Below are 72,089 nucleotides of genomic sequence, written 5' to 3'. Positions count from 1 at the left end.
GAAAATTTTAATTGATATGTATTTGTTTCGTCAATACCTATCGATTTGCCTAATAAAAGTTTGCCACGCCCACTCTAACGCCCAAAAACCTATTAAACGCTTAAGCCTGGCTAGCGCCTACATTTCCGCCTTTTATGGCCCGTGGTAGCGCCATCTAACGGATGACTTTGGAACAGCTGGGAAAGGTGCTCAACAGAGTCAACGTTAATTCTCGATAAGGATTTCTATTAAAGGAAATTGCGATGGTTTTCATTTGTCAATACCAAACTATATCCCAAGAACTATGCAAATCAAATCTAGTTAGCCAAATTGGAGGTCTGAGTCAAACAATGGCGTATGTGTGTATGTATGTAAGCATATACATATGTATGTATTTACATTGTACACAGTTGTAATTGCCCGGCAAAGATAACTCCTTTCAAAGAAAGCTATTTGCTATACCCGTTACTCGTGTTGTGCAAACATTTAGACTTTAATATACATAATACTATTTAAGAATGTATGTGTTTAGCCAATATAAGTATGTATGTTTAATATTTCTAGTCTATTTATTGCACTCAAAAACATAAATATAAACACAGCTGCGGGTGCAGGACAAAAGCTGCCTGCGCTAAAGCAGCGCTGGTGCTGATGCTCGTGCTGTAAAGCTGCCAGCTCTAAGAGATCGCCGAATTCAAATTGATAATTTGAACTTTTTTAGCTGAGTAACGGGTATCTAATAGTCGAGGCACTCGACTATAGCGTTCTCTCTTGTTTTTTGTAAACAAATGTTTTCTGTAAATGCCACTTTTTGGACATTTTTTAACAAATTCATCCAGGTATGCATTTCCAACATTCGACCACAATTTCCCAGGGTTTTGATTAAAAAACCGAAAAATCGAGGTGATTTTCTTCGGATTTTGGCGTTGTCATAATGGTGGGGATAATTTTTTTTTTTAATTTTTCAAATAATTTTTTTTTTCTGTAAATGACATTTTGTTGGAAATAATGTAACGAATTCAACGAGGTATGCCACTTCAACATTCGACCACTATTTCCCAGGGTTTTGATTAAAATACCGATAAATTGAGGTGATTTTCCTCGGATTTTAGCTTTGTTACAAGGGGGGGGGTCATGTTTCTTTTTCCGAAAAAATTTTTCAAATGATATTTTTTTCTGTTAACGAATTCAACGAATTTGTAACGAATTCAACGAGGTATGCCATTCCAACATTCGACCTCTATTTCCCAGGGTTTTGATTAAAAAACCGAAAAATCGAGCTGATATTATCCGGATTTGGGCCTTGTCATAATGAGGTGGGGGACATGATTTCTTTTCGAAAAAATTTTAAAATTTTTTTCTGTAAGTGACACTTTGTTGGAACTTTTGTACCGAATTCAACGAGGTATGCCATTCGAACATTCAACCACTATATCCAAGGGTTTTGATTAAAATACCGAAAATCGAGGTGATTTTCTTCGGATTTTGGCGTTGTCATAAGGGCGGGGGCATGGTTTTTTTTCGAAAATATTTTTCAAATGATATTTATTTTCTGTAAATGCCACACGCATTTCCAACATTCGACCACAATTTCCCAGGGTTTTGATTAAAAAACCGAAAAATCGAGGTGATTTTCTTCGGATTTTGGCGTTGTCATAATGGTGGGGATAATTTTTTTTTTTTTTAATTTTTCAAATGATTTTTTTTTCTGTAAATGACATTTTGTTGGAAATTTTGTTACGAATTCAACGAGGTATGCCATTCCAACAATCGACCTCTATTTCCCAGGGTTTTGATTAAAAAACCGAAAAATCGAGCTGATATTATCCGGATTTGGGCCTTGTCATACATGACATGATTTCTTTTCGAAAAAATTTTTCAATTTTTTTCTGTAAATGACACTTTGTTGGAAATTTTGTAACGAATTCAACGAGGTATGCAATTCGAACATTCGACCACTATATCCAACGGTTTTGATTAAAATACCGAAAATCGAGGTGATTTTCTTCGGCATGGTTTTGTTTTTAAAATATTTTTCAAATGATATTTTTTTTCTGTAAATGCCTCTTTTTGTACATTTTTTAACAAATTCATCCAGGTATGCATTTCCAACTGAAAAGTTGACAGCTAAGTAGCGGAGCTTGCTTGCTGTGGCCTTGTGTGGATGATTGGAGTTGACGAATTGCCGGCTCAGCTCGTAGAAACTGCTGCCTGCGGTGATGGGTGAAGAGGGGATGTCGATGCTGATGCTGACGGTAAGGATGTCGTTGATGACTTCGATGATGCTGACGATGATGAGGATGCCGAGGACAACGCTCGGTTCCACAGCTAGAGAGTCGATGAGTTTTACAGGAAACTAAGAAAAAATGCGGAGCTTTTGTCTTCTCTGGTCAACGTTTTATTCGAAGTGCCCGGAAACCCTTGTAAAGGTCGAGTCCCCAGTTTTGGTTTTTACTTATTTAGGAATGGTGAGATAGAAATAATCATTGGATTATAGGCTATTTACATTGAAGTGTTTACAATGATTTATTTCAAGGGTTAGCGTGCGCTAACATGCCGCCCCCCTGCCGGATGGCGGTTTTAAGCTTGGTTAGGCTTTTGATGGCTTCCTGCAGCTGGTGAAGCGTCTGAGATGGTGAGATACTGCGTCTCGGAGGGCGGCGTTCGGAAGTGTTCCTTGTTTTGGAACGACTCGCTCGAACGGGTCGGTTGATGCTTGGTGAAGAGCTGTCCTTTCGTGGGCTGCGCGGTTGATGTCCTTCCTTCTTTGATGCTTCTGGAGCTTCCGTGGTGGTGTAGCCGTGGTGCAGCAAAGTATGATGCAGGTCTCCACACTTGTGACACACCTCTTTGGAATCGCATTGATGCACTCGATGTGTGGTGGCCAGGCAATTTGAGTAGCCCATTCTTCGTGCGGCGTGACGGCGTTCCAGGATGCTCAGCTTGATGAATTTAGCGCATACGCGCAAAGGATGACCTTTGTGGCACATGCGGCACTTGTACATCTACGGAATTAATTACGGAATTAGTATGTGGGTATAAATGAGACAACTTTAACAGAGAGATAAAGAGAATGGGGTGGGATTTCGGTTATTGTTCAACCGAGGACGAGTTGTCTTTGATTGGGAGAGGCACGAGTTTTACAATGGGTCGCGTGAGCGGTCCACTTTGGGTTTGGAGGTCCACTGTGCGCGTATTTTGGTCTTTGTTTGGATGTAAGTGTATGACTCTTCCAAGACGCCAAAGCGTGGGTGGGCAGGCGTCGTCCTTGATAATGACGATGTCATTAACTGAAAGGTTGGCTTTTGGTTGCTTCCATTTATAACTTCGGTGGAGTTCATGAAGGTATTCATGTCGCCATCGGGTGCTGAATTCTTGATGAAGAAGTTTTAGCTTCTGCCAACGGTTTAGTATGGAGAGAGATTCGTTGGGATTTTCAGGAAGCGCCGTCAACGGTGCTCCTCGAAGGAAATGACCCGGAGTTAGTGGCAGTAAGTCTTCAACATTGGATCTGGGTATGCATAGCGGACGAGAATTAAGAACGGCCTCTATTTTCGCAAGTAATGTGGCAAACTCCTCGAATGTGAATATTCTGGTACCTGCGGTTCTAGTGAAATGCTTTTTGAAGCTCTTAACAGCAGCTTCCCAGAGTCCACCCATATGGGGAGCGTGGGGGGTATGAATTGCCACTCTAGTTCACGACTGCTGTAAAGGCTGGAAACATGATCAATTGCAGATTTCATGAACTCTGCGAAGTTTTTTGTCAGTTCTCTACTAGCGCCAAGGAAATTTCGGCCATTGTCTGACACAACCTTTTTTGGGATGCCTCTACGGCTGACAAAACGTTCGAATGCTTGCAAGAATGCCTTTGAACTAAGTTCTGAGACGGCTTCCAAGTAGACCGCTTTAGTGGAGAAACATACGAACACGGAAACGTAGCCTTTGAGAACTACCTTGGTTCGTATATTGGAGGCTTTTAAATTAAATGGACCCGCGAAGTCAACTCCGGTTATAGTGAACGCGGGAGAAAATTGTGTTTTTTCGGGAGGAAGTGCCGCCATAATTTGATTTTTTGTGACTTGTTTAAAACGCGTACATGTTATACATTTGCGAATAGATGCCTTAACGAGATTGGCTAGTTTGGGGACAAAGAATTCTTGCCGAATCGCTCTTAGCATCAGCTGGTTTTGAGCATGAAGAAGAGTGCTGTGGATGAAGTCGATAAACAGGGTGGTAAGTTTCGATTTGGGTGGTAATAGTATGGGAAATCGTTCCTTGTAGGGTATGTTTGCGTTGGCTAATCTACTATTGATTCTAATTTGCCCAACGGAATCAATGATTGGGCATAAAGTACTTAACTTGCTTTTGTTGGAGATAGGATGTTGGCTGAGTAACTGATCATATTCTTTGGGATAGAAAAGGCGTTGTGCAGCTATAATAAGCCTAGTTTTGGCGTCTTTGATTTGGAGAGCACTGTCCTTGGGAGTTGCGGGATTTGCTTGATACCAACGCATAATTCGTGCTGTTGCTCGTAGTGCCCGCGAGTAAGTCGTGAATTGTTCACATATATCACAGTTTTCAGATTCCGTGAAAAACTGCTGAACCTTCTTCTGTTCTGGAGGAGTGATAGCAGGAGCTTGGCTGCAAGGCCAATTTTCCTCTGGGATTGATAGCCATTTTGGCCCGTGCCTTTGAGTTCGAGTCTTTGAGTTCGGTGGGGGTACAGCCGCGGGTGCCTAAGTCGGCCGGGTTATCGTGGGATTTTACGTGGCTCCATTTGGCATTGTGAGTTTTTTCTTGTATGGCGGCCGTACGATTTGCGACAAATGTTTTCCATGTACCTGGTAGTTTTTCCAGCCATGCTAGGACTATGGTGGAATCCGACCACAAGAAGGTTTTTAGCTCGGGAAGTTGCGTTGTCTTGAATGTATGTTGCACTAGCCGTGCCAAGAGATGTGCGCCGCATAATTCTAAGCGCGGCAAGCTTACTGCTTTGAGTGGCGCAACCTTGGTTTTAGCAACTAATAAATGGGATGGCGGGTGATCCAGCGTAACTAGATCGAATGTATATTGCGGCACAATATGCTTTTTCTGATGCGTCCGAAAATCCATGCAATTGGATGTCTTGCGTTGGCTCGTATCCTACCCATCTGGGTATGCTGATGGTCTTTATATATGGTAAAACTTCGAGAAATTTGTTCCAAGTGGTCAATGTAGTTGGCTTGACACACTCGTCCCAGTCTTGACCTTCTTTCCAAAGGGATTGGAGCAGCAGTTTCGCGTGGATTACGATAGGCGTAAGCCATCCTGCCGGGTCAAACAAAGTGGATGCGTGGGATAGCATTGCTCTTTTGGTGATTGTTTTGCATGGAGTGGGTGCTTTTATATTGTATTGGAACACGTCATTCTGTGCGTCCCATTTTATTCCTATCGTCTTGGTCGTACTTGCTTCGGACACCTCCAAAAATTCGGTATCTAACCGGTCTGCAACAGCTATATTCTCCAACAGCTTGATGTGATTTGCAGTGTTCTTTTTTGAGGAGAAATCCTGCGGATTTTAGCGACGCAATAAGTTGGCTTTGGGCATTTTTTGCGTCCTCGAGAGTGTGAGCACCGGCAAGTATGTCGTCGACATAAGTTTCCTGGAGCAGGAATTGGCTTGCCCTAGGGTATTTTTCTTTGCAGTCCGTAGCTAGCTGTTGCAGCGTGCGAATTGCTAGGAATAGAGCGCAGTTTACCCCGAATGTGACCGTATTCAGCTGGAAATCTTTCATGATTGCTGATTGTTTGGGACGGAATATTAGACGCTGGAATGGGCGATCGTCCGGATGGACTAAAATTTGCCTGTACATTTTTTCAATGTCGCCGTTAAACACGAATTTGTACAGTCTCCAATTGAGTAAGATGCCTAAAAGGTCCCCTTGGAGGACGGGGCCTTTATGGAGAACATCGTTTAATGCAAATTGAGAATGGGTTTTACGCGATGCGTTAAATACCACGCGTAATTTGGTGGATTTACTTTCGGGCCGGACGACCGCATGGTGAGGAAGGTAAAACAAGAGATATTGATTTTTCTGAATGATTTCCATGGGTGGAACTTCTGTCATGTGACCTAGGTCAATGTACTCTTGAAGGACTCGGGAGTATTCCAAATTTATGGCCTCGTCTTTAAGCAATGTTTTGTAGAGCCGAGCGTATTGCCCCATAGCGATATTTCTGGAAGAACCTAGGGACATGGTATTGGGGAATTCACTTTTGAACGGGAGGCGCACCATATATCTACCATCCGGTAACCTTTGAGTAGTGTTGACGTAATGGGTTTCGCAATTTTCGTCCACCTCGGTTACGGTTTTGGCTACGGATATTTCTTCGAGTTCCCAAAATTTTTGTAGCTGTTTTCCTACGTCTGCTGTGTCTTCTTCCACTAGAGTTGAAAAAGCATAGGCTGTGGAGGTGTTGGGGAGTGGACCACTAATTAACCACCCGAACACCGTGAGCTGAGCGAGTAGATTGTTGTCTAGGGGCGTTGTTATGCCTTCTAGAAATATCTGGGGAGTGATGTCGCTTCCCAGTACTATGTCAATTTCTGCAGCGGTTGAAAAGTTGGGATCTGCCAGATTTAATTGATCTAGACTTGGGGATTTTGGATTCGTAACGAAAACAGACGGGAGAAGATTGGTTAGTCGTTTGAGTACGATAGCCTCAACTGGTATAGAGCACCGATCTTCCCCGTTGGTGAGTTTAAATTTGCATATTTTGGACGATGAGCTGACGTAATGACCTCCGATCCCTGAAATATTTGAGTGGCATTTTATGGTCGGCAAACTGACGCGTTTTTGAGCCTTTTCACTGATAAATGACCTTTGGGAGCCTGGGTCGATCAAAGCTCGCATGCGAATAAGTTCGCCTTTATAGGGAATGTAGACTATCGCGGTGGGTAATATCACGTTCGGATTTTGACCCGCGTAGTGTGCGTCGACTACCTGGGATTCTTGCTGACGAGGCGGGAAATGCAGCAGAGTATGATGTCGCTTATTGCATGTGATGCATGTTTTTAAACTTTTGCATTCGTTTATTGCGTGGTTGGAAGCCAAACAATTGATGCATATTTTTGCTGTTTTTGCAACTTGATAGCGGTCTTTGGGTGACAGATTTTTAAATTCTGCACATTGGCGTATGTGGTGTGAGCTTTTGCAGTATTTGCATGAAGTGTCTGTAGTAGCTGCGTGAGCTAACGCGGGAATTTTGGTGTGAAATTTTGCCTGGGCTGGAACAAAATTTTTTATTGGATTAATTGCGGACAGACGTTCAAGTACTTCTATACGGGACGTAAGGAAGGATGTTAATTGGGACCATGTAGGCAATTCTTTCCTGGATTCTAGTGACTGTTCCCATAGGGAGAGTGTCTGCTGAGGTAATTTGGATGAGGTGTGGTATACTAGGAAGGGATCCCAGTCGGCGGTGGAGACTTGCTGCGCTGATAAAACGGCCAGGCAGCTCGTAATGGTAGCTTGGAATTTCTGGATATCCTTGCTATCTTCGGAACCAATTCGTTTTAAATCGAAAATGTTTTTGAGTTGGGTATCTACAATGAGTCTTTTGTTTTCGAATCTTGTGCTCAGCGCATCCCATGCTGGATAAAAATTTTCATCGCATAAGGGAAAGCGCTTTACAATTGTGCCTGCTTCCCTATGCGTTTTATGTCGCAGGTGATAAAGCTTTTGGGCTAATGTAAGCTTGGGATGATTGGTGTAGACTGCTGTAAACATGTCCCTGAACGAGGGCCAGTCTTCATAGTTGCCATGGAATGGCTCTGTGTCACATGGTGGAACCTTAATGTGAATTGAGTTAGGGAGCTCGTTGCCAAATCCGCTTAGGTTGCTCTGATTTGGAGATGGATTAACAACTGAAACTCGACAAGAAACCCTTTGAGAGAAGCTTTGACGCGGAACAACTCGTCTTCACATACGTTGAAATGCTGTGTTGCGACATCCGCTAGTTCGTCGTTTTCTTCGCCTGAGGTTAAAGCGGTTTTGAAATCTCGATCAACCTGCTCAAACAAAGTCTCTACACGAGCTATGCATTCTTTTACGGTTGTCTCTGTTCTGTTAAGTGTTTGGGCTTTTTCGCAAAACTGAAGAAAACGGTTTTTTGAGAAGTTGAATGCCCGATATTCAGTCATTTTTCTGATTGTGTGAGCGAATTGAGAGCGAAAGGACTAGCCGGAGGCTTGTGTTATGATTGAGAGCGAAAGGACTAGCCGGAGGCTTGTGTTATGATTGAGAGCGAATATTGAATAGTAGAATGGAATATGTCTACTTACAGATTTACTTAACCTTGTTTCCTACACTTTGGTGGTGTTCGAAACTGGCCTTATCACTCTTGATGTGGGCAAGCCTATAATAATTGCTTAAACTATAGTCTATGACGTGTGTATTGTTCGAAATAAGTGTGATTAAGTTAAATTGGTGTTTTTCCTGTTCAAGATGGTTATTAATGTTGTGATGTGAACCTGCGAACACTAAACTGTAAGTGCCCGCTGTTGCAACTGCGACGGATAAACTTGTGATGTGAACCTGCGAACACTAAACTGTAAGTGCCCGCTGTTGCAACTGCGACGGATAAACTTGTGATGTGAACCTGCGAACACTAAACTGAAAGTGCACGCTTTTGCAACTTTTGCAACTGCGACGGATAACTTATGATGTGAACCTGCGAACACTAAACTGAAAGTGCCCGCTGTTGAAGCTTTTGCAACTGCGACGGAGTGTGATTTTATAGAGCGAGATTGTTAATTAATAAACCAACTGAGTTTCTTCTGATAAATGCATTTATATGGCAGAGGGACTTTTCTTTTTTATAAAAATTCACAAAATATTTATTGGCTTGAGTGTAATAATGTTCAAGTGTGCGAGGGTACTTATGCACGTGGTTATGTTGTAGTGTGTGTAATAATGTTTTAGTGTGAGCGTGCAATAATGCACGTAGTTATGTTCTGTAACTACAGGTGTGTGTGTAAATGTGAGACAGATTTTTAAATTAAAATATGCCGTGCAAAGGGACTGGCTTTTTAACTTATTTGAGTTTGTGTACTTTATTATTCTTGTGGACTGTATTTATTTCCGTAAGGGTGATGTTACCCTGATTGTACTTAAGGGAAAAAATGTAAAATTTCTTTTTAACGTGGCTTGTAGGTTAGCCACGATCATTTACCTTTTTTGGAATAGGGCGATGATTCGATGTTTGCGAGATGGACCATGAAAAGTTGACAGCTAAGTAGCGGAGCTTGCTTGCTGTGGCCTTGTGTGGATGATTATAGTTGACGAATTGCCGGCTCAGCTCGTAGAAACTGCTGCCTGCGGTGATGGGTGAAGAGGGGATGTCGATGCTGATGCTGACGGTAAGGATGTCGTTGATGACTTCGATGATGCTGACGATGATGAGGATGCCGAGGACAACGCTCGGTTCCACAGCTAGAGAGTCGATGAGTTTTACAGGAAACTAAAAAAATATGCGGAGCTTTTGTCTTCTCTGGTCAACGTTTTATTCGAAGTGCCCGGAAACCCTTGTAAAGGTCGAGTCCCCAGTTTTGGTTTTTACTTATTTAGGAATGGTGAGATAGTAATAATCATTGGATTATAGGCTATTTATATTGAAGTGTTTACAATGATTTATTTCAAGGGTTAGCGTGCGCTAACACCAACATTTGATTACTATTTCCCAGGGTTTTGATTAAAATACCGATAAATTGAGGTGATTTTCCTCGGATTAAAATACCGAAAATCGAGTTGTTTTTTTTTGGATTTGGGCGTTGTTATAAGGGTTGGGCATGGTTTTTTTTCGAAAATATTTTTCAAATGATATTTTTTTTCTGTAAATTCCACCGCCACCCTTTTGGACATTTTTTAACAAATTCATCCAGGTATGCCATTCTAACATTCGACCACTATTTCCCAGGGTTTTGATTAAAAAACCGAAAAATCGGGGTGATTTTCTTCGGATTTTGGCTTTGTCATAATAGTGGGGACTATTTTTTGGACATTTTGTAACAAATTCATCCAGGTATGCCATTCCAACATTCGACCACTATTTCCCAGGGTTTTGATTAAAAAACCGAAAAATAGTGGTGATTTTCTTCGGATTTTGGCTTTGTCATAATGGTGGGGATTATTTTTTTTTTTTAATTTTTCAAATGATTTTTTTTTTGTAAATGTCATTTTGTTGGAAATTTTGTAACGAATTCAACGAGGTAAGCCACTTCAACATTCGACCACTATTTCCCAGGGTTTTGATTAAAATACCGAAAAATTGAGGTGATTTTCTCAGATTTTAGCTTTGTCACAAAGGTTGGGGTCATGTTTTTTTTTCGAAAAAATTTTTCAAATGATATTTTTTTTCTGTAAATGACACTTTGTTGGAAATTTTGTAACGAATTCAACGAGGTATGCAATTCGAACATTCGACCACTATATCCAACGGTTTTGATTAAAATACCGAAAATCGAGGTGATTTTCTTCGGATTTTGGCGTTGTCATAAGGGTGGGGGCATGGTTTTGTTTTCAAAATATTTTTCAAATGATATTTTTTTTCTGTAAATGCCTCTTTTTGGAAATTTTTAACAAATTCATCCAGGTATGCATTTCCAACATTCGACAACTTTTCCCAGGGTTTTAATTAAAAAAGCGAAAAATCGAGGTGATTTTCTTCGGATTTTTTCGTTGTCATAAGGGTGGAGGCATGGTTTTATTTCGAAAATATTTTTCAAATGATATTTATTTTTCTGTAAATGCCACTTTTTGGACATTTTTTAACAAATTCATCCAGGTATGCATTTCTAACATTCGACCACTATTTCCCAGGGTTTTGATTAAAAAACCGAAAAATCGAGGTGATTTTCTACTGATTTTGGCTTTGTCATAATGGTGGGGATTATTATTTTTTTTTGTAATTTTTCAAATGATTTTTCTTTTCTGTAAATGACATTTTGTTGAAAATTTTGTAACGAATTCAACATTTGACCTCTATTTCCCAGGGTTTTGATTAAAATACCGATAAATTGAGTTGATTTTCCTCGGATTAAAATACCGAAAATCGAGGTGATTTTTTTTGGATTTGGGCGTTGTTATAAGGGTTGGGCATGGTTTTTTTTCGAAAATATTTTTCAAATGATATTTTTTTTCTGTAAATTCCACCGCCACCTTTTTGGACATTTTTTAACAAATTCATCCAGGTATGCCATTCCAACATTCGACCACTATTTCCCAGGGTTTTGATTAAAAAACCGAAAAATCGGGGTGGTTTTCTTCGGATATTGGCTTTGTCATAATAGTGGGGATTATTTTTTGGACATTTTGTAACAAATTCATCCAGGTATGCCATTCCAACATTCGACCACTATTTCCCAGGGTTTTGATTAAAAAACCGAAAAATAGTGGTGATTTTCTTCGGATTTTGGCTTTGTCATAATGGTGGGGATTATTTTTTTTTTTAATTTTTCAAATGATTTTTTTTTTTGTAAATGTCATTTTGTTGGAAATTTTGTTTTTTTTTTTTTACGAAAAAATTTTTCAAATGATATTTTTTTTCTGTAAATGACACTTTGTTGGAAATTTTGTAACGAATTCAACGAGGTATGCCATTCGAACATTCGACCACTATATCCAAGGGTTTTGATTAAAATACCGAAAGTCGAGGTGATTTTCTTCGGATTTTGGCGTTGTCATAAGGGGGTCATCAATTATTTCCAAAAATTTGTTCAAATGATATTTATACCCGTTACTCGTAGAGTAAAAGGGTATTCGTGCAAAAGTATGTAACAGGTAGAAGGAAGCGTTTCCGACCCTATAAAGTATATATATTCTTGTTCAGGATCACTAGCCGTGGCGATCTAGCCATGTCCGTCTGTCCGTCTGCCCGTCTGTCTGTCCGTCTGTCTGTCCGTCCGTATGAACGCTGAGATCTCGGAAACAGTAAAAGCTACAAGATTGGCATTTTGCATGTAGATTTTAGGAGTTCCTACGCAGTGCAAGTTTGTTTTAAAATGGTGCCACGCCCCCTCTGACGCCCTCAAGCCACAAGCTGTGGCCACAGTTTTGATGCTATTATGAAAATTTTAATTGATATGTATTTGTTTCGTCAATACCTATCGATTTGCCTAATAAAAGTTTGCCACGCCCACTCTAACGCCCAAAAACCTATTAAACGCTTAAGCCTGGCTAGCGCCTACATTTCCGCCTTTTATGGCCCGTGGTAGCGCCATCTAACGGATGACTTTGGAACAGCTGGGAAAGGTGCTCAACAGAGTCAACGTTAATTCTCGATAAGGATTTCTATTAAAGGAAATTGCGATGGTTTTCATTTGTCAATACCAATCTATATCCCAAGAACTATGCAAATCAAATCTAGTTAGCCAAATTGGAGGTCTGAGTCAAACAATGGCGTATGTGTGTATGTATGTAAGCATATACATATGTATGTATTTACATTGTACACAGTTGTAATTGCCCGGCAAAGATAACTCCTTTCAAAGAAAGCTACTTGCTATACCCGTTACTCGTGTTGTGCAAAAATTTAGACTTTAATATACATAATACTATTTAAGAATGTATGTGTTTAGCCAATATAAGTATGTATGTTTAATATTTCTAGTCTATTTATTCAACTCAAAAACATAAATATAAACACAGCTGCGGGTGCAGGACAAAAGCTGCCTGCGCTAAAGCAGCGCTGGTGCTGATGCTCGTGCTGTAAAGCTGCCAGCTCTAAGAGATCGCCGAATTCAAATTGATAATTTGAACTTTTTTAGCTGAGTAACGGGTATCTAATAGTCGAGGCACTCGACTATAGCGTTCTCTCTTGTTTTTTCTGTAAATGCCACTTTTTGGACATTTTTTAACAAATTCATCCAGGTATGCATTTCCAACATTCGACCACTATTTCCCAGGGTTTTGATTAAAAAACCGAAAAATCGAGGTGATTTTCTACTGATTTTGGCTTTGTCATAATGGTGGGGATTATTATTTTTTTTTTTTGTAATTTTTCAAATGATTTTTCTTTTCTGTAAATGACATTTTGTTGAAAATTTTGTAACGAATTCAACATTTGACCACTATTTCCCAGGGTTTTGATTAAAAAACCGAAAAATCGAGCTGATATTATCCGGATTTGGGCCTTGTCATAATGAGGTGGGAGACATGATTTCTTTTCGAAAAAATTTTAAAATTTTTTTCTGTAAATGACACTTTGTTGGAAATTTTGTAACGAATTCAACAAGGTATGCCATTCGAACATTCAACCACTATATACAAGGGTTTTGATTAAAATACCGAAAATCGAGGTGATTTTGGCGTTGTCATAATGTTGGGGATTATTATTTTTTTTTTAAATTTTTTAAATGATTTTTTTTTTCTGTAAATGACATTTTGTTGGAAATTTTGTAACGATTTCAACCTGGTATGCCACTTCAACATTCGACCGCTATTTCCCAGGGTTTTGATTAAAATACCGATAAATTGAGGTGATTTTCCTCGGATTTTAGCTTTGTCACAAGGGTGTGGGTCATGCTTTTTTTTCGAAAAAATTTTTCAAATTATATTTTTTTTCTGTATGTTTGCTCAAACTTGAATTATATTGAAATTTGTTAAAAATAAAAACTTGAAGTTTAGTGTAAGTTAGTTTAGGGCGAAGGCGGGAGCACAATAAAGTTTTCTCTCGCTCTTGGCGAAGTCGCCCCGTCGTCGCCAACCTTCGTTAAGCTAGGCTCTAAGTTCTTTGTCGAAATATATATAAGCATTTGTTGAAATTGATTTGAGCCGTCGACACCTTTTTTTTCGTTTTCGTTTTTCTCGCTGTTAATAATTTTAGCCACCGCCAAGTTTTTCGGTTGTTAATAATTAGAAAACTCTCTGATTTTCCATTGCGCCCCCGGGTGGACGTTAAAATTATTAATTTATTTTGGCAACTAGTGACAGTGACACATAAACCAAAAAAAATATAAAGTGCAAGTGCAGGTCAAAGCACTTAATTACATAGTCCTTTATTGTTGCCCGCGGCGTGTCGGTGTGGAAAGAAAATACACAGCAGCTCCTGCTTAAAGTCTCGTGCCGGTCGCGAAATACCCTGTTCGCCACAGAAGAACTGCTGCCAGAGGGATGCCCTGCGATTGTTCAATGTGCAAAAGAAAAGTGGCAGCTGGATTGAAAGACGCTAACGTAGAACCTGAGGTATTTGTGCAAAAAATTGAAAGCTTGAGTTTATAAGAAAAACAATTTAATTGTTTATTGTCTTGTGCTGAAAAATTGCACCTCGCTTTCAATTCTTGGCACAAACGTATCGATATAGTAGAGCTAGTTGAGCATGCATTTATTTATAATAAATAAAAATAAAAAATTATATTAAAATTTATTATATACACATACATATAAGTTATTTAATTGTGTTTATTTATTTAGATACCAAGGTATTTCTTTATTTCACTTAAGCCTTTTCAAGCCAAAGATATTTTAATTCATACAATGGATTGTTAATTATAATATTGATCGCCAGCTATAGCTGCGGAGTTCAGTATAAAACTAACTTGAAGGTCTGTCCCGGTCGCTCCATGAAGCCCTTATTTGCGCTGCAGCGCAGCCGCCTAAGTGCGATGTCAGCATTCCGTATCCAGCTAGCGACAATCACTCGCTGCAGACGTGTTGGGACCGAGCCTCAGGCAACTGCCCCGGGAATGCGCGATCAGCAGTTTCGCCCTTGCGCGTGTTGGCCGTCGGATCCGGTCTGCAATTTGGCAATTTTTCCAAATTCTTTTTGCGCGTGTTAACTTCTCCTTCCTTTAAATGGTCGCCGTCCCGGTGACCCGTCTGTTCTATGTCATCGGCAGCCCTTGATCTGGCAAGACGTTTGTTCTTCAGATAATGTTTGCCGAGCCAGATAGTGCAGCATAACAAAATGGCGACTAGTATGATGAGAGAATTGTTGAGGAAGGATCTCATCGAGTACCGCTCATTAAGGGTTCCAATGTGGTGGAGGTTCCTCAGGCTAAGCTCATGAAGAAATGGAAGACTTAGCCGGTTATGGTGACCAGTGATGTTTACTACGGTCATAGCTGATACTGCAGGTTTCTTCTTCGAGCTTCCCAGTTGGTTTATGAACCAGGTTCCATTGACGGCTACCCGGTCGGAGTACGTCACCAGGTAAGTACCCGATATTCCCTGGTCTCGGCCCTGATCATCGGTAATGGTTGCGTTAACGTCGTTGATGATGAGGGTACCATGATCCACTATTGTAACCGGTTCTAGGTGACCCGGGAGCGTGAGACAGTGCGCAGTGGTTCCGGAAACGATTTGCTGTGCGCAAGTGTTGTTTTGTAGTTCCTTGCAGAAGGTGGCGCCTACAGTCGCTTTACAGTGGCCGATGCTAAGGTTCTGTGTTGGGCATTCGCCGACTAAGTTCCCGTTCTGCTGGACCGGGTAGACCGTTACCTTCTTACATACGAACTTAGGAGTTGGAAATTTAATTAGGAAGTGAAGAATTTCTGAATTTTTTTTTTTTTTTTTTTTTTTTTTTTTTTTTTGCGCGGAGTCCCACGGCCCACTTACCCGCCCAACCGACCGAGGGGCGCAGCCGTGTATCGTACGGCACGATTCGCGATAGGATAGACGCGAGATAGGAAAATAAAGGTAAAGGTCCGGGGAAAAAAGTAATAGTTAGATCAATCTTGTGCCAATGAAGCAAGTATTAATCGTTTTAGGAGCGGCAGAGAGTCAAGATTTGATATTACAGGAAAAAGTCTATTATAGTCAGAACATAATACTCTGAAAGGCTCATGCAAGGCATAGTTAGATCTACAATGATTTAAAATATAATTTCTAGTTAATCTACTTGACACAGAAAGTTTAGCCGACTTAACAAGTCGGGGCAGTCAATATCACCATGTATAAGGTTATAAATAAACATAGTACCAAGCATCGTTCTACGGTTGGCTAGGGATGGTAAATTAATCAAAAGAAGTCTACTAGAATAAGAAGGTAAGATAAGATTTGCATCCTAGTTTAGGCGCCGTAAAGCAAAAAGAAGGAAGTTTTTTTGTACAGATTCAATACGACCAATATGTATTCCGTATTGTGGACTCCAGACGGGAGACCCATACTCCAGAATCGGACGGACTAGCGAAATAAATAAAGTTTTAGTCAAATAAGGATCATCGAATTCTTTTGACCACCTTTTAATAAATCCAAGCACTCCTCTGGCTTTATTAACCATGGACGAAATGTGATTAGAAAATTTTAGTTTAGGGTCCAAGAGAACGTTAAGATCGTTTACAAGAGTTATTCTATCCAAAGAGCTGCCACTTAACGTGTAAGTCGCGTATATCGGATTGGCCCGATAAAAAGTCATCAGCTTGCACTTGGAGCCGTTTAAATTTAGTAAATTATCTCGGCACCAGTTTTGAAAATTATCTAGATCGGATTGCAAGTCTAAATGGCAGGAAATGTCCTTATACTGCAGGCACAACTTAACATCATCTGCGTACATAAGTACGCGAGAATGACTTATAATTGAGGGAAGATCGTTAATAAATAATGTAAAAAGTAACGGACCCAGATGGCTCCCTTGTGGGACACCGGAGGTAACACGGAGAATTTCAGAAATTGAGTTTTTAAAAAGGACCCTTTGTGACCTGCCATTTAGATAACTTGAAATCCATTTAAGCAGATCAACTGGAAAACCTAAAAGGTCAAGTTTATGAATAAGAAGTAAGTGATTTACAGAGTCAAATGCTTTACTAAAGTCAGTGTAAATGACATCTGTTTGAAAACTACTATTGAAGCCTTTTATCACAAATGTAGTGAGCTCTAGAAGGTTTGTAATTGTGGATCTACGTTTAATAAATCTGTGTTGACACGGAGAAATAATTGATCTGCAAAAGTGCTGCAAATGAGGAGTAATAATTTTTCAAAAAGCTTAGGAATAGCTGACAACTTAGAAATACCTCTGTAGTTACTGGCTTCTAACTTGTTACCTTTTTTGAAAAGAGGAATAACAAATGATTCCTTCCAAATATTTGGGAATTGGGACGTTTCTAGAGATAAGGTAAACAACTTGTGAAGAGGTTTGCACAGGGCCTTAGCGCAATACCTAAGCACGCACCCAGGAATACCATCGGGCCCTGGCGAATAAACAGGCTTAATACGAAGAAGATCCAAAAGAAGAGAGCTTTCTGTTAAAGTGGGACAGAATATGAGGTTTGACTTGGGCATGGTGTAAGAATAAGGCTGAGATGAATAATCTAAAGTAGAGTAAGTCGTTTGAAAAAATTGGGCAAATATATCGGCTATTGCCTGATCTGTGGTTCCCGTCATGTTTTCGAACGACAGCGAGGAAGGATAAGAATTAGATTTACGCTTGGTGTTAACAAAATTATAAAACTGTTTCGGGTCCTGAGAGAACTGGACCTTACAACGGTTTAAGTAACTATTATAACACTGAGCATTAAGCACGGTAAATCTTGACCGAGCACTTAGATATCTAGTAAAAACAGATTGAGAACCGGTATTTTTATATTTCCTAAAAAGTCTGGACTTTACATTTCTTAAGTGTGTCAACTCTTTGCTAAACCAAGGTGATTTATTGGAAGTTGACGGATAGTACCACGGAACACAGGAATTAAAAAATGAGTTTATTGCAGTATAAAAAACATTAACTGCATCGGACATATTATTGCATAAGTAAAGATCAGACCAATTAAAGCCAGAAATAAAATTATTAAGCCTCAGAAAGTCTGCCTTGCGAAAACAATGTATTCGTTTGGATTTTTCTGATTTTTCTTCTATAACTCTACCCGTATCAAATGAAAGTTCGATTGTTGGGTGATATGGATCTTCAGGTTGCGTGAGTGGTGCTACTCTGGACAGAAACACACCTTCAGGATTCGATACAAAACACAAATCAAGTAGGCGACCTAATGAATTTCGAACATGGTTTACTTGAGATAGAGATATGTCAAGCAGGCCATCAATAAAATCATGTTGTGCTATAGGTAGTAAGACATTCGATCCATCCTCAGTGGACCAAGTAACTCCAGGTATATTAAAATCACCTAGAACTATCAACTGATCCCTATCGGAAAGCTTATTTGCAACGGACTTAATAACGGATAGGTGATTTAAATAATCAGGAAGTTCAGACAACGGCGGAATATAAGAGCAAGTTATGTATATAAAGTTACCAGGAAGCGATAACTTTACACAAATAAATTCAATGGTATTGAATTCATCAAAAAATAACTCCTCAGACGGGAAGTTTAAATCAACTCCAATTAAGACTCCACCTCCCCGTCTAGAGGGACGGTCATACCTATATATTGTGTACTTACCTGGAAAAACTTCGGAGCTAAAGATCTCCGGCTTTAACCAGGTTTCTGTGAACACAATAATATGAGATGCAAAGGAAAGGCTATCAGAATACAATTTAGTGAGTTTGCTACGCAAACCTCTTGCATTCTGATAGGAAAGAAGGAGGTTAGAAGTTAGTTTTTTGAAATTGGTACACTGGTTTGGCCTCGACTAGGAAGTTTTACTCCTACGGGCCCCTTCTTCTTTATCTTGGCCTCGAACTCTTTTACAACCATATTATCCGGCCAAAAGTCGCCCGAGCATATGGCTTCAAAAAGCTCGTTAGGGACAGTTATCTTGAAAGATGAAATGTCTCTAGCATAAGAAAACTTAAACTTTTCCACCTTTACACTATTACAATCGGCTTTAGTTTTGTCTTGTATATAAGACAATACATCAGAAGATGTTTGATCAGGGGAAAGCCGAGAAACGAAAATTTGTTTCTTTAGTGGAACCACTAAAAGGGATTTTGGTGGAGCAGACATTGTTTCTGCAGAACCAACTTGAGCCGGTTGTCCGGACTCAGTAGTCCCTTGTGGTGGTGATACTACATTCTGAGAGATAGGTGGATCCACTAATTGTGAAACCCCTACGGACAAATCGGAATTCTTAGAAGTCCCTGGTTGCATGCATTCTGTAACGGATTGTTCGGATACCGAATCTTTTTAGCTGCTGATCTTAGCAACATTTGAGGGTTTGCTGAAATCAGCTGCTGATCCGCCGGAATGCTCTGTTGTTCTTTTGATTTCGGTTGCGGGGTGTTCCCCTTTTGCTCCTTACCACCAGCGGCCTTTTTGCGCTTAGGGGACTCTTCTAATAGCTTACGACTATTAAACTGCGAGTCCAGCGCAGATAGGAGATCATCAGCTCGGCGAAAACTATCTCTAGCCACTCCGAAACAGCTAATCAGTCCCATCAGGCCGCCTTTAGTTTGGCGCATGAACGGAAGACACTTGTGCTAGATACTTCTAATATTTCTACAAGACTAATGTTAATAGGCTGTTTGTCCTTAAATTCGCCAATGTCAGTGCTATCCAGGATAGCCGGACTAACAATGTTTATTTTTGCCAGGGTTAAGCCCATAAGAATGTTTTCTAAATCTGTGATAACGATTCTATTTTTTGCCAAAATAATTTCCAAAAGGTGTGTTTCTTTTTCTGTATCGAATTTTTGAATTTCATTCATCGCGTTCGCGAGTTCATTTAAGCGTTCTTGAAATTTGATATTTAAATCTGTTTGTCCCTCGTTTGTTCTCATTAAAATCTTTTGATTGATTTTTATCTGCTCCCAGTCGCTAAAGTCAGGCGTACCTGCAATAACTTTGAGGGCTGTTCCAATTACGTTAATACTTCTAGCGGCTCTATTGTGGATTTTTAAGGTAGCTACCAACTTGCGAATGTGTCGGAGGTCCGTTAATATTACCGAAGTCCTGTGATCGTCAGTGAACGTTTTCGTCATTGCTTCTGTCTGGTCCACGTAGTCCTCGTAAGTTGTCAGGTTCGTTGCGTGTTGTAAGTATCCGTAAGTCTCCCAGATTACGATGTCGTTGTCTTCTATTGGGATATAGTCTGCGTTCGTGTAGTCGTTGAGTTTCACCGTCGCGTCTGTCCTTACAGCCACTAGTGCCAAGATAAAAAGATATTGTCTTAACCTAGAAATAATATGAAAAGAATAGAATAACTAAAAACGTAGTAAGGATCTTTATCGAAGATTGTCCTTGTGGACCACCCTCCCCTTAATGAGAACCGTGGTCCCCAGGTCTGCCTCAATGATTCCCTCTGAGCATAGCGGCGAAAGCTTGTTTCCTAATCGTTTATTTGCTTTCAGAAAAACTTTTTCGCCGACTTGATAGTTCCTATGGGTCCTATCTTTGTTCATTTGGTCGAGGGTTTTTTCTTGTGCCTGTTGGATTTTCTTGCTAATTTCCCTTTCAAATTCTGAGGGCTTGGAATGGACAATTTCTATGGGTTTTTCGTTAGTTACCGAATGAATTGATTTATTGTATTTGTTGGTAGCCAAAAGGATTATCTCGGTGGTGTCGTTCAGATTGTGTTCTATTTCTAGGCATCGGGCTATTTCTGCCAAGGTGCTATGAAATCTCTCCACTTGGCCGTTTGAGGTACTGTGGAGAGGTGGTGCGTTCGAAATAGTAATATTAAAGTTGTTTAATAACATTGATTTTATTGTTTTGGAATTTAATGACCTTTCATTGTCGCAATAAATTGTTTTTATATTTGGAAAAAAGTTTACTATGTGTAATATAGGGGCCTTAATGTCGACAATAGCTCTTGGTGCGATGGCCTGCACCGTGGCGAATTTAGAAAATTTATCGACACACGTAAGAAAGAGGATTCCGTCTGTGGAAAAGATATCGATATGGAGGATTTCTCCCACATAACATGGTATTGGAGTTTGTGCTATAGCCTGTTTGGATGGATGGCGTTTGTATTTTGCCATAGAACAGGTTTTGCAATTTAAGGTTATTTCTGTGGCTAAATTAAGCATTTTGGGGAAAAAGTAGTCCCTTAAAATTTGTTTTACATTTTCTTGAGCCGCTCGATGGGCTCTATTGTGTTCTGTTAATATAATTTCCTTCTGCTCGCTTTTATCCGTTATGTCTTGAACGAAATATTTCGTGTGTCTAAATACAGTTCCTGGGAACAATTCTACTAGTCGGTGCTGGATTTTTGCCAGGATTGGGAGCGAGCAATGTATTGCGTTCACTGCATTGGCATTAACTACATCCTGTAACACATTTAGCAAATTGTCATGATCCGAAATGTTTACTATATGTCTCACCTTGGTTTTAAACAAAATGAGTGTGCTTACCGATGAACTGTTCCCCTCTTCAATTATTATTTGGTTCCTAAAACAGTTTACCGGTTTGTCCGTTGTTTCTATAGTGTAGGTCAAGGATTGTTCGCTGTGCATGGTAGCCGCGTCAGATTCTACTGTATCTTCCAATGCATTTATATTTTGACGAAATAATGCGTCTGCTACGAAATTTTCTTTCCCCGGTTTATAAATCAGCTTTGCCCCGTGGTCACCAATAATCCCTTTCCATCGTTTTAATTTCGCGTTAGGGTTTTTGTCTGAGACAGCAAAAGTTAGAGGCTGATGATCGGTAAAGATCCGTAAGTCTTTTACTCCGTACAGATAATTACGAAGATTTTTAAGTGCCCAAACTATGGCGAGGAGTTCTCGCTCGTTGGTGGCAAAGTTTTTTTCGTTATCACGTAGTGTTCGTGATATCATTGTTATCGGGCGTCCGTTTTGCGATAGTACCGCCCCTAGACCAAAGCCTGACGCATCCGTTGTTAAATCGAACGGATAGGAAAGTAAAACATCTTCCGACGCTAGGATTTCTCTTAGTCTGTGGAATGTTTCACTTTGTTCTTTGTTAAGATCGATATTAATTTTCCTTGACTGATATTTGCTCGTCTTTCCGTTTTCGCCTTTAAGGATACTTGTTAAGGGCCTGGCGATTGCCGCGAAGTTTTTAATGAAGCACCTGTAGTAACTTGCTAGTCCTAGAAAGGATCTAAATTCAAACAAAGTTTTTGGGGGGGGGAACTCTTTGATAGCCTTCACTTTTTCAGGTGATGTCCGCAGCCTGTGAATCCCAGATATTCAACGCTCTTTTTAAAGAACTTTGACTTTTCTTGGGATACTCTCATGCCGGCCTCAAGAAGTTTTTGTAATACCCAATTGATATCGTTAATATGGTCTTCTTTGGTTTTGGAGAATATTATAACATCATCGACATAAACGTAGCATATCTTAGATATTCCTTCTCTTAAAACATCATCTATGGCTCTCTGGAAAATACTTGGAGCATTCTTGAGTCCGAAAGGCATTCTACAGAATTCGTATTTGCCGTTATTTATCGAAAAAGCCGTTTTTTCTCGGTCTTTCTCTGCCAGTTCTATCTGGTGGAAACCTGACTTGAGGTCAAGAGTGGTAAAAAATTTGGACTCTCCCATATTTGACAGTATTGTCGAAATCATAGGGATAGGGTATCTATCGTCGACTGTTTTTTGGTTCAACTTCCTAAAGTCGATAACCAATCGCTTTTTTTTAAACCCGTTTTGGTCAATTCCTTTTTTATCTACAACCCAGGTTGGGTTGTTATAAGGAGATTTGGATGGCCTTATTACGCCGTCCGCTAGAAGTTGTTTAACCTCTGGGTTGACGAACTCGGTTACACCCATGGGGTGCGGGTATGATCTGGAATTTTTTTTTTTTTTTTTGCGGAGTCCCACGGCCCACTTACCCGCCCAACCGACCGAGGGGCGCAGCCGTGTATCGTACGGCACGATTCGCGATAGGATAGACGCGAGATAGGAAAATAAAGGTAAAGGTCCGTGGAAAAAAGTAATAGTTAGATCAATCTTGTGCCAATGAAGCAAGTATTAATCGTTTTAGGAGCGGCAGAGAGTCAAGATTTGATATTACAGGAAAAAGTCTATTATAGTCAGAACATAATACTCTGAAAGGCTCATGCAAGGCATAGTTAGATCTACAATGATTTAAAATTAGGGGAATATAATTTCTAGTTAATCTACTTGGCACAGAAAAGTTTAGCCGACTTAACAAGTCGGGGCAGTCAATATCACCATGTATAAGGTTATAAATAAAGATAGTACCAAGCATCGTTCTACGGTTGGCTAGGGATGGTAAATTAATCAAAAGAAGTCTACTAGAATAAGAAGGAATATACCGGCTCCCCATCCGTTTATCGTAGCTACCGTGTTAGTGTTGAAAGGTAGCGCCTCGTCTGGATCGGCGAAGGCTTTATGGTTTTTTATTATTATTTTATCAAAAGCAGTTTTTACTGCGGGGGGCACGTCACCATCATTGATTTTAATGAAATTTACATTCTCAACTCTTGTAAACTGAATTTTCTCAGTTCCGTTATTGGTGTGTAGAACATTTCCAGTAAAATCGAGTTTCGCATTTACTTGTTTAAGTAAATCGAGCCCGATAATACCGTCAAAGTCTTTAAGAGCGCTAAGGATAAAAAAAGGAGTTTTAGCCTTGAATACCGAAATCAGGCATTTTTTATTTATCTTAGTAATGCCATGGATTGATTTTACGTCGAATGGGGTATCCACTGCCACGATGCCTTTGAGCCCCGGGAGTGGAGAGATGAAATTCTTCGAGGTGCCCGTGTCAATTAACAATTTTATTTCTCTTCCTGCTAGCCTACGTGTGACGTATGGAAGCAGGGACTTTACCCTAAAAAATTACAAGACTCATCTGCATCTAGATCATCCTGTATTTCCGTGGCGGACGCCTGAGCAACGGACTCATAATCTTCTCCACCAGATTCTTCTTCTGGCATGAAGTTGATTTTTTGTTGTGTTCGTGCTGACTGTCCCTTTTGCCATGTCGTGGGTTGCCTGAATCGAGATGAGGTGGCGTCCACCTCCATCGGTTCTGTTTTAGTTTGTCCCTGATTATTTCCCCCATTAGTGTGTATTTTTTGCCGGGACGAACCACCAACTTTGGCTCCCCCATAATTGCGGCTAATTTTTCGTCAAATTGCGCCTGCTGTGTTTGAAGTGCCTGATTTATTGCGGCCTCCATATTTGCTAATTGTTCTGGCTGCATTTCTGCTTGTCTGTGCTGTCTACTAGTTTCAAGATTTTCTATATCGAAGGCACTCTTCCGGATAAGTACCTTGCCTGTGTTCCCACTGGTCGACGCGTGGCTACCCTCTTCGTTAAAATCCTGATTTTCTTTCGTTGTATGCTTTTTTATTTTGGTTTCTAAGAGCTTCCTATACTCTTCTAAAATGTCCTCGTCTGTATCAGACATGTGTTAATATTGGTAAAAATATATGGTCATCATAAAAATTGATCAAGAGTGGTTTTTTTATATTATTGATTAAATTAGCGGGGAGAAATAATATCAAATATCATTAAAAACGTTGTTTAAGAAATATAAAGTTTTATTTACTATTCATAAATGTTTTTAAGTTCTAAAATATTATCTTGTGTATACCGAGACGACACGGTAAGTGTTATTTAAGTTCAATCGTTTTATTTCTCACAGATTTAGCGAACGGTTTTATATTTGAGTTTTTATTTAATATAATAATTCGGACAAATAGCCTACTTACATTTTCTTAAATATTCTTATAATTGTTGCTGGATTCTGCTGCTGTTGCTGTAGATCCCACGGATGGGGCGAGGGGTTTCCCTACAGCTCCCTTTTGCTCAATTATTCCCGCGGAGGGGGGCGAGGGGTTTCCCTACAGCTCCCTGTTGCTCAGTTACTCCCACGGAGGGGGGCGAGGGGTTTCCCTACAGCTCCCTTTTGCTCAATATTATTCCCGCGGAGGGGGCGAGGTGTTTCCCTGCAGCTCCCTTTCGTTCCTCTCTTGGTTATAAACTTGCAAATATTTTGTTTTCTCGCCAAACTTTGTTGCGCGTTCTGTTTTATTTGCGTTCACATAAACACTTGACCTTTTGTAATATTCGTTCCACTTTTTGGAATTTGATTTAATTTTATTGGGTTCTAGATTTTCAATTGATTCCACTATTTCACTTTTTTTTAAATTTAATTTTGGTGGATTTTTGAAAATTATTCCTGTTGGGCGACAGTTATTTAATTGTGTTAATTTATTTAGATACCAAGGTATTTCTTTATTTCACTTAAGCCTTTTCAAGCCAAAGATATTTTAATTCATACAATGGATTGTTAATTATAATATTGATCGCCAGCTATAGCTGCGGAGTTCAGTTTAAAACTAACTTGAAGGTCTGTCCCGGTCGCACCATGAAGCCCTTATTTGCGCTGCAGCGCAGCCGCCTAAGTGCGATGTCAGCATTCCGTATCCAGCTATCGACAATCACTCGCTGCAGGCGTGTTGGGACCGAGCCTCGGGCAACTGCCCCGGGAATGCGCGATCAGCAGTTTCGCCCTTGCGCGTGTTGGCCGTCGGATCCGGTCTGCAATTTGGCAATTTTTCCAAATTCTTTTTGCGCGTGTTAACTTCTCCTTCCTTTAAATGGTCGCCGTCCCGGTGACCCGTCTGTTCTATATCATCGGCAGCCCTTGATCTGGCAAGACGTTTGTTCTTCAGATAATGTTTGCCGAGCCAGATAGTGCAGCATAACAGAATGGCGACTAGTATGATGAGAGAATTGTTGAGGAAGGATCTCATCGAGTACCGCTCATTAAGGGTTCCAATGTGGTGGAGGTTCCTCAGGCTAAGCTCATGAAGAAATGGAAGACTTAGCCGGTTATGGTGACCAGTGATGTTTACTACGGTCATAGCTGATACTGCAGGTTTCTTCTTCGAGCTTCCCAGTTGGTTTATGAACCAGGTTCCATTGACGGCTACCCGGTCGGAGTACGTCACCAGGTAAGTACCCGATATTCCCTGGTCTCGGCCCTGATCATCGGTAATGGTTGCGTTAACGTCGTTGATGATGAGGGTACCATGATCCACTATTGTAACCGGTTCTAGGTGACCCGGGAGCGTGAGACAGTGCGCAGTGGTTCCGGAAACGATTTGCTGTGCGCAAGTGTTGTTTTGTAGTTCCTTGCAGAAGGTGGCGCCTACAGTCGCTTTACAGTGGCCGATGCTAAGGTTCTGTGTTGGGCATTCGGCGACTAAGTTCCCGTTCTCAAAGTCTAGGATCTTGTTGTTGTGCTGGACCGGGTAGACCGTTACCTTCTTACATACGAACTTAGGAGTTGGAAATTTAATTAGGAAGTGAAGAATTTCTGAATTTTGGAAGACACTTATGCTAGATACTTCTAATATTTCTACAAGACTAATGTTAATAGGCTGTTTGTCCTTAAATTCGCCAATGTCAGTGCTATCCAGGATAGCCGGACTAACAATGTTTATTTTTGCCAGGGTTAAGCCCATAAGAATGTTTTCTAAATCTGTGATAACGATTCTATTTTTTGCCAAAATAATTTCCAAAAGGTGGGTTTTTTTTTCTGTATCGAATTTTTGAATTTTATTCATCGCGTTCGCGAGTTCATTTAAGCGTTCTTGAAATTTGATATTTAAATCTGTTTGTCCCTCGTTTGTTCTCATTAAAATCTCTTGATTGATTTTTATCTGCTCCCAGTCGCTAAAGTCAGGCGTACCTGCAATAACTTTGAGGGCTGTTCCAATTACGTTAATACTTCTAGCGGCTCTATTGTGGATTTTTAAGGTAGCTACCAACTTGCGAATGTGTCGGAGGTCCGTTAATATTACCGAAGTCCTGTGATCGTCAGTGAACGTTTTCGTCATTGCTTCTGTCTGGTCCACGTAGTCCTCGTAAGTTGTCAGGTTCGTTGCGTGTTGTAAGTATCCGTAAGTCTCCCAGATTACGATGTCGTTGTCTTCTATTGGGATATAGTCTGCGTTCGTGTAGTCGTTGAGTTTCACCGTCGCGTCTGTCCTTACAGCCACTAGTGCCAAGATAAAAAGATATTGTCTTAACCTAGAAATAATATGAAAAGAATAGAATAACTAAAAACGTAGTAAGGATCTTTATCGAAGATTGTCCTTGTGGACCACCCTCCCCTTAATGAGAACCGTGGTCCCCAGGTCTGCCTCAATGATTCCCTCTGAGCATAGCGGCGAAAGCTTGTTTCCTAATCGTTTATTTGCTTTCAGAAAAACTTTTTCGCCGACTTGATAGTTCCTATGGGTCCTATCTTTGTTCATTTGGTCGAGGGTTTTTTCTTGTGCCTGTTGGATTTTCTTGCTAATTTCCCTTTCAAATTCTGAGGGCTTGGAATGGACAATTTCTATGGGTTTTTCGTTAGTTACCGAATGAATTGATTTATTGTATTTGTTGGTAGCCAAAAGGATTATCTCGGTGGTGTCGTTCAGATTGTGTTCTATTTCTAGGCATCGGGCTATTTCTGCCAAGGTGCTATGAAATCTCTCCACTTGGCCGTTTGAGGTACTGTGGAGAGGTGGTGCGTTCGAAATAGTAATATTAAAGTTGTTTAATAACATTGATTTTATTGTTTCGGAATTTAATGACCTTTCATTGTCGCAATAAATTGTTTTTATATTTGGAAAAAAGTTTACTATGTGTAATATAGGGGCCTTAATGTCGACAATAGCTCTTGATGCGATGGCCTGCACCGTGGCGAATTTAGAAAATTTATCGACACACGTAAGAAAGAGGATTCCGTCTGTGGAAAAGATATCGATATGGAGGATTTCTCCCACATAACATGGTATTGGAGTTTGTGCTATAGCCTGTTTGGATGGATGGCGTTTGTATTTTGCCATAGAACAGGTTTTGCAATTTAAGGTTATTTCTGTGGCTAAATTAAGCATTTTGGGGAAAAAGTAGTCCCTTAAAATTTGTTTTTACATTTTCTTGAGCCGCTCGATGGGCTCTATTGTGTTCTGTTAATATAATTTCCTTCTGCTCGCTTTTATCCGTTATGTCTTGAACGAAATATTTCGTGTGTCTAAATACAGTTCCTGGGAACAATTCTACTAGTCGGTGCTGGATTTTTGCCAGGATTGGGAGCGAGCAATGTATTGCGTTCACTGCATTGGCATTAACTACATCCTGTAACACATTTAGCAAATTGTCATGATCCGAAATGTTTACTATATGTCTCACCTTGGTTTTAAACAAAATGAGTGTGCTTACCGATGAACTGTTCCCCTCTTCAATTATTATTTGGTTCCTAAAACAGTTTACCGGTTTGTCCGTTGTTTCTATAGTGTAGGTCAAGGATTGTTCGCTGTGCATGGTAGCCGCGTCAGATTCTACTGTATCTTCCAATGCATTTATATTTTGACGAGATAATGCGTCTGCTACGAAATTTTCTTTCCCCGGTTTATAAATCAGCTTTGCCCCGTGGTCATCAATAATCCCTTTCCATCGTTTTAATTTCGCGTTAGGGTTTTTGTCTGAGACAGCAAAAGTTAGAGGCTGATGATCGGTAAAGATCCGTAAGTCTTTTACTCCGTACAGATAATTACGAAGATTTTTAAGTGCCCAAACTATGGCGAGGAGTTCTCGCTCGTTGGTGGCAAAGTTTTTTTCGTTATCACGTAGTGTTCGTGATATCATTGTTATCGGGCGTCCGTCTTGCGATAGTACCGCCCCTAGACCAAAGCCTGACGCATCCGTTGTTTAATCGAACGGTCTCTTAAAGTCTGGATAGGAAAGTAAAACATCTTCTGACGCTAGGATTTCTCTTAGTCTGTGGAATGTTTCACTTTGTTCTTTGTTAAGATCGATATTAATTTTCCTTGACTGATATTTGCTCGTCTTTCCGTTTTCGCCTTTAAGGATACTTGTTAAGGGCCTGGCGATTGCCGTGAAGTTTTTAATGAAGCACCTGTAGTAACTTGCTAGTCCTAGAAAGGATCTAAGTTCAAACAAAGTTTTTTGGGGGGGGGGAACTCTTTGATAGCCTTCACTTTTTCAGCCGCAGCCTTTTTTCCGCAGCCCCCCTTGTGACACTATGAATCCCAGATATTCAACGCTCTTTTTAAAGAACTTTGACTTTTCTTGGGATACTCTCATGCCGGCCTCAAGAAGTTTTTGTAATACCCAATTGATATCGTTAATATGGTCTTCTTTGGTTTTGGAGAATATTATAACATCATCGACATAAACGTAGCATATCTTAGATATTCCTTCTCTTAAAACATCATCTATGGCTCTCTGGAAAATACTTGGAGCATTCTTGAGTCCGAAAGGCAGTCTACAGAATTCGTATTTGCCGTTATTTATCGAAAAAGCCGTTTTTTCTCGGTCTTTCTCTGCCAGTTCTATCTGGTGGAAACCTGACTTGAGGTCAAGAGTGGTAAAAAATTTGGACTCTCCCATATTTGACAGTATTGTCGAAATCATAGGGATAGGGTATCTATCGTCCACTGTTTTTTGGTTCAACTTCCTAAAGTCGATAACCAATCGCTTTTTATACCCGTTACTCGTAGAGTAAAAGGGTATATTGTATTCGTGCAAAAGTATGTAACAGCTAGAAGGAAGCGTTTCCGACCCTATAAAGTATATATATTCTTGATCAGGGTCACTAGCCGAGTCGATATAGCCATGTCCGTCTGTCCGTCTGTCCGTCTGTCTGTCCGTCTGTCTGTCTGTCTGTCTGTCTGTCCGTATGAACGCTGAGATCTCGGAAACTATAAAAGCTAGAAGATTGGCATTTTGCATGCAGATTCTAGGAGTTCCTACGCAGCGCAAGTTTGTTTCAAAAAGGTGCCACGCCCCCTTTAACACCCACAATCGCTTATATACGATTTTAAAAATTTAAATATTTTGGAAAAGTAAAAATGCAGTTTTATTGTGTTTATCAATACCTATCGAAATGTAGAAGAAATTTTTCAAATCGGACCATTCGTTAAAAAGTTATGCGTGATCAAAGTTTCTATCTCCATCTCCCTCGCACTCCCTTTACCTAAGTAACGGGTATCTGATAGTCGGGGCACCCGACTATAGCGTTATCTCTTGTTTTTAAACCCGTTTTGGTCAATTCCTTTTTTATCTACAACCCAGGTTGGGTTGTTATAAGGAGATTTGGATGGCCTTATTACGCCGTCCGCTAGAAGTTGTTTAACCTCTGCGTTGACGAACTCGGTTACACCCATGGGGTGCGGGTATGATCTGGAATATACCGGCTCCCCATCCGTTTTTATCGTAGCTACCGTGTTAATGTTGGAAGGTAGCGCCTCGTCTGGATCGGCGAAGGCTTTATGGTTTTTTATTATTATTTTATCAAAAGCAGTTTTTACTGCGGGGGCACGTCACCATCATTGATTTTAATGAAATTTACATTCTCAACTCTTGTAAACTGAATTTTCTCAGTTCCGTTATTGGTGTGTAGAACATTTCCAGTAAAATCGAGTTTCGCATTTACTTGTTTAAGTAAATCGAGCCCGATAATACCGTCAAAGTCTTTAAGAGCGCTAAGGATAAAAAAAGGAGTTTTAGCCTTGAATACCGAAATCAGGCATTTTTTATTTATCTTAGTAATGCCATGGATTGATTTTACGTCGAATGGGGTATCCACTGCCACGATGCCTTTGAGCCCCGGGAGTGGAGAGATGAAATTCTTCGAGGTGCCCGTGTCAATTAACAATTTTATTTCTCTTCCTGCTAGCCTACGTGTGACGTATGGAAGCAGGGACTTTACCCTAAAAAATTACAAGACTCATCTGCATCTAGATCATCCTGTATTTCCGTGGCGGACGCCTGAGCAACGGACTCATAATCTTCTCCACCAGATTCTTCTTCTGGCATGAAGTTGATTTTTTGTTGTGTTCGTGCTGACTGTCCCTTTTGCCATGTCGTGGGTTGCCTGAATCGAGATGAGGTGGCGTCCACCTCCATCGGTTCTTTTTTAGTTTGTCCCTGATTATTTCCCCCATTAGTGTGTATTTTTTGCCGGGACGAACCACCGAATTTTGATTTTGCTCTTGGTATTGTGAATTTTTCCAACCAGCCTGTCGCTGGTTGTTTTGGTTAGTTGGCCTATAACTCTTTTCGTCGTTATGCCGAGCAAAAGTGGCCGCGAAAATACTCCTTTCATTACTCGATTCGGCTTCTTGAGCTAATGCTAATGCCGACGGTAAATCAGGTGGTTGTGCTGGAAAAACAACTACTTTTAATGATTTTTTTAAACCTGATATAAACGCGTGTAAAGCGTCGCTCCTAAATTGTGTGTTTAAAACAGACGCCGCGGCGGCGTCGAGCGTCATTATTGTTTTGTTTGTCAGAAGCGTCAGATTCCGTTCTACTTCGTCATAATATTTGAGTAGGGGCAGGTCGCCCTGTCTGGACAGGCTTAATTCCTGTTGTATTACGTGTGTCGGAGTTTTGTCGGCATACGTAAAGTCTAAACGTGCCAATATGGCATGAAAATTTAGCACCGTATTAAATGAAGCTAATACGGCAGCTGCCGGTCCCTTTACTTTATTTCTGAGGATTGCGACCGCTTGGTAAAAGTTACTGCTCCCTTCATAGGGCTCAAATACCCTGTAGGCTGCGATAGCAGCTTGTCTCCAGGAAACATAATTTTTTTGTTTCCCGTCGAATTCTGGGACGGACTTGATAATGTCCAGGGGCTCATTACATTGTTTTTCAGGATCTATTTGAATCTCTTGGAATGTTTGAATTTTCGGAGTTTTTCTTAGTAAATTTGGCTCCCCCATAATTGCGGCTAATTTTTCGTCAAATTGCGCCTGCTGTGTTTGAAGTGCCTGATTTATTGCGGCCTCCATATTTGCTAATTGTTCTGGCTGCATTTCTGCTTGTCTGTGCTGTCTACTAGTTTCAAGATTTTCTATATCGAAGGCACTCTTCCGGATAAGTACCTTGCCTGTGTTCCCACTGGTCGACGCGTGGCTACCCTCTTCGTTAAAATCCTGATTTTCTTTCGTTGTATGCTTTTTTATTTTGGTTTCTAAGAGCTTCCTATACTCTTCTAAAATGTCCTCGTCTGTATCAGACATGTGTTAATATTGGTAAAAATATATGGTCATCATAAAAATTGATCAAGAGTTGTTTTTTTATATTATTGATTAAATTAGCGGGGAGAAATAATATCAAATATCATTAAAAACGTTGTTTAAGAAATATAAAGTTTTATTTACTATTCATAAATGTTTTTAAGTTCTAAAATATTATCTTGTGTATTTTTTATATTATTTCTTTCGGTGAATTTATCGATTTTGGCTTCGTCCAAAAAAAAATTTACTCAAAAACTTTGGTTTTAAAATATTTCATATTTGGTAAAAATTTGAACCAATTCTCCCGGTGTATTTTTTGAAATACGAGACGACACGGTAAGTGTTATTTAAGTTCAATCGTTTTATTTCTCACAGATTTAGCGAACGGTTTTATATTTGAGTTTTTATTTAATATAATAATTCGGACAAATAGCCTACTTACATTTTCTTAAATATTCTTATAATTGTTGCTGGATTCTGCTGCTGTTGCTGTAGATCCCACGGATGGGGCGAGGGGTTTCCCTACAGCTCCCTTTTGCTCAATTATTCCCGCGGAGGGGGCGAGGGGTTTCCCTACAGCTCCCTGTTGCTCAGTTACTCCCACGGAGGGGGGCGAGGGGTTTCCCTACAGCTCCCTTTTGCTCAATATTATTCCTGCGGAGGGGGCGAGCTGTTTCCCTGCAGCTCCCTTTCGTTCCTCTCTTGGTTATAAACTTGCAAATATTTTGTTTTCTCGCCAAACTTTGTTGCGCGTTCTGTTTTATTTGCGTTCACATAAACACTTGACCTTTTGTAATATTCGTTCCACTTTTTGGAATTTGATTTAATTTTATTGGGTTCTAGATTTTCAGTTGATTCCACTATTTCACTTTTTTTTATACCCGTTACTCGTAGAGTAAAAGGGTATATTGTATTCGTGCAAAAGTATGTAACAGCTAGAAGGAAGCGTTTCCGACCCTATAAAGTATATATATTCTTGATCAGGATCACTAGCCGAGTCGATCTAGCCATGTCCGTCTGTCCGTCTGTCCGTCTCTCCGTCTGTCCGTCTGTCCGTCTGTCTGTCTGTCCGTATGAACGCTGAGATCTCGGAAACTATAAAAGCTAGAATATTGACATTTTGCATGTAGATTTTAGAAGTTCCTACGCAGCGCAAGTTTGTTTCAAAATGGTGCCACGCCCCCTTTAACGCCCACAATCGCTTATATACGATTTTAAAAATTTAAATATTTCGGAAAAGTAAAAATGCAGTTTTATTGTGTTTATCAATACCTATCGAAATGTAGAAGAAATTTTTCAAATCGGACCATTCGTTAAAAAGTTATGCGTGATCAAAGTTTCTATCTCCATCTCCCTCGCACTCCCTTTACCTGAGTAACGGGTATCTGATAGTCGGGGCACCCGACTATAGCGTTCTCTCTTGTTTAATTTAATTTTGGTGGATTTTTGAAAATTATTCCTGTTGGGCGACAGTTATTTAATTGTGTTTATTTATTTAGATACCAAGGTATTTCTTTATTTCACTTAAGCCTTTTCAAGCCAAAGATATTTTAATTCATACAATGGATTGTTAATTATAATATTATTGTCGGCCTCTCCTGACAAATCTCTGCGTCCTCGCAAGATTCAGGGGCTTAATCATCTTCCAAATCGTCATCGTCATCTGGCTCCTCTGGTGGCAGCTCACACCAGCGTTTCATCTTGTCAGACGAATACACCGACTTGTAGTGTCTCTGCTTCCGTTGTGCGTGAGGGATATCTTCAACAAGATATCTGTCGTTCGGTAGGACCTTGTTGATTATAAAAGGACCTTTATAGCGAGGCTCCAATTTGCGAGATGTGCCCGTGCTGAATGGCTCATTCTCGACCAACACAAGGTCTCCAAGGCTGTAAACAGTTGGCTTCGCATGTTTGGCATCGTAGCGTTTCTTGGCTGTAGCTCGATGATCGTTGATAGTTTTCGCAGCATCTGCTCTAAGCTGTTTCAATTCTGCACCTGTTAGCATCTTTTGGTCCTGGCTTTGAATGATGTTAGTTATGGCGTTCTTCAAGATATCTCGGGGTTCATACCCGTACAGGAGCTGAAATGGGGAGCATTTAGTACCATGGTATTGATGCTCCACTGGATTGATCGAAGGTTGTCATCCCAACGCTTATCGATGTCATTCGATGGCAACAACATTGATAAGATGATTCGGTTAGTTCGCTCTGCGTGACCATTAGCTCTGGGTGTCCTTACAGCATTTAAGATATGTTTTACATTGTTTGATTTGCAGTACTTCTCGAAGACTTTGGATGTAAAAGCTGTTCCACGATCAGTGATAATAATGCGATCTGGCATTCCCAGGTAGCTGGTTACCTCTTGCAGGACATCCAGGACATGTTTGGTTGCTGTACGTTTCACCGCTCGTACGATGGTGAATTTGGTAAGTGCGTCGACTATCACGAGAATATGCTCGTTTCTCTTTGAACTCTTTGGAAATGGTCCCAGGTGGTCCATATGTATCGTGAAAAGGGGAGGCTTGACGTCATCGTAGTGGTATTGACCTTCCTGACGTCCACCTGGTGTTTTATAAAACGCACAGCCCACACATGACTTGATGTAGCTTTTAACATAGTTTCGCATTCGGTGAAACCAAAACGTATTTAGAATTCGTGCCATTGTCTTATCTGTGCTCATATGTCCGGCCTTGTCGTAACATTCATGTAGAATGTGGAATCTCAACTGCTTCGGCACAACCCATAACAAATTGTTGTTATGTTTTCGAAACAAGCGATCTTGCTCAATCACGTACTCTTCGGTTTCAGCTTTCTTTTTCAACTTCATGCATGCAATAATTTTCTGGACCTTCTCGTCTTGTAGTTGTATAGAAAATAGCCAATCCTCTTCGTCGATTGTGGTCTTTCCTATCTTTAGACATGCAGTATCCATCTCTTGAGCATCATCGAATGGAGCTCGACTGAGTGCGTCTACATGGTTCATATGTGTTCCTGCTCGATGAACGATGTCTATGTCGAATTCCTGAACACGCAACCACCATCTTGCGATCCGGGGTATCAGTTCTCTCTTTTCCATCGACGTCTTAAGGGCATTACAGTCGGTGATAACCTTTATCTTCTTGCCATAAATGTAATATTTAAATCGCTCCAATGACTCCACGACGGCTAGAGCCTCAAGTTCGTAGCTGTGATAATTCTTCTCCGGTTAGGAAGTAGCTCGGGTATAATAAGCGATTGGTTTCAGCTGATCCAACTCACGCTGTAGCAATACTCCGGCTAAACCAACGGCACTGGCATCCGTATGTAGTTCATGCTCTGCGTCTAGGCGATAACAAATGACAACTGGATTTGAGATTAGACAATTTTTCAACTCGTTGAAGGCTTCTTCTTGTGTCGTTTTCCAAGTAAACAGCTTATCCTTGTGCGATAGACTTCTCAATGGCGCTGAAATTATAGCATACCCAGCAACAAATTTTCGGAAATAACCAGTGACACCCAAAAACCTTCTCACATCGGTAACATTTGCTGGTTTCGGAAACATTCTGATGGCGTTCGTCTTAATTTCTCCAGGACTTATTCCTTCTGCGTGTATCTGGTGACCAAGAAATGTGATTGACTGCTTATATAACTCACATTTGTCCAGGTTTAACGTTAATCCGCACTCCTTTAAGATTTTCAGGATCCTAACAAGCTTCTCGTACATCTCATCAAATGTTTGGCTGCCAATAAGGATGTCGTCCATGTAGTGTATCATATCGCCTTTCTGGCTCGGAAACTCGGTATGGGGCTTGTGCTACTACCTGATTGCTTTCGACGGTGATGTGTGCTTTGACCACGCTTGTCTTTCCTATGCCTTCCAATCCTGTTGAGAAAACATCGGCGAACTTCTCCAGTACACTTTCCTTGTCGTTCTGAAAATTTTCCAGAAGCTTTGCGATCTTGGTAGCATTTACAGGGGTTGTCGGCTGATGGACTGCTCGTTTAATTTTTTGAATCGCCTGACTCAAAGTTGAGCTCGAGATGAGCGGAAATGATGACGTCCTGTCCCAATAGAAAATCCTCTAGCAATAGATCGTCGTCCGCTATATACACCTTTGCTGTGATCGTCTTCCCATCGATTCCTATATCCACAGCCATCGCTTCTGTGAGAATTCGTGAACCTCCGCAAATGCCTCTTATCTTCATAGAGCACTTGTGGCGCTTGGCGTTGATTTGCTCGGCAAGTGCTTGTCGGATGAGACTGGCTTGACTACCTGTGTCGATGAAAGCGCTGTAATCGTGCGAGTGTACGTAGATTTTCCGGGTGAACAGATTGTCCTGATTTGCGGCTCCTAAACGCATGACATTCGTAGCTTGTTGATAGTTTCCGCAGCATCTGCTCTAAGCTGTTTCAATTCTGCATCTGTTAGCATCTTTTGGTCCTGGCTTTGAATGATGTTAGTTATGGCGTTCTTCAAGATATCTTGGGGTTCATACCAGTACAGGAGCTGAAATGGGGAGAATTTAGTAGTACTATTTACCATGGTATTGATGCTCCACTGGATTGATCGAATGTTGTCATCCCAACGCTTACCGATGTCATTCGATGGCAACAGCATTGATAAGATGATTCGGTTTGTTCGCTCTGCGTGACTATTAGCTCTGTGTGTCCTTACAGCATCTAAGATATGTTTTACATTGTTTGATTTGCAGTACTTCTCAAAGTCTTTGGATGTAAAAGCTGTTCCACGATCAGTGACAATGCGATCTGGCATTCCCAGGTAGCTGGTTACCTCTTGCAGGACATCCAGGACATGTTTGGTTGCTGTACTTTTCACCGCTCGTACGATGGTGAATTTGGTAAATGCGTCGACTATCACGAGAATATGCTCGTTTCTCTTTGAACTCTTTGGAAATGGTCCCAGGTGGTCCATATGTATCGTGGAAAAGGGGATCGGCTTGATGTCATCGTAGTGGTATTGACCTTCCTGACGTCCACCTGGTGTTTTATAAAACGCACAGCCCACACATGACTTGATGAAGCTTTACATAGCTTTTACATAGTTTCGCATTCGGGGAAACCAAAACGTATTTAGAATTCTTGCCATTGTCTTATCTGTGCTCATATGTCCGGCCTTATCGTAACATTCATGTAGAATGTGGAATCTCAACTGCTTCGGCACAACCCATAACAAATTGTCGTTGTGTTTTCGAAACAAGCGATCTTGCTCAATCACGTACTCGTCGGTTTCAGCTTTCTTTTTCAACTTCATGTCTGCAACAATTTTCTGGACCTTCTCGTCTTGTAGTTGTATAGAAAATAGCCTATCCTCTTCGTCGATTATGGTCTTTGCTATCTTTAGACATGCAGTATCCATCTCTCGAGCATCTTCGAATGGAGCTCGACTGAGTGCGTCTACATGGTTCATATGTGTTCCTGCTCGATGAACGATGTCTATGTCGAATTCCTGAACACGCAACCACCATCTTGCGATCCGGGGTATCAGTTCTCTCTTTTCCATCGACGTCTTAAGGGCATTACAGTCGGTGATAACCTTTATCTTCTTGCCATAAATGTAATCTTTAAATCGCTCCAATGACTCCACGACGGCTAGAGCCTCAAGTTCGTAGCTGTGATAATTCTTCTCCGGTTAGGAAGTAGCTTGGGTATAATAAGCGATTGGTTTCAGCTGATCCAACTCACGCTGTAGCAATACTCCGGCTAAACCAACGGCACTGGCATCCGTATTTTCGGAAATAACCAGTGAGACCCAAAAACCTTCTCACATCGGTAACATTTGCTGGTTTCGGAAACATTCTGATGGCGTTCGTCTTAATTTCTCCAGGACTGATTCCTTCTGCGTGTATCTGGTGACCAAGAAATGTGATTGACTGCTTATATAACTCACATTTGTCCAGGTTTAACGTTAATCCGCACTCCTTTAAGACTTTCAGGATCCTAACAAGCTTCTCGTACATCTCATCAAATGTATCGCCTTTCTGCACCCTCTTCTGTAACTCTGCCATGAGTCGATTGAAAACTGCAGGTGCGTTCTTCAATCTGAACGGAAGTTGCTTGAACTCGAACAACAATCCCTCTGTGGTGATGTAGGCTCTATCTGATAATATCCACTGTTGAGATCCAGGGATTAGAAGTACTTAAATCTTTTCGCCTCCTGCAGACGCTCTTCGATGTTCGGGACTGGGAAATTCTCCTTCTTTATCAGCTTATTCAGGCGACGGTAATCGACGCACATTCGATCGCTACCATTCGGCTTCTTGATGAGCACCACCGGGCTGGCGTACTCTGACGTTGACATCGTGATTATATCCTGTTTTAGCAGCTCGTCGACCATTCTGCTAACGATTTCCTTCTTTGGCTCGGTAACTCGGTATGGGGCTTGTGCTACTACCTGATTGCTTTCGACGGTGATGTGTGCTTTGACCACGCTTGTCTTTCCTATGCCTTCCAACCCTGTTGAGAAAACATCGGCGAACTTCTCCAGTAAGCTGCGCATTTCCTCACTTTCCTTGTCGTTCTGAAAATTTTCCAGAAGCTTTGCGATCTTGGTACCGTTTACAGGGGTTGTCGGCTGATGGACTGCTCGTTTAATTTTTTGAATCGCCTGACTCAAAGTTGAGCTCGAGATGAGCGGAAATGATGACGTCCTTTCCCAATAGAAAATCCTCTAGCAATAGATCGTCGTCCGCTATATACACCTTTGCTGTGATCGTCTTCACATCGATTCCTATATCCACAGTCATCGCTTCTGTGAGGATTCGTGAACCTCCGCAAATGCCTCTTATCTTCATAGAGCACTTGTGGCGCTTGGCGTTGATTTGCTCGGCAAGTGCTTGTCGCATGAGACTGGCTTGACTACCTGTGTCGATGAAAGCGCTGTAATCGTCCGGGTGAACAGATTGTCCTGATTTGCGGCTCCTAAACGTATGACATTCGTAGCTTGGCAACGTCCGTTTGCTCGTGGAACTTGTTGCATTTGGTACAGCGTGACTTTTTCCTCTCCTTTGGACACGACTTAGCAAAGTGCCCAATTTTTCCGCAATTGTAACACTTCAGGGATTCCTTCGACTTTGGCGGTTTTACTTCGGTGTCCTGCTTCTGCTCGAAGTTGCTGGCTTTCGTTGAATATTGTTTCTGGGTCGTACTCGTCCTTCCTTTGTAAAGAAAATAAGAGAAAATAAGTTGTTTCATTGTTGAGAAATGAATTGCTGCAATACTATTTTGCAATTCTCGATGCTGTAGACCTGAGCGAACATATTTGATGATTGCTGCCTCGCTGAGCTTGTACCGCACCCCAAGGGCTGACATCCTGAAACAGTACTCCTTTACCGTCTCCTTTGATCGCCTGGTTGCATTGGCCATGTTGAAATGCAATTCTGCTACGTCTGGATTGGCGCCGAACTCGTCCTGTATAGCATCGGCGAAGTGCTTCCACGTAGTATGTAGAACGGGTGATGAATCTAGCCACATCTTGGCTGGACCTTTTAGCCTGGTATAAATAGCAAGTAACAGGAACTTCTCGTCCCACTGGTAGGCATCAACTACTTTGTTGACACGATCGATGAACTGGTCGACTGAAATGGCGCTGTCGTCGCTGGGATCATATTCTGGCAAGGTGTTGGCAATTTCCTTGACTGAAGCTTGCCTCACGTTGTTGGTAGCCTGTACAGGAATGTTCCTCTCGTTGCTGATCTCGTCGATATCCAAATCGATTATTGGCTGCCGTTGCTGCTGATAATTTTCTGCTGTGCAGGTGCTGCGTTTCCCATTTGAACGGTAACTAATTGAGCTAGCATGTCCTTTAGTTCCTTCATTATACCCTTGCAGAGGGTATTATAATTTTGGTCAAAAGTGTGCAACGCAGTGAAGGAGACATCTCCGACCCTATAAAGTATATATATTCTTGATCAGGATCACCTCCTGAGTTGATATAGCCATGTCCGTCTGTCCGTCTGTCTGTTTCTACGCAAACTAGTCTCTCAGTTTTAAAGCTATCGAGTTGAAACTTTGCACGCACCCTTCTTTCCTTTGCACGCAGTATATATGTCGGAACGGCCGGGATCGGCCGACTATATCCTATAGCTGCCATATAACTGATTGATCGGAAATGCCATAACATTTGTGTTTGTAAAGTTAGGAAGTTGGAATTTTCTATGGGTTTTATATTTAGCCAATCAATCCGACCTACCAAATTTCATAAGGATCGGCCGACTATATCCTATAGCCGCCCTATAACTGATTGATCGGAAATGCCATAACTTTGGTTTTTGTTAAGTTAGGAAGTTGGGATTTTCTATGTGTTTTACTTTTAGCCAATCAATCCAACCTATCAAATTTCATTAGGATCGGCCGACTATATCCTATAGCTGCCATATAACTGAACGATTGGAAATGCCATAACTTTGGTGTTTTTAAAGTTAGGAAGCTGGGATTTTTTATGAGTATTAAGACTGCATCATATGAATAATTTTGGAGAATATAATTTACAGAATATTCTGCAAGGGTATATCAACTTCGGCTCCGCCCGAAGTTAGCTTTCCTTTCTTGTTTTGTTTTGCAATTGAGAAATTACCGCTGACTGAGCTGACATTGCTTCTTCTTGCTGCATTGTGAGCCCCACTGATGCTGGCAGCTCGACGTCCTCTGATTGTTCAAACTCAATTAATCTTTAAACCAATTTGGCTCTCGTTCCCGAAACTGACACGTTTCTAGATCTTAGCAGGAACCTTAACACGTCGCACTTAAGTTCTGCTATCTTCGGCATTTCTGGCAATTCCTGGTATTTTTACTACTAGGTGCAAGCGAGACAACTATATGTACCTCACAAAGTTCTGCATCTGCTTGTTCACTCTACGAATACACACAAGCTTCTTGTATGCTTCTAGAGAACTCCGGCCTCTAGAGAATTCTTATTTTCTTCGAATTGTGAAATTCACCAATACGCCACAGCCTCACTAAGAATCCTGGTCTCCCAGGATCTGTTTCGCTTGAAACCGCCTGCCACGTAGAACTGGAACACATCCGTAATCTGCAATTTCCGTTGTCACATAGACCTTTGGGAACACATCCCATTGCAAACTTTCCACGCCGACGATTCTCGCTGCTTTTCTTAGAGTTTTTGGCACAACTCCTCCGCTTCACACGTATCCAACCACACTGATCCCACTTCTGAACTGTAAAGGGGCAGCTTTAACGAGTGGTGTATTTGGTGTATTGGTTTATTTAGGGATAATTAGGTTGAATATATATTACATATTAAATTGTAACTTAAAGCGTCTTAACACGTTCTGCTCAGGAGTACGACTCTATTTCGACTGCTTATAATTATAAGTCTGGTAACACTACCAAAGGGACTGATAACGATATAATAAATTAGGCGCTGTTCACACGTGTATAAACTTACTTGGTATTGGCGAGTCCAATTCTCAAGTTAAGAAAAAGGTACACACAATGGTGAAGTCGCGTATAAATGGTAGTGAGTTCTTTTTCGATTTTTGGATTTTGAAATCAATATCAGGATATCATCCTGACCAGTCGGTCAATATCAATGACTGGAAAATTCCAAAGAACCTACCACTAGCAGACCCCTATTTTTACAAACCACAAAGAATAGATATGTTAATAGGAGCAGAATCATTTTTCGAATTATAAGCTGTTGGACAAATTAGACAAGGTCCTGACTTTCCAACTCTGCAGAAAACCCTCTTCGGCTGGGTTGTATCGGGTAGATATAAGGCATCTTCCCCTACAGAAGTTGTGAAAAGTTTCAGTTGTAGTGAAGAGATTTTAGTGTCTATTGACAGCACACTACAGAAGTTTTGGTCACTGGAAAAAATGCCATCTCTAAAGAAAATTCTGTCACCTGGGCAAAAGTTATGTGAAGAACACTACCGGAAGACTACTCAGGTTTTGCCATCAGGTCGGTTTGAAGTAAGACTGCCGTTTAAATCGGATCCAAATGAGTTAGGCAACTCGTTTTTGTCGCTTGAAAGAAGGCTGTCTCGAGACCCTGAGATGAAGATGTACCTAGAATTTATGGAGGAGTACCTTTCCTTAGGTCATATGTCTCTTACAGATAAACTTCCTTCTGCTCCACATTATGTTATTCCACATCAATGTGTTCTGAGACCCCAAAGTACGTCAACCAAGTTACGTGTCGTTTTCGATGCGTCTTGTAAATCGTCAACTCAGAAGTCTCTAAATGACATTTTGATGGTTGGGCCGACAATCCAAGATGAGTTGTACTCAACGTTACTGCGCTTCCGGCTGCATAGGTTCGCCCTGACCGCCGATGTAAAAAAATGTATCACCAAGTGATGGTGAATGAAGCAGATAGGCAGTTTCAACTTATAGTGTGGAGAAGAGACCCCTCTGAGTCCTTGAGATTTTACAAGCTCAACACCGTAACATATGGTACTGGACCAGCCCCGTTTTTGGCTATACGGTATTTAAAAAGGTTAGGTGAGTCTGCCTAAGTTTCTTTTCCTAGAGCTGCTAAGGTTATTGGATCCGACTTTTATGTCGATGATGTGTTGACTGGTGCTGCATGCGTAGAGGAGTTAAAGACTATTGAGTCTGAAGTATCTCAGGTTCTTCAAACTGCAGGTTTACCGCATCTGAGAGCACAGTTAAATCCATACCCATCTCGGACTCAGAGTCAACTAAGGCGTTAGGAATATCGTGGTTACCTAACGAAGATGCCTTCAAATTCCAAATTGACACTGCTGTCATGGGTCTCCGAGCGACAAAACGGAATATACTATCGGTGACATCGAAGCTGTTTGACCCCCTCGGCTTATTAAGTCCTATTGTAATTAGAGGAAAGATCCTATTGCAGGAACTTTGGCTAAATAAGTTAGATTGGGATGAGTAGATTCCTATTCATTTGGAAACAGCTTGGAATATGATAAAAATTACATTGTCTAAATTAGAGGAAATATCTATTCCCCGGTTTGTGCATACCGATCCGATGTCACCGGTCCAATTACATGCCTTTGCCGACGCATCCTTAAGAGCTTATGGAGCTTGCGTCTACATTCGTAGCAAAACTGAAGAAGGTTATAAAATATCGCTGTTGACTTCAAAGTCTAAAAGTAGCGCCGCTCAAGACTAAGACACTCCCAAGGCTTGAGTTATGTGCCACTCACCTTCTCGCAGATCTCTGCCACAGAATCAAGCCCCTATTAAAGGTACCTATCGAACGGATTGTTTATTGGTCGGATTCTAAAGTTACGCTTCATTGGATCCGGTCTCATCCATCTTCATTATCCACATTCGTATCGAATAGAGTTGCGGAGATTCAAGAGTGGTCAGGTGAAGCTACATAACGGCATGTTCCAATGAAACAGAACCCAGCAGATATTGTATCAAGAGGTTGTGACGTCGACGAAATTATACAGTCAATATGGTTTACTGGACCCGCGTTTTTAAAAAGGAAGATGCAAACTGGCCCCAGAATGCACACTTTGACCTAGATGAAGAAGTCCTACTACAAGAATCGAGGACGACTGCGGTCGGACTGCCCGCTGCAGTAAGAAGAATCGAGGGATTTTCGTCACACCTTATACTGCTTCGGGTATTCGTTTATATGTTCCGCTTCATAAGAAAATGCAAAGACAAAAGTGTGGTATTTGAAAAAACTTTGTCGCCGACTGAATATAATGAAGATTTTCTAAAAATTGTCGAGATATTACGGAAGCACGAGTATCATGAAGAAAGAGAAAAAGTTCGTAAACGATCCAGAGTTGGCCCAAGTCTTCAGCGATTGAATCCATTCATCCATGAAGACAAGGGGACTTGGTGTCACTTTTCTTTGTTGGGGGCGACTAGCTAATGCTCCTATATCATACGATTCCAAGTTTCCATTGTTGTTAACAAAACGCTCCCAATTTGTGCAGAGCTATGTTCGGCATCTTCACCATTCCAATTTTCATGTTGGTTCACGAGCCCTTGTGAGTCTCCTTCGAAATCGTATTTGGATCGTAAACGCTCAGGAGGTCTGCAGTCAGATAGTTCGATCATGCATACGCTGCTTTAAGTGTAAGCCTAATGGCACAAATTATGGGAAATTTACCCGCAGATCGTCTCCGTGCTCTCCGCCCATTTGCTATATGTGGCGTCGATTTTTGTGGCCCTGTCTATACGACATTGAAAATTCGTGGTAGGACTCCGTATAAGTCCTACATTGCGCTCTTCGTTTGTTTTGCGTCCAAAGCGGTTCATCTAGAAGTTGTTTCAGATATAACCACAGATTCCTTTTTATTGGCTTTTCAAAGATTCGATGGGCGCCGAGGATGTCGACCATTGCGACAACGGGACGAACTTCGTCGGAGCGAGTCGCCACTTCCGGGCCCTTCGAGAGAGGATAGAGGACGAAGCCGACGCGATACGCGAATTCGCATCAAAAATCGGATGCGAATTTGTCTTCACACCACCGCGGGCTCCGCACATGGGCGGACTATGGGAGGCAGGTGTCAAAACTGCCAAGAGCCTACTCCTACGGGCGGTGGGCAGCGCGCTCCTAAGCGCAGAAGAGCTGGGGACAGTCTTCGTGGGAATCAAGGATTTTCTATGTGTTTTACTTTTAGCCAATCAATCCAACCTATCAAATTTCATTAGGATCGGCCGACTATATCCTATAGCTGCCATATAACTGAACGATTGGAAATGCCATAACTTTGGTGTTTTTAAAGTTAGGAAGCTGGGATTTTTTATGAGTATTAAGACTGCATCATATGAATAATTTTGGAGAATATAATTTACAGAATATTCTGCAAGGGTATATCAACTTCGGCTCCGCCCGAAGTTAGCTTTCCTTTCTTGTTTTGTTTTGCAATTGAGAAATTACCGCTGACTGAGCTGACATTGCTTCTTCTTGCTGCATTGTGAGCCCCACTGATGCTGGCAGCTCGACGTCCTCTGATTGTTCAAACTCAATTAATCTTTAAACCAATTTGGCTCTCGTTCCCGAAACTGACACGTTTCTAGATCTTAGCAGGAACCTTAACACGTCGCACTTAAGTTCTGCTATCTTCGGCATTTCTGGCAATTCCCGGTATTTTTACTACTAGGTGCAAGCGAGACAACTATATGTACCTCACAAAGTTCTGCATCTGCTTGTTCACTCTACGAATACACACAAGCTTCTTGTATGCTTCTAGAGAACTCCGGCCTCTAGAGAATTCTTATTTTCTTCGAATTGTGAAATTCACCAATACGCCACAGCCTCACTAAGAATCCTGGTCTCCCAGGATCTGTTTCGCTTGAAACCGCCTGCCACGTAGAACTGGAACACATCCGTAATCTGCAATTTCCGTTGTCACATAGACCTTTGGGAACACATCCCATTGCAAACTTTCCACGCCGACGATTCTCGCTGCTTTTCTTAGAGTTTTTGGCACAACTCCTCCGCTTCACACGTATCCAACCACACTGATCCCACTTCTGAACTGTAAAGGGGCAGCTTTAACGAGTGGTGTATTTGGTGTATTGGTTTATTTAGGGATAACTAGGTTGAATATATATTACATATTAAATTGTAACTTAAAGCGTCTTAACACGTTCTGCTCAGGAGTACGACTCTATTTCGACTGCTTATAATTATAAGTCTGGTAACACTACCAAAGGGACTGATAACGATATAATAAATTAGGCGCTGTTCACACGTGTATAAACTTACTTGGTATTGGCGAGTCCAATTCTCAAGTTAAGAAAAAGGTACACACAATGGTGAAGTCGCGTATAAATGGTAGTGAGTTCTTTTTCGATTTTTGGATTTTGAAATCAATATCAGGATATCATCCTGACCAGTCGGTCAATATCAATGACTGGAAAATTCCAAAGAACCTACCACTAGCAGACCCCTATTTTTACAAACCACAAAGAATAGATATGTTAATAGGAGCAGAATCATTTTTCGAATTATAAGCTGTTGGACAAATTAGACAAGGTCCTGACTTTCCAACTCTGCAGAAAACCCTCTTCGGCTGGGTTGTATCGGGTAGATATAAGGCATCTTCCCCTAGAAGAAGTTGTGAAAAGTTTCAGTTGTAGTGAAGAGATTTTAGTGTCTATTGACAGCACACTACAGAAGTTTTGGTCACTGGAAAAAATGCCATCTCTAAAGAAAATTCTGTCACCTGGGCAAAAGTTATGTGAAGAACACTACCGGAAGACTACTCAGGTTTTGCCATCAGGTCGGTTTGAAGTAAGACTGCCGTTTAAATCGGATCTAAATGAGTTAGGCAACTCGTTTTTGTCGCTTGAAAGAAGGCTGTCTCGAGACCCTGAGATGAAGATGTACCTAGAATTTATGGAGGAGTACCTTTCCTTAGGTCATATGTCTCTTACAGATAAACTTCCTTCTGCTCCACATTATGTTATTCCACATCAATGTGTTCTGAGACCCCAAAGTACGTCAACCAAGTTACGTGTCGTTTTCGATGCGTCTTGTAAATCGTCAACTCAGAAGTCTCTAAATGACATTTTGATGGTTGGGCCGACAATCCAAGATGAGTTGTACTCAACGTTACTGCGCTTCCGGCTGCATAGGTTCGCCCTGACCGCCGATGTAAAAAAAATGTATCACCAAGTGATGGTGAATGAAGCAGATAGGCAGTTTCAACTTATAGTGTGGAGAAGAGACCCCTCTGAGTCCTTGAGATTTTACAAGCTCAACACCGTAACATATGGTACTGGACCAGCCCCGTTTTTGGCTATACGGTATTTAAAAAGGTTAGGTGAGTCTGCCAAAGTTTCTTTTCCTAGAGCTGCTAAGGTTATTGGATCCGACTTTTATGTCGATGATGTGTTGACTGGTGCTGCATGCGTAGAGGAGTTAAAGACTATTGAGTCTGAAGTATCTCAGGTTCTTCAAACTGCAGGTTTTGAATTGACAAAGTGGTTTTCAAACTCACCTGACGTTACCGCATCTGAGAGCACAGTTAAATCCATACCCATCTCGGACTCAGAGTCAACTAAGGCGTTAGAAATATCGTGGTTACCTAACGAAGATGCCTTCAAATTCCAAATTGACACTGCTGTCATGGGTCTCCGAGCGACAAAACGGAATATACTATCGGTGACATCGAAGCTGTTTGACCCCCTCGGCTTATTAAGTCCTATTGTAATTAGAGGAAAGATCCTATTGCAGGAACTTTGGCTAAATAAGTTAGATTGGGATGAGTAGATTCCTATTCATTTGGAAACAGCTTGGAATATGATAAAAATTACATTGTCTAAATTAGAGGAAATATCTATTCCCCGGTTTGTGCATACCGATCCGATGTCACCGGTCCAATTACATGCCTTTGCCGACGCATCCTTAAGAGCTTATGGAGCTTGCGTCTACATTCGTAGCAAAACTGAAGAAGGTTATAAAATATCGCTGTTGACTTCAAAGTCTAAAGTAGCGCCGCTCAAGACTAAGACACTCCCAAGGCTTGAGTTATGTGCCACTCACCTTCTCGCAGATCTCTGCCACAGAATCAAGCCCCTATTAAAGGTACCTATCGAACGGATTGTTTATTGGTCGGATTCTGAAGTTACGCTTCATTGGATCCGGTCTCATCCATCTTCATTATCCACATTCGTATCGAATAGAGTTGCGGAGATTCAAGAGTGGTCAGGTGAAGCTACATGGCGGCATGTTCCAACGAAACAGAACCCAGCAGATATTGTATCAAGAGGTTGTGACGTCGACGAAATTATACAGTCAATATGGTTTACTGGACCCGCGTTTTTAAAAAAGGAAGATGCAAACTGGCCCCAGAATGCACACTTTGACCTAGATGAAGAAGTCCTACTACAAGAATCGAGGACGACTGCGGTCGGACTGCCCGCTGCAGTAAGAAGAATCGAGGGATTTTCGTCACACCTTATACTGCTTCGGGTATTCGTTTATATGTTCCGCTTCATAAGAAAATGCAAAGACAAAAGTGTGGTATTTGAAAAAAACTTTGTCGCCGACTGAATATAATGAAGATTTTCTAAAAATTGTCGAGATATTACGGAAGCACGAGTATCATGAAGAAAGAGAAAAAGTTCGTAAACGATCCAGAGTTGGCCCAAGTCTTCAGCGATTGAATCCATTCATCCATGAAGACAAGGGGACTTGGTGTCACTTTTCTTTGTTGCGAGTTGGGGGCGACTAGCTAATGCTCCTATATCATACGATTCCAAGTTTCCATTGTTGTTAACAAAACGCTCCCAATTTGTGCAGAGCTATGTTCGGCATCTTCACCATTCCAATTTTCATGTTGGTCCACGAGCCCTTGTGAGTCTCCTTCGAAATCGTATTTGGATCGTAAACGCTCAGGAGGTCTGCAGTCAGATAGTTCGATCATGCATACGCTGCTTTAAGTGTAAGCCTAATGGCACAAATTATGGGAAATTTACCCGCAGATCGTCTCCGTGCTCTCCGCCCATTTGCTATATGTGGCGTCGATTTTTGTGGCCCTGTCTATACGACGAAATTCGTGGTAGGACTCCGAGTAAGTCCTACATTGCGCTCTTCGTTTGTTTTGCGTCCAAAGCGGTTCATCTAGAAGTTGTTTCAGATATAACCACAGATTCCTTTTTATTGGCTTTTCAAAGATTCGATGGGCGCCGAGGATGTCGACCATTGCGACAACGGGACGAACTTCGTCGGAGCGAGTCGCCACTTCCGGGCCCTTCGAGAGAGGATAGAGGACGAAGCCGACGCGATACGCGAATTCGCATCAAAAATCGGATGCGAATTTGTCTTCACACCACCGCGGGCTCCGCACATGGGCGGACTATGGGAGGCAGGTGTCAAAACTGCCAAGAGCCTACTCCTACGGGCGGTGGGCAGCGCGCTCCTAAGCGCAGAAGAGCTGGGGACAGTCTTCGTGGGAATCAAGGCGGTGATGAACTCCCGGGCGCTCGGAGAAATCAGCAGCGACCCAAGCGACGGAGAGGCGCTGACACCCGGGCACCTACTGACAGGCGGGCCGCTACTCGCCACACCAGCACTCCGGACCCCGGACCAGGAGGGTCTCAACTGCTTGCGGCGATGGCGGCTTGTCTCTTCAGTCAGGCAAATGTTCTGGCGGCGATGGTCTCGGGAATATGTCCTGGGCCTCCAAATACGGGGCAAGTGGCACCAGCAGCAGCCCAACATCAGCGAGGGAGATCTCGTCCTCGTGGCTGAGGACAACCTGCCGCCCCAACAGTATATATGTCGGAACGGCCGGGATCGGCCGACTATATCCTATAGCTGCCATATAACTGATTGATCGGAAATGCCATAACATTTGTGTTTGTAAAGTAAGGAAGTTGGAATTTTCTATGGGTTTTATATTTGGCCAATCAATCCGACCTACCAAATTTCATAAGGATCGGCCGACTATATCCTATAGCTGCCATATAACTGATTGATCGGAATTGCCATAACTTTGGTGTTTGTGAAGTTAGGAAGTTGGGATTTTCTATGGGTTTTATATTTGGCCTATCAATCCGACCTACCAAATTTCATAAGGATCGGCCGACTATATCCTATAGCCGCCATATAACTGATTGATCGGAAATGCCATAACTTTGGTTTTTGTTAAGTTAGGAAGTTGGGATTTTCTATGTGTTTTATTTTTAGCCAATCAATCCAACCTATCAAATTTCATAAGGATCGGCCGACTATATCCTATAGCTGCCATATAACTGAACGATTGGAAATGCCATAACTTTGGTGTTTTTAAAGTTAGGAAGCTGGGATTTTTTATGAGTATTAAGACTGCATCATATGAATAATTTTGGAGAATATAATTTACAGAATATTCTGCAAGGGTATATCAACTTCGGCTCCGCCCGAAGTTAGCTTTCCTTTCTTGTTTTGTTTTGCAATTGAGAAATTGCCGCTGACTGAGCTGACATTGCTTCTTCTTGCTGCATTGTGAGCCCCACTGATGCTGGCAGCTCGACGTCCTCTGATTGTTCAAACTCAATTAATCTTTAAACCAATTTGGCTCTCGTTCCCGAAACTGACACGTTTCTAGATCTTAGCAGGAACCTTAACACGTCGCACTTAAGTTCTGCTATCTTCGGCATTTCTGGCAATTCCTGGTATTTTTACTACTAGGTGCAAGCGAGACAACTATATGTACCTCACAAAGTTCTGCATCTGCTTGTTCACTCTACGAATACACACAAGCTTCTTGTATGCTTCTAGAGAACTCCGGCCTCTAGAGAATTCTTATTTTCTTCGAATTGTGAAATTCACCAATACGCCACAGCCTCACTAAGAATCCTGGTCTCCCAGGATCTGTTTCGCTTGAAACCGCCTGCCACGTAGAACTGGAACACATCCGTAATCTGCAATTTCCGTTGTCACATAGACCTTTGGGAACACATCCCATTGCAAACTTTCCACGCCGACGATTCTCGCTGCTTTTCTTAGAGTTTTTGGCACAACTCCTCCGCTTCACACGTATCCAACCACACTGATCCCACTTCTGAACTGTAAAGGGGCAGCTTTAACGAGTGGTGTATTTGGTGTATTGGTTTATTTAGGGATAACTAGGTTGAATATATATTACATATTAAATTGTAACTTAAAGCGTCTTAACACGTTCTGCTCAGGAGTACGACTCTATTTCGACTGCTTATAATTATAAGTCTGGTAACACTACCAAAGGGACTGATAACGATATAATAAATTAGGCGCTGTTCACACGTGTATAAACTTACTTGGTATTGGCGAGTCCAATTCTCAAGTTAAGAAAAAGGTACACACAATGGTGAAGTCGCGTATAAATGGTAGTGAGTTCTTTTTCGATTTTTGGATTTTGAAATCAATATCAGGATATCATCCTGACCAGTCGGTCAATATCAATGACTGGAAAATTCCAAAGAACCTACCACTAGCAGACCCCTATTTTTACAAGCCACAAAGAATAGATATGTTAATAGGAGCAGAATCATTTTTCGAATTATAAGCTGTTGGACAAATTAGACAAGGTCCTGACTTTCCAACTCTGCAGAAAACCCTCTTCGGCTGGGTTGTATCGGGTAGATATAAGGCATCTTCCCCTACAGAAGTTGTGAAAAGTTTCAGTTGTAGTGAAGAGATTTTAGTGTCTATTGACAGCACACTACAGAAGTTTTGGTCACTGGAAAAAATGCCATCTCTAAAGAAAATTCTGTCACCTGAGCAAAAGTTATGTGAAGAACACTACCGGAAGACTACTCAGGTTTTGCCATCAGGTCGGTTTGAATCGGATCCAAATGAGTTAGGCAACTCGTTTTTGTCGCTTGAAAGAAGGCTGTCTCGAGACCCTGAGATGAAGAAAATGTACCTAGAATTTATGGAGGAGTACCTTTCCTTGGGTCATATGTCTCTTACAGATAAACTTCCTTCTGCTCCACATTATGTTATTCCACATCAATGTGTTCTGAGACCCCAAAGTACGTCAACCAAGTTACGTGTCGTTTTCGATGCGTCTTGTAAATCGTCAACTCAGAAGTCTCTAAATGACATTTTGATGGTTGGGCCGACAATCCAAGATGAGTTGTACTCAACGTTACTGCGCTTCCGGCTGCATAGGTTCGCCCTGACCGCCGATGTAAAGAAAATGTATCACCAAGTGATGGTGAATGAAGCAGATAGGCAGTTTCAACTTATAGTGTGGAGAAGAGTCCTTGAGATTTTACAAGCTCAACACCGTAACATATGGTACTGGACCAGCCCCGTTTTTGGCTATACGGTGTTTAAAAAGGTTAGGTGAGTCTGCCAAAGTTTCTTTTCCTAGAGCTGCTAAGGTTATTGGATCCGACTTTTATGTCGATGATGTGTTGACTGGTGCTGCATGCGTAGAGGAGTTAAAGACTATTAAGTCTGAAGTATCTCAGGTTCTTCAAACTGCAGGTTTTGAATTGACAAAGTGGTTTTCAAACTCACCTGACGTTACCGCATCTGAGAGCACAGTTAAATCCATACCCATCTCGGACTCAGAGTCAACTAAGGCGTTAGGAATATCGTGGTTACCTAACGAAGATGCCTTCAAATTCCAAATTGACACTGCTGTCATGGGTCTCCGAGCGACAAAACGGAATATACTATACTATATATACTATACCACAAGGCTTGAGTTATGTGCCACTCACCTTCTCGCAGATCTCTGCCACAGAATCAAGCCCCTATTAAAGGTACCTATCGAACGGATTGTTTATTGGTCGGATTCTGAAGTTACGCTTCATTGGATCCGGTCTCATCCATCTTCATTATCCACATTCGTATCGAATAGAGTTGCGGAGATTTAAGAGTGGTCAGGTGAAGCTACATGGCGGCATGTTCCAACGAAACAGAACCCAGCAGATATTGTATCAAGAGGTTGTGACGTCGACGAAATTATACAGTCAATATGGTTTACTGGACCCGCGTTTTTAAAAAAGGAAGATGCAAACTGGCCCCAGAATGCACACTTTGACCTAGATGAAGAAGTCCTACTACAAGAATCGAGGACGACTGCGGTCGGACTGCCCGCTGCAGTAAGAAGAATCGAGGGATTTTCGTCACACCTTATACTGCTTCGGGTATTCGTTTATATGTTCCGCTTCATAAGAAAATGCAAAGACAAAAGTGTGGTATTTGAAAAAAACTTTATCGCCGACTGAATATAATGAAGATTTTTTAAAAATTGTCGAGATATTACGGAAGCACGAGTATCATGAAGAAAGAGAAAAAGTTCGTAAACGATCCAGAGTTGGCCCAAGTCTTCAGCGATTGAATCCATTCATCCATGAAGACAAGGGGACTTGGTGTCACTTTTCTTTGTTGCGAGTTGGGGGCGACTAGCTAATGCTCCTATATCATACGATTCCAAGTTTCCATTGTTGTTAACAAAACGCTCCCAATTTGTGCAGAGCTATGTTCGGCATCTTCACCATTCCAATTTTCATGTTGGTCCACGAGCCCTTGTGGGTCTCCTTCGAAATCGTATTTGGATCGTAAACGCTCAGGAGGTCTGCAGTCAGATAGTTCGATCATGCATACGCTGCTTTAAGTGTAAGCCTAATGGCACAAATTATGGGAAATTTACCCGCAGATCGTCTCCGTGCTCTCCGCCCATTTGCTATATGTGGCGTCGATTTTTGTGGCCCTGTCTATACGACATTGAAAATTCGTGGTAGGACTCCGTATAAGTCCTACATTGCGCTCTTCGTTTGTTTTGCGTCCAAAGCGGTTCATCTAGAAGTTGTTTCAGATATAACCACAGATTCCTTTTTATTGGCTTTTCAAAGATTCGTTGGGCGCCGAGGATGTCGACCATTGCGACAACGGGACGAACTTCGTCGGAGCGAGTCGCCACTTCCGGGCCCTTCGAGAGAGGATAGAGGACGAAGCCGACGCGATACGCGAATTCGCATCAAAAATCGGATGCGAATTTGTCTTCACACCACCGCGGGCTCCGCACATGGGCGGACTATGGGAGGCAGGTGTCAAAACTGCCAAGAGCCTACTCCTACGGGCGGTGGGCAGCGCGCTCCTAAGCGCAGAAGAGCTGGGGACAGTCTTCGTGGGAATCAAGGCGGTGATGAACTCCCGGGCGCTCGGAGAAATCAGCAGCGACCCAAGCGACGGAGAGGCGCTGACACCCGGGCACCTACTGACAGGCGGGCCGCTACTCGCCACACCAGCACTCCGGACCCCGGACCAGGAGGGTCTCAACTGCTTGCGGCGATGGCGGCTTGTCTCTTCAGTCAGGCAAATGTTCTGGCGGCGATGGTCTCGGGAATATGTCCTGGGCCTCCAAATACGGGGCAAGTGGCACCAGCAGCAGCCCAACATCAGCGAGGGAGATCTCGTCCTCGTGGCCGAGGACAACCTGCCGCCCCAACAGTATATATGTCGGAACGGCCGGGATCGGCCGACTATATCCTATAGCTGCCATATAACTGATTGATCGGAAATGCCATAACATTTGTGTTTGTAAAGTTAGGAAGTTGGAATTTTCTATGGGTTTTATATTCGGCCAATCAATCCGACCTACCAAATTTCATAAGGATCGGCCGACTATATCCTATAGCCGCCATATAACTGATTGATCGGAAATGCCATAACTTTGGTTTTTGTTAAGTTAGGAAGTTGGGATTTTCTATGTGTTTTATTTTTAGCCAATCAATCCAACCTATCAAATTTCATAAGGATCGGCCGACTATATCCTATAGCTGCCATATAACTGAACGATTGGAAATGCCATAACTTTGGTGTTTTTAAAGTTAGGAAGCTGGGATTTTTTATGAGTATTAAGACTGCATCATATGAATAATTTTGGAGAATATAATTTACAGAATATTCTGCAAGGGTATATCAACTTCGGCTCCGCCCGAAGTTCGCTTTCCTTTCTTGTTTTGTTTTGCAATTGAGAAATTGCCGCTGACTGAGCTGACATTGCTTCTTCTTGCTGCATTGTGAGCCCCACTGATGCTGGCAGCTCGACGTCCTCTGATTGTTCAAACTCAATTAATCTTTAAACCAATTTGGCTCTCGTTCCCGAAACTGACACGTTTCTAGATCTTAGCAGGAACCTTAACACGTCGCACTTAAGTTCTGCTATCTTCGGCATTTCTGGAAATTCCTGGTATTTTTACTACTAGGTGCAAGCGAGACAACTATATGTACCTCACAAAGTTCTGCATCTGCTTGTTCACTCTACGAATACACACAAGCTTCTTGTATGCTTCTAGAGAACTCCGGCCTCTAGAGAATTCTTATTTTCTTCGAATTGTGAAATTCACCAAGACGCCACAGCCTCACTAAGAATCCTGGTCTCCCAGGATCTGTTTCGCTTGAAACCGCCTGCCACGTAGAACTGGAACACATCCGTAATCTGCAATTTCCGTTGTCACATAGACCTTTGGGAACACATCCCATTGCAAACTTTCCACGCCGACGATTCTCGCTGCTTTTCTTAGAGTTTTTGGCACAACTCCTCCGCTTCACACGTATCCAACCACACTGATCCCACTTCTGAACTGTAAAGGGGCAGCTTTAACGAGTGGTGTATTTGGTGTATTGGTTTATTTAGGGATAATTAGGTTGAATATATATTTCATATTAAATTGTAACTTAAAGCGTCTTAACACGTTCTGCTCAGGAGTACGACTCTATTTCGACTGCTTATAATTATAAGTCTGGTAACACTACCAAAGGGACTGATAACGATATAATAAATTAGGCGCTGTTCACACGTGTATAAACTTACTTGGTATTGGCGAGTCCAATTCTCAAGTTAAGAAAAAGGTACACACAATGGTGAAGTCGCGTATAAATGGTAGTGAGTTCTTTTTCGATTTTTGGATTTTGAAATCAATATCAGGATATCATCCTGACCAGTCGGTCAATATCAATGACTGGAAAATTCCAAAGAACCTACCACTAGCAGACCCCTATTTTTACAAGCCACAAAGAATAGATATGTTAATAGGAGCAGAATCATTTTTCGAATTATAAGCTGTTGGACAAATTAGACAAGGTCCTGACTTTCCAACTCTGCAGAAAACCCTCTTCGGCTGGGTTGTATCGGGTAGATATAAGGCATCTTCCCCTACAGAAGTTGTGAAAAGTTTCAGTTGTAGTGAAGAGATTTTAGTGTCTATTGACAGCACACTACAGAAGTTTTGGTCACTGGAAAAAATGCCATCTCTAAAGAAAATTCTGTCACCTGAGCAAAAGTTATGTGAAGAACACTACCGGAAGACTACTCAGGTTTTGCCATTAGGTCGGTTTGAATCGGATCCAAATGAGTTAGGCAACTCGTTTTTGTCCCCCCCCCAAAGTACGTCAACCAAGTTACGTGTCGTTTTCGATGCGTCTTGTAAATCGTCAACTCAGAAGTCTCTAAATGACATTTTGATGGTTGGGCCGACAATCCAAGATGAGTTGTACTCAACGTTACTGCGCTTCCGGCTGCATAGGTTCGCCCTGACCGCCGATGTAAAGAAAATGTATCACCAAGTGATGGTGAATGAAGCAGATAGGCAGTTTCAACTTATAGTGTGGAGAAGAGACCCCTCTGAGTCCTTGAGATTTTACAAGCTCAACACCGTAACATATGGTACTGGACCAGCCCCGTTTTTGGCTATACGGTGTTTAAAAAGGTTAGGTGAGTCTGCCAAAGTTTCTTTTCCTAGAGCTGCTAAGGTTATTGGATCCGACTTTTATGTCGATGATGTGTTGACTGGTGCTGCATGCGTAGAGGAGTTAAAGACTATTAAGTCTGAAGTATCTCAGGTTCTTCAAACTGCAGGTTTTGAATTGACAAAGTGGTTTTCAAACTCACCTGACGTTACCGCATCTGAGAGCACAGTTAAATCCATACCCATCTCGGACTCAGAGTCAACTAAGGCGTTAGAAATATCGTGGTTACATAACGAAGATGCCTTCAAATTCCAAATTGACACTGCTGTCATGGGTCTCCGAGCGACAAAACGGAATATACTATCGGTGACATCGAAGCTGTTTGACACCCTCGGCTTATTAAGCCCTATTGTAATTAGAGGAAAGATCCTATTGCAGGAACTTTGGCTAAATAAGTTAGATTGGGATGAGTAGATTCCTATTCATTTGGAAACAGCTTGGAATATGATAAAAATTACATTGTCTAAATTAGAGGAAATATCTATTCCCCGGTTTGTGCATACCGATCCGATGTCACCGGTCCAATTACATGCCTTTGCCGACGCATCCTTGCGTCTACATTCGTAGCAAAACTGAAGAAGGTTATAAAATATCGCTGTTGACTTCAAAGTCTAAAGTAGCGCCGCTCAAGACTAAGACACTCCCAAGGCTTGAGTTATGTGCCACTCACCTTCTCGCAGATCTCTGCCACAGAATCAAGCCCCTATTAAAGGTACCTATCGAACGGATTGTTTATTGGTCGGATTCTGAAGTTACGCTTCATTGGATCCGGTCTCATCCATCTTCATTATCCACATTCGTATCGAATAGAGTTGCGGAGATTCAAGAGTGGTCAGGTGAAGCTACATGGCGGCATGTTCCAACGAAACAGAACCCAGCAGATATTGTATCAAGAGGTTGTGACGTCGACGAAATTATACAGTCAATATGGTTTACTGGACCCGCGTTTTTAAAAAAGGAAGATGCAAACTGGCCCCAGAATGCACACTTTGACCTAGATGAAGAAGTCCTACTACAAGAATCGAGGACGACTGCGGTCGGACTGCCCGCTGCAGTAAGAAGAATCGAGGGATTTTCGTCACACCTTATACTGCTTCGGGTATTCGTTTATATGTTCCGCTTCATAAGAAAATGCAAAGACAAAAGTGTGGTATTTGAAAAAAACTTTGTCGCCGACTGAATATAATGAAGATTTTCTAAAAATTGTCGAGATATTACGGAAGCACGAGTATCATGAAGAAAGAGAAAAAGTTCGTAAACGATCCAGAGTTGGCCCAAGTCTTCAGCGATTGAATCCATTCATCCATGAAGACAAGGGGACTTGGTGTCACTTTTCTTTGTTGCGAGTTGGGGGCGACTAGCTAATGCTCCTATATCATACGATTCCAAGTTTCCATTGTTGTTAACAAAACGCTCCCAATTTGTGCAGAGCTATGTTCGGCATCTTCACCATTCCAATTTTCATGTTGGTCCACGAGCCCTTGTGAGTCTCCTTCGAAATCGTATTTGGATCGTAAATGCTCAGGAGGTCTGCAGTCAGATAGTTCGATCATGCATACGCTGCTTTAAGTGTAAGCCTAATGGCACAAATTATGGGAAATTTACCCGCAGATCGTCTCCGTGCTCTCCGCCCATTTGCTATATGTGGCGTCGATTTTTGTGGCCCTGTCTATACGACATTGAAAATTCGTGGTAGGACAAGTCCTACATTGCGCTCTTCGTTTGTTTTGCGTCCAAAGCGGTTCATCTAGAAGTTGTTTCAGATATAACCACAGATTCCTTTTTATTGGCTTTTCAAAGATTCGTTGGGCGCCGAGGATGTCGACCATTGCGACAACGGGACGAACTTCGTCGGAGCGAGTCGCCACTTCCGGGCCCTTCGAGAGAGGATAGAGGACGAAGCCGACGCGATACGCGAATTCGCATCAAAAATCGGATGCGAATTTGTCTTCACACCACCGCGGGCTCCGCACATGGGCGGACTATGGGAGGCAGGTGTCAAAACTGCCAAGAGCCTACTCCTACGGGCGGTGGGCAGCGCGCTCCTAAGCGCAGAAGAACTGGGGACAGTCTTCGTGGGAATCAAGGCGGTGATGAACTCCCGGGCGCTCGGAGAAATCAGCAGCGACCCAAGCGACGGAGAGGCGCTGACACCCGGGCACCTACTGACAGGCGGGCCGCTACTCGCCACACCAGCACTCCGGACCCCGGACCAGGAGGGTCTCAACTGCTTGCGGCGATGGCGGCTTGTCTCTTCAGTCAGGCAAATGTTCTGGCGGCGATGGTCTCGGGAATATGTCCTGGGCCTCCAAATACAGGGCAAGTGGCACCAGCAGCAGCCCAACATCAGCGAGGGAGATCTCGTCCTCGTGGCCGAGGACAACCTGCCGCCCCAACAGTATATATGTCGGAACGGCCGGGATCGGCCGACTATATCCTATAGCTGCCATATAACTGATTGATCGGAAATGCCATAACATTTGTGTTTGTAAAGTTAGGAAGTTTGAATTTTCTATGGGTTTTATATTTGGCCAATCAATCCGACCTACAAAATTTCATAAGCCGCCATATAACTGATTGATCGGAATTGCCATAACTTTGGTGTTTGTGAAGTTAGGAAGTTGGGATTTTCTATGGGTTTTATATTTGGCCTATCAATCCGACCTACCAAATTTCATAAGGATCGGCCGACTATATCCTATAGCCGCCATAAAACTGATTGATCGGAAATGCCATAACTTTGGTTTTTGTTAAGTTAGGAAGTTGGGATTTTCTATGTGTTTTATTTTTAGCCAATCAATCCAACCTATCAAATTTCATAAGGATCGGCCGACTATATCCTATAGCTGCCATATAACTGAACGATTGGAAATGCCATAACTTTGGTGTTTTTAAAGTTAGGAAGCTGGGATTTTTTATGAGTATTAAGACTGCATCATATGAATAATTTTGGAGAATATAATTTACAGAATATTCTGCAAGGGTATATCAACTTCGGCTCCGCCCGAAGTTAGCTTTCCTTTCTTGTTTTGTTTTGCAATTGAGAAATTACCGCTGACTGAGCTGACATTGCTTCTTCTTGCTGCATTGTGAGCCCCACTGATGCTGGCAGCTCGACGTCCTCTGATTGTTCAAACTCAATTAATCTTTAAACCAATTTGGCTCTCGTTCCCGAAACTGACACGTTTCTAGATCTTAGCAGGAACCTTAACACGTCGCACTTAAGTTCTGCTATCTTCGGCATTTCTGGCAATTCCTGGTATTTTTACTACTAGGTGCAAGCGAGACAACTATATGTACCTCACAAAGTTCTGCATCTGCTTGTTCACTCTACGAATACACACAAGCTTCTTGTATGCTTCTAGAGAACTCCGGCCTCAAGAGAATTCTTATTTTCTTCGAATTGTGAAATTCACCAATACGCCACAGCCTCACTAAGAATCCTGGTCTCCCAGGATCTGTTTCGCTTGAAACCGCCTGCCACATAGAACTGGAACACATCCGTAATCTGCAATTTCCGTTGTCACATAGACCTTTGGGAACACATCCCATTGCAAACTTTCCACGCCGACGATTCTCGCTGCTTTTCTTAGAGTTTTTGGCACAACTCCTCCGCTTCACACGTATCCAACCACACTGATCCCACTTCTGAACTGTAAAGGGGCAGCTTTAACGAGTGGTGTATTTGGTGTATTGGTTTATTTAGGGATAACTAGGTTGAATATATATTACATATTAAATTGTAACTTAAAGCGTCTTAACACGTTCTGCTCAGGAGTACGACTCTATTTCGACTGCTTATAATTATAAGTCTGGTAACACTACCAAAGGGACTGATAACGATATAATAAATTAGGCGCTGTTCACACGTGTATAAACTTACTTGGTATTGGCGAGTCCAATTCTCAAGTTAAGAAAAAGGTACACACAATGGTGAAGTCGCGTATAAATGGTAGTGAGTTCTTTTTCGATTTTTGGATTTTGAAATCAATATCAGGATATCATCCTGACCAGTCGGTCAATATCAATGACTGGAAAATTCCAAAGAACCTACCACTAGCAGACCCCTATTTTTACAAACCACAAAGAATAGATATGTTAATAGGAGCAGAATCATTTTTCGAATTATAAGCTGTTGGACAAATTAGACAAGGTCCTGACTTTCCAACTCTGCAGAAAACCCTCTTCGGCTGGGTTGTATCGGGTAGATATAAGGCATCTTCCCCTACAGAAGTTGTGAAAAGTTTCAGTTGTAGTGAAGAGATTTTAGTGTCTATTGACAGCACACTACAGAAGTTTTGGTCACTGGAAAAAATGCCATCTCTAAAGAAAATTCTGTCACCTGAGCAAAAGTTATGTGAAGAACACTACCGGAAGACTATTCAGGTTTTGCCATCAGGTCGGTTTGAATCGGATCCAAATGAGTTAGGCAACTCGTTTTTGTCGCTTGAAAGAAGGCTGTCTCGAGACCCTGAGATGAAGAAAATGTACCTAGAATTTATGGAGGAGTACCTTTCCTTAGGTCATATGTCTCTTACAGATAAACTTCCTTCTGCTCCACATTATGTTATTCCACATCAATGTGTTCTGAGACCCCAAAGTACGTCAACCAAGTTACGTGTCGTTTTCGATGCGTCTTGTAAATCGTCAACTCAGAAGTCTCTAAATGACATTTTGATGGTTGGGCCGACAATCCAAGATGAGTTGTACTCAACGTTACTGCGCTTCCGGCTGCATAGGTTCGCCCTGACCGCCGATGTAAAGAAAATGTATCACCAAGTGATGGTGAATGAAGCAGATAGGCAGTTTCAACTTATAGTGTGGAGAAGAGACCCCTCTGAGTCCTTGAGATTTTACAAGCTCAACACCGTAACATATGGTACTGGACCAGCCCCGTTTTTAGCTATACGGTGTTTAAAAAGGTTAGGTGAGTCTGCCAAAGTTTCTTTTCCTAGAGCTGCTAAGGTTATTGGATCCGAATATACTATCGGTGACATCGAAGCTGTTTGACCCCCTCGGCTTATTAAGTCCTATTGTAATTAGAGGAAAGATCCTATTGCAGGAACTTTGGCTAAATAAGTTAGATTGGGATTCCTATTCATTTGGAAACAGCTTGGAATATGATAAAAATTACATTGTCTAAATTAGAGGAAATATCTATTCCCCGGTTTGTGCATACCGATCCGATGTCACCGGTCCAATTACATGCCTTTGCCGACGCATCCTTAAGAGCTTATGGAGCTTGCGTCTACATTCGTAGCAAAACTGAAGAAGGTTATAAAATATCGCTGTTGACTTCAAAGTCTAAAGTAGCGCCGCTCAAGACTAAGACACTCCCAAGGCTTGAGTTATGTGCCACTCACCTTCTCGCAGATCTCTGCCACAGAATCAAGCCCCTATTAAAGGTACCTATCGAACGGATTGTTTATTGGTCGGATTCTGAAGTTACGCTTCATTGGATCCGGTCTCATCCATCTTCATTATCCACATTCGTATCGAATAGAGTTGCGGAGATTCAAGAGTGGTCAGGTGAAGCTACATGGCGGCATGTTCCAACGAAACAGAACCCAGCAGATATTGTATCAAGAGGTTGTGACGTCGACGAAATTATACAGTCCATATGGTTTACTGGACCCGCGTTTTTAAAAAAGGAAGATGCAAACTGGCCCCAGAATGCACACTTTGACCTAGATGAAGAAGTCCTACTACAAGAATCGAGGACGACTGCGGTCGGACTGCCCGCTGCAGTAAGAAGAATCGAGGGATTTTCGTCACACCTTATACTGCTTCGGGTATTCGTTTATATGTTCCGCTTCATAAGAAAATGCAAAGACAAAAGTGTGGTATTTGAAAAAAACTTTGTCGCCGACTGAATATAATGAAGATTTTCTAAAAATTGTCGAGATATTACGGAAGCACGAGTATCATGAAGAAAGAGAAAAAGTTCGTAAACGATCCAGAGTTGGCCCAAGTCTTCAGCGATTGAATCCATTCATCCATGAAGACAAGGGGACTTGGTGTCACTTTTCTTTGTTGCGAGTTGGGGGCGACTAGCTAATGCTCCTATATCATACGATTCCAAGTTTCCATTGTTGTTAACAAAACGCTCCCAATTTGTGCAGAGCTATGTTCGGCATCTTCACCATTCCAATTTTCATGTTGGTCCACGAGCCCTTGTGAGTCTCCTTCGAAATCGTATTTGGATCGTAAATGCTCAGGAGGTCTGCAGACAGATAGTTCGATCATGCATACGCTGCTTTAAGTGTAAGCCTAATGGCACAAATTATGGGAAATTTACCCGCAGATCGTCTCCGTGCTCTCCGCCCATTTGCTATATGTGGCGTCGATTTTTGTGGCCCTGTCTATACGACATTGAAAATTCGTGGTAGGACTCCGTATAAGTCCTACATTGCGCTCTTCGTTTGTTTTGCGTCCAAAGCGGTTCATCTAGAAGTTGTTTCAGATATAACCACAGATTCCTTTTTATTGGCTTTTCAAAGATTCGTTGGGCGCCGAGGATGTCGACCATTGCGACAACGGGACGAACTTCGTCGGAGCGAGTCGCCACTTCCGGGCCCTTCGAGAGAGGATAGAATTCGCATCAAAAATCGGATGCGAATTTGTCTTCACACCACCGCGGGCTCCGCACATGGGCGGACTATGGGAGGCAGGTGTCAAAACTGCCAAGAGCCTACTCCTACGGGCGGTGGGCAGCGCGCTCCTAAGCGCAGAAGAGCTGGGGACAGTCTTCGTGGGAATCAAGGCGGTGATGAACTCCCGGGCGCTCGGAGAAATCAGCAGCGACCCAAGCGACGGAGAGGCGCTGACACCCGGGCACCTACTGACAGGCGGGCCGCTACTCGCCACACCAGCACTCCGGACCCCGGACCAGGAGGGTCTCAACTGCTTGCGGCGATGGCGGCTTGTCTCTTCAGTCAGGCAAATGTTCTGGCGGCGATGGTCTCGGGAATATGTCCTGGGCCTCCAAATACGGGGCAAGTGGCACCAGCAGCAGCCCAACATCAGCGAGGGAGATCTCGTCCTCGTGACCGAGGGCAACCTGCCGCCCCAACAGTATATATGTCGGAACGGCCGGGATCGGCCGACTATATCCTATAGCTGCCATATAACTGATTGATCGGAAATGCCATAACATTTGTGTTTGTAAAGTTAGGAAGTTTGAATTTTCTATGGGTTTTATATTTGGCCAATCAATCCGACCTACAAAATTTCATAAGGATCGGCCGACTATATCCTATAGCCGCCATATAACTGATTGATCGGAAATGCCATAACTTTGGTTTTTGTTAAGTTAGGAAGTTGGGATTTTCTATGTGTTTTATTTTTAGCCAATCAATCCAACCTATCAAATTTCATAAGGATCGGCCGACTATATCCTATAGCTGCCATATAACTGAACGATTGGAAATGCCATAACTTTGGTGTTTTTAAAGTTAGGAAGCTGGGATTTTTTATGAGTATTAAGACTGCATCATATGAATAATTTTGGAGAATATAATTTACAGAATATTCTGCAAGGGTATATCAACTTCGGCTCCGCCCGAAGTTAGCTTTCCTTTCTTGTTTTGTTTTGCAATTGAGAAATTGCCGCTGACTGAGCTGACATTGCTTCTTCTTGCTGCATTGTGAGCCCCTCTGATGCTGGCAGCTCGACGTCCTCTGATTGTTCAAACTCAATTAATCTTTAAACCAATTTGGCTCTCGTTCCCGAAACTGACACGTTTCTAGATCTTAGCAGGAACCTTAACACGTCGCACTTAAGTTCTGCTATCTTCGGCATTTCTGGCAATTCCTGGTATTTTTACTACTAGGTGCAAGCGAGACAACTATATGTACCTCAAAAAGTTTTGCATCTGCTTGTTCACTCTACGAATACACACAAGCTTCTTGTATGCTTCTAGAGAACTCCGGCCTCAAGAGAATTCTTATTTTCTTCGAATTGTGAAATTCACCAATACGCCACAGCCTCACTAAGAATCCTGGTCTCCCAGGATCTGTTTCGCTTGAAACCGCCTGCCACATAGAACTGGAACACATCCGTAATCTGCAATTTCCGTTGTCACATAGACCTTTGGGAACACATCCCATTGCAAACTTTCCACGCCGACGATTCTCGCTGCTTTTCTTAGAGTTTTTGGCACAACTCCTCCGCTTCACACGTATCCAACCACACTGATCCCACTTCTGAACTGTAAAGGGGCAGCTTTAACGAGTGGTGTATTTGGTGTATTGGTTTATTTAGGGATAACTAGGTTGAATATATATTACATATTAAATTGTAACTTAAAGCGTCTTAACACGTTCTGCTCAGGAGTACGACTCTATTTCGACTGCTTATAATTATAAGTCTGGTAACACTACCAAAGGGACTGATAACGATATAATAAATTAGGCGCTGTTCACACGTGTATAAACTTACTTGGTATTGGCGAGTCCAATTCTCAAGTTAAGAAAAAGGTACACACAATGGTGAAGTCGCGTATAAATGGTAGTGAGTTCTTTTTCGATTTTTGGATTTTGAAATCAATATCAGGATATCATCCTGACCAGTCGGTCAATATCAATGACTGGAAAATTCCAAAGAACCTACCACTAGCAGACCCCTATTTTTACAAACCACAAAGAATAGATATGTTAATAGGAGCAGAATCATTTTTCGAATTATAAGCTGTTGGACAAATTAGACAAGGTCCTGACTTTCCAACTCTGCAGAAAACCCTCTTCGGCTGGGTTGTATCGGGTAGATATAAGGCATCTTCCCCAACAGAAGTTGTGAAAAGTTTCAGTTGTAGTGAAGAGATTTTAGTGTCTATTGACAGCACACTACAGAAGTTTTGGTCACTGGAAAAAATGCCATCTCTAAAGAAAATTCTGTCACCTGAGCAAAAGTTATGTGAAGAACACTACCGGAAGACTACTCAGGTTTTGCCATCAGGTCGGTTTGAAGTAAGACTGCCGTTTAAATCGGATCCAAATGAGTTAGGCAACTCGTTTTTGTCGCTTGAAAGAAGGCTGTCTCGAGACCCTGAGATGAAGAAAATGTACCTAGAATTTATGGAGGAGTACCTTTCCTTGGGTCATATGTCTCTTACAGATAAACTTCCTTCTGCTCCACATTATGTTATTCCACATCAATGTGTTCTGAGACCCCAAAGTACGTCAACCAAGTTACGTGTCGTTTTCGATGCGTCTTGTAAATCGTCAACTCAGAAGTCTCTAAATGACATTTTGATGGTTGGGCCGACAATCCAAGATGAGTTGTACTCAACGTTACTGCGCTTCCGGCTGCATAGGTTCGCCCTGACCGCCGATGTAAAGAAAATGTATCACCAAGTGATGGTGAATGAAGCAGATAGGCAGTTTCAACTTATAGTGTGGAGAAGAGACCCCTCTGAGTCCTTGAGATTTTACAAGCTCAACACCGTAACATATGGTACTGGACCAGCCCCGTTTTTGGCTATACGGTGTTTAAAAAGGTTAGGTGAGTCTGCCAAAGTTTCTTTTCCTAGAGCTGCTAAGGTTATTGGATCCGACTTTTATGTCGATGATGTGTTGACTGGTGCTGCATGCGTAGAGGAGTTAAAGACTATTAAGTCTGAAGTATCTCAGGTTCTTCAAACTGCAGGTTTTGAATTGACAAAGTGGTTTTCAAACTCACCTGACGTTACCGCATCTGAGAGCACAGTTAAATCCATACCCATCTCTGACTCAGAGTCAACTAAGGCGTTAGAAATATCGTGGTTACCTAACGAAGATGCCTTCAAATTCCAAATTGACACTGCTGTCATGGGTCTCCGAGCGACAAAACGGAATATACTATCGGTGACATCGAAGCTGTTTGACACCCTCGGCTTATTAAGCCCTATTGTAATTAGAGGAAAGATCCTATTGCAGGAACTTTGGCTAAATAAGTTAGATTGGGATGAGTAGATTCCTATTCATTTGGAAACAGCTTGGAATATGATAAAAATTACATTGTCTAAATTAGAGGAAATATCTATTCCCCGGTTTGTGCATACCGATCCGATGTCACCGGTCCAATTACATGCCTTTGCCGACGCATCCTTGCGTCTACATTCGTAGCAAAACTGAAGAAGGTTATAAAATATCGCTGTTGACTTCAAAGTCTAAAGTAGCGCCGCTCAAGACTAAGACACTCCCAAGGCTTGAGTTATGTGCCACTCACCTTCTCGCAGATCTCTGCCACAGAATCAAGCCCCTATTAAAGGTACCTATCGAACGGATTGTTTATTGGTCGGATTCTGAAGTTACGCTTCATTGGATCCGGTCTCATCCATCTTCATTATCCACATTCGTATCGAATAGAGTTGCGGAGATTCAAGAGTGGTCAGGTGAAGCTACATGGCGGCATGTTCCAACGAAACAGAACCCAGCAGATATTGTATCAAGAGGTTGTGACGTCGACGAAATTATACAGTCAATATGGTTTACTGGACCCGCGTTTTTAAAAAAGGAAGATGCAAACTGGCCCCAGAATGCACACTTTGACCTAGATGAAGAAGTCCTACTACAAGAATCGAGGACGACTGCGGTCGGACTGCCCGCTGCAGTAAGAAGAATCGAGGGATTTTCGTCACACCTTATACTGCTTCGGGTATTCGTTTATATGTTCCGCTTCATAAGAAAATGCAAAGACAAAAGTGTGGTATTTGAAAAAAACTTTGTCGCCGACTGAATATAATGAAGATTTTCTAAAAATTGTCGAGATATTACGGAAGCACGAGTATCATGAAGAAAGAGAAGAAGTTCGTAAACGATCCAGAGTTGGCCCAAGTCTTCAGCGATTGAATCCATTCATCCATGAAGACAAGGGGACTTGGTGTCACTTTTCTTTGTTGCGAGTTGGGGGCGACTAGCTAATGCTCCTATATCATACGATTCCAAGTTTCCATTGTTGTTAACAAAACGCTCCCAATTTGTGCAGAGCTATGTTCGGCATCTTCACCATTCCAATTTTCATGTTGGTCCACGAGCCCTTGTGAGTCTCCTTTGAAATCGTATTTGGATCGTAAACGCTCAGGAGGTCTGCAGTCAGATAGTTCGATCATGCATACGCTGCTTTAAGTGTAAGCCTAATGGCACAAATTATGGGAAATTTACCCGCAGATCGTCTCCGTGCTCTCCGCCCATTTGCTATATGTGGCGTCGATTTTTGTGGCCCTGTCTATACGACATTGAAAATTCGTGGTAGGACTCCGTATAAGTCCTACATTGCGCTCTTCGTTTGTTTTGCGTCCAAAGCGGTTCATCTAGAAGTTGTTTCAGATATAACCACAGATTCCTTTTTATTGGCTTTTCAAAGATTCGTTGGGCGCCGAGGATGTCGACCATTGCGACAACGGGACGAACTTCGTCGGAGCGAGTCGCCACTTCCGGGCCCTTCGAGAGAGGATAGAGGACGAAGCCGACGCGATACGCGAATTCGCATCAAAAATCGGATGCGAATTTGTCTTCACACCACCGCGGGCTCCGCACATGGGCGGACTATGGGAGGCAGGTGTCAAAACTGCCAAGAGCCTACTCCTACGGGCGGTGGGCAGCGCGCTCCTAAGCGCAGAAGAGCTGGGGACAGTCTTCGTGGGAATCAAGGCGCTGACACCCGGGCACCTACTGACAGGCGGGCCGCTACTCGCCACACCAGCACTCCGGACCCCGGACCAGGAGGGTCTCAACTGCTTGCGGCGATGGCGGCTTGTCTCTTCAGTCAGGCAAATGTTCTGGCGGCGATGGTCTCGGGAATATGTCCTGGGCCTCCAAATACGGGGCAAGTGGCACCAGCAGCAGCCCAACATCAGCGAGGGAGATCTCGTCCTCGTGGCCGAGGACAACCTGCCGCCCCAACAATGGCTCCTCGGCAGAATAGTCGCCAGGCACGCAGGGGAGGACGGCATGGTCAGGGTCGTCGACGTGCGGACTAGTGGAGGAGGCCTTTTCCGGCGGGCCATTCATAAGTTGGCGCCGCTTCCATTGTATTGAAGCCCGATGGGTGTTCAACGGGGCCGGTGTTCGCTCAAACTTGAATTATATTGAAATTTGTTAAAAATAAAAACTTGAAGTTTAGTGTAAGTTAGTTTAGGGGGAAGGCGGGAGCACAATAAAGTTTTCTCTCGCTCTCGGCGAAGTCGCCCAACCTTCGTTAAGCTAGGCTCTAAGTTCTTTGTCGAAATATATATAAGCATTCGTTGAAATTGATTTGAGCCGTCGACACCTTTTTTTTCGTTTTCCTCGCTCTTAATAATTTTATCCACCGCCAAGTTTTTCGGTTGTTAATAATTAGAAAACTCTCTGATTTTCCACTGTAAATGACACTTTTTTGGAAAATTTGTAACGAATTCAACGAGGTATGCCATTCGAACATTCGACCACTATTTCCCAGGGTTTTGATTAAATAACCGAAAAATCGCGCTGATATTATCCCGATTTGGGCCTTGTCATAATGGGGTGAGGACATGATTTCTTTGCGAAAAAATTTTTCTATTTGTGAGAGAATGAATTTCTACTACAATAGTAACTCCAGTGTAACCGCGTGATGATAGCTTATACCGAATAAGAGAACAACGTCTGTTCAGGTTAGAGTCATTTAATACAGTGAGTCAGATCTCGCTTAAAGAACTATGACAAAGTATAACAAGGAAAAAAGCTCAATCAGCTGTTATATATTCAAGTTGCTCTAAAACTAAACATGGGATGTTCTTACAAACTCCGGCTCAACTTGGCTTCACACACATGATTATTGTGGCAAGAGCCTTCTCATCATTTCTTGGCCATCATCTCACCATTTCTTGGCTTATTAAGTCCTATTGTAATTAGAGGAAAGATCCTATTGCAGGAACTTTGGCTAAATAAGTTAGATTGGGATGAGTAGATTCCTATTCATTTGGAAACAGCTTGGAATATGATAAAAATTACATTGTCTAAATTAGAGGAAATATCTATTCCCCGGTTTGTGCATACCGATCCGATGTCACCGGTCCAATTACATGCCTTTGCCGACGCATCCTTAAGAGCTTATGGAGCTTGCGTCTACATTCGTAGCAAAACTGAAGAAGGTTATAAAATATCGCTGTTGACTTCAAAGTCTAAAGTAGCGCCGCTCAAGACTAAGACACTCCCAAGGCTTGAGTTATGTGCCACTCACCTTCTCGCAGATCTCTGCCACAGAATCAAGCCCCTATTAAAGGTACCTATCGAACGGATTGTTTATTGGTCGGATTCTGAAGTTACGCTTCATTGGATCCGGTCTCATCCATCTTCATTATCCACATTCGTATCGAATAGAGTTGCGGAGATTCAAGAGTGGTCAGGTGAAGCTACATGGCGGCATGTTCCAACGAAGCAGAACCCAGCAGATATTGTATCAAGAGGTTGTGACGTCGACGAAATTATACAGTCAATATGGTTTACTGGACCCGCGTTTTTAAAAAAGGAAGATGCAAACTGGCCCCAGAATGCACACTTTGACCTAGATGAAGAAGTCCTACTACAAGAATCGAGGACGACTGCGGTCGGACTGCCCGCTGCAGTAAGAAGAATCGAGGGATTTTCGTCACACCTTATACTGCTTCGGGTATTCGTTTATATGTTCCGCTTCATAAGAAAATGCAAAGACAAAAGTGTGGTATTTGAAAAAAACTTTGTCGCCGACTGAATATAATGAAGATTTTCTAAAAATTGTCGAGATATTACGGAAGCACGAGTATCATGAAGAAAGAGAAGAAGTTCGTAAACGATCCAGAGTTGGCCCAAGTCTTCAGCGATTGAATCCATTCATCCATGAAGACAAGGGGACTTGGTGTCACTTTTCTTTGTTGCGAGTTGGGGGCGACTAGCTAATGCTCCTATATCATACGATTCCAAGTTTCCATTGTTGTTAACAAAACGCTCCCAATTTGTGCAGAGCTATGTTCGGCATCTTCACCATTCCAATTTTCATGTTGGTCCACGAGCCCTTGTGAGTCTCCTTCGAAATCGTATTTGGATCGTAAACGCTCAGGAGGTCTGCAGTCAGATAGTTCGATCATGCATACGCTGCTTTAAGTGTAAGCCTAATGGCACAAATTATGGGAAATTTACCCGCAGATCGTCTCCGTGCTCTCCGCCCATTTGCTATATGTGGCGTCGATTTTTGTGGCCCTGTCTATACGACATTGAAAATTCGTGGTAGGACTCCGTATAAGTCCTACATTGCGCTCTTCGTTTGTTTTGCGTCCAAAGCGGTTCATCTAGAAGTTGTTTCAGATATAACCACAGATTCCTTTTTATTGGCTTTTCAAAGATTCGTTGGGCGCCGAGGATGTCGACCATTGCGACAACGGGACGAACTTCGTCGGAGCGAGTCGCCACTTCCGGGCCCTTCGAGAGAGGATAGAGGACGAAGCCGACGCGATACGCGAATTCGCATCAAAAATCGGATGCGAATTTGTCTTCACACCACCGCGGGCTCCGCACATGGGCGGACTATGGGAGGCAGGTGTCAAAACTGCCAAGAGCCTACTCCTACGGGCGGTGGGCAGCGCGCTCCTAAGCGCAGAAGAGCTGGGGACAGTCTTCGTGGGAATCAAGGCGGTGATGAACTCCCGGGCGCTCGGAGAAATCAGCAGCGACCCAAGCGACGGAGAGGCGCTGACACCCGGGCACCTACTGACAGGCGAGCCGCTACTCGCTACACCAGCACTCCGGACCCCGGACCAGGAGGGTCTCAACTGCTTGCGGCGATGGCGGCTTGTCTCTTCAGTCAGGCAAATGTTCTGGCGGCGATGGTCTCGGGAACATGTCCTGGGCCTCCAAATACGGGGCAAGTGGCACCAGCAGCAGCCCAACATCAGCGAGGGAGATCTCGTCCTCGTGGCCGAGGACAACCTGCCGCCCCAACAATGGCTCCTCGGCAGAATAGTCGCCAGGCACGCAGGGGAGGACGGCATGGTCAGGGTCGCCGACGTGCGGACTAGTGGAGGAGGCCTTTTCCGGCGGGCCATTCATAAGTTGGCGCCGCTTCTATTGTATTGAAGCCCGATGGGTGTTCAACGGGGCCGGTGTTCGCTCAAACTTGAATTATATTGAAATTTGTTAAAAATAAAAACTTGAAGTTTAGTGTAAGTTAGTTTAGGGGGAAGGCGGGAGCACAATAATGTTTTCTCTCGCTCTCGGCGAAGTCGCCCAACCTTCGTTAAGCTAGGCTCTAAGTTCTTTGTCGAAATATATATAAGCATTCGTTGAAATTGATTTGAGCCGTCGACACCTTTTTTTTCGTTTTCCTCGCTCTTAATAATTTTATCCACCGCCAAGTTTTTCGGTTGTTAATAATTTGAAAACTCTCTGATTTTCCACTGTAAATGACACTTTTTTGGAAAATTTGTAACGAATTCAACGAGGTATGCCATTCGAACATTCGACCACTATTTCCCAGGGTTTTTTATTAAATAACCGAAAAATCGCGCTGATATTATCCCGATTTGGGCCTTGTCATAATGGGGTGAGGACATGATTTCTTTGCGAAAAAATTTTTCTATTTGTGAGAGAATGAATTTCTACTACAATAGTAACTCCAGTGTAACCGCGTGATGATAGCTTATACCGAATAAGAGAACAACGTCTTCTTGGCCATAGCAGTTGATCAGTCGCGCTCATTGTCGGCTCTATTTTTATACCCGTTACTCGTAGAGTAAAAGGGTATATGGTATTCGTGCAAAAGTATGTAACAGTTAGAAGGAAGCGTTTCCGACCCTATAAAGTATATATATTCTTGTTCAGGATCACTGTCCGTCTGTCCGTCTGTCTGTCTGTCTGTCTGTCTGTCTGTCTGTCCGTATGAACGCTGAGATCTCGGAAACTATAAAAGCTAGAAGATTGGCATTTGGCATGTAGATTTTAGGAGTTCCTACGCAGCGCAAGTTTGTTTCAAAATGGTGCCACGCCCCCTCTGACGCCCACAAGCCACGAGCTGTGGCCACAGTTTTGATGCTATTATGAAAATTTTAATTGATATGTATTTGTTTCGTCAATACCTATCGATTGGCTGAATAAAAGTTTGCCACGCCCACTCTAACGCCCAAAAACCCATTAAACGCT

General features: G+C 42.2%; 1 protein-coding gene across 1 annotated transcript; it reads right to left on the bottom strand.

Moving 5' to 3' along the window:
- Window positions 1-37,955: 37,955 nt before the first annotated feature.
- Window positions 37,956-56,164, bottom strand: LOC123038119. The gene is made up of 5 exons (XM_044461811.1): window positions 56,122-56,164; window positions 39,073-39,648; window positions 38,760-38,982; window positions 38,473-38,704; window positions 37,956-38,345 (listed from the first exon to the last, which is right to left on the bottom strand). Exons 1-5 carry the CDS (start codon window positions 56,162-56,164, stop codon window positions 37,956-37,958), a joined length of 1,464 nt encoding a protein of 487 aa, XP_044317746.1.
- Between the last annotated feature and the right edge of the window lie 15,925 nt (window positions 56,165-72,089).

This window comes from Drosophila rhopaloa, unplaced genomic scaffold (assembly GCF_018152115.1).
Source record: "Drosophila rhopaloa isolate 14029-0021.01 unplaced genomic scaffold, ASM1815211v1 contig_80, whole genome shotgun sequence".
Lineage (NCBI taxonomy): Eukaryota > Metazoa > Arthropoda > Insecta > Diptera > Drosophilidae > Drosophila > Drosophila rhopaloa.
The sequence above is the reverse complement of the archived record's forward strand: the minus strand, read 5'-3'. Positions and strand labels throughout refer to the sequence as shown.

What these genes read in the sequence shown, in the direction of transcription:
- LOC123038119 (XM_044461811.1), bottom strand. Translation starts at nt 56,164, where the DNA reads ATGGGTATGGATTTAACTGTGCTCTCAGATGCGGTAACGTCAG. An exon ending in CATCAAATATGTTCGCTCAG is followed by an intron (nt 38,983 to 39,072) that starts GTCTACAGCATC and finishes TTCTTTACAAAG; the next exon opens with GAAGGACGAGTACGACCCAG. An exon ending in ATTTTCTATTGGGAAAGGAC is followed by an intron (nt 38,346 to 38,472) that starts GTCATCATTTCC and finishes GAAAATTTTCAG; the next exon opens with AACGACAAGGAAAGTGAGGA.